The sequence below is a fragment of the Anarrhichthys ocellatus genome, unplaced genomic scaffold (assembly GCF_004355925.1).
Source record: "Anarrhichthys ocellatus isolate YVR2014 unplaced genomic scaffold, GSC_Weel_1.0 scaffold48, whole genome shotgun sequence".
In the NCBI taxonomy this organism is placed as follows: domain Eukaryota; kingdom Metazoa; phylum Chordata; class Actinopteri; order Perciformes; family Anarhichadidae; genus Anarrhichthys; species Anarrhichthys ocellatus.
In genome coordinates this window covers 1,809,046-1,881,134 of record NW_022280078.1, presented here as the reverse complement: position 1 = coordinate 1,881,134, position 72,089 = coordinate 1,809,046, and the positions used below count along the sequence as shown (strand labels likewise).

At 39.6% G+C, this 72,089-nt stretch overlaps 3 protein-coding genes and 1 long non-coding RNA gene across 4 annotated transcripts in view; 1 reads left to right on the top strand and 3 right to left on the bottom strand.

The window, feature by feature from the left end:
- LOC116395673 (complement C3-like) overlaps positions 1-14,919 on the bottom strand; it is a 19,494-nt gene extending 4,575 nt beyond the window's left edge. The window contains exons 1-29 of the mRNA XM_031869733.1: positions 14,802-14,919; positions 14,396-14,591; positions 14,069-14,231; positions 13,764-13,858; positions 13,348-13,436; positions 12,080-12,162; positions 11,902-11,989; positions 11,594-11,696; positions 11,240-11,360; positions 10,860-10,975; positions 8,297-8,443; positions 7,901-8,000; positions 7,690-7,784; positions 7,376-7,567; positions 7,051-7,206; positions 6,625-6,754; positions 5,732-5,800; positions 5,305-5,425; positions 5,102-5,190; positions 4,853-4,992; positions 4,238-4,450; positions 3,971-4,034; positions 3,759-3,848; positions 3,379-3,585; positions 2,647-2,722; positions 2,355-2,514; positions 2,146-2,241; positions 943-1,093; positions 320-405 (exon numbers count right to left, since the gene is read on the bottom strand). Of these exons, the coding sequence (XP_031725593.1) occupies positions 320-405; positions 943-1,093; positions 2,146-2,241; positions 2,355-2,514; positions 2,647-2,722; positions 3,379-3,585; positions 3,759-3,848; positions 3,971-4,034; positions 4,238-4,450; positions 4,853-4,992; positions 5,102-5,190; positions 5,305-5,425; positions 5,732-5,800; positions 6,625-6,754; positions 7,051-7,206; positions 7,376-7,567; positions 7,690-7,784; positions 7,901-8,000; positions 8,297-8,443; positions 10,860-10,975; positions 11,240-11,360; positions 11,594-11,696; positions 11,902-11,989; positions 12,080-12,162; positions 13,348-13,436; positions 13,764-13,858; positions 14,069-14,231; positions 14,396-14,591; positions 14,802-14,878 (3,513 nt within the window). The 5' untranslated portion in view covers positions 14,879-14,919. The remainder of the gene's footprint in view (positions 1-319; positions 406-942; positions 1,094-2,145; positions 2,242-2,354; positions 2,515-2,646; positions 2,723-3,378; positions 3,586-3,758; positions 3,849-3,970; positions 4,035-4,237; positions 4,451-4,852; positions 4,993-5,101; positions 5,191-5,304; positions 5,426-5,731; positions 5,801-6,624; positions 6,755-7,050; positions 7,207-7,375; positions 7,568-7,689; positions 7,785-7,900; positions 8,001-8,296; positions 8,444-10,859; positions 10,976-11,239; positions 11,361-11,593; positions 11,697-11,901; positions 11,990-12,079; positions 12,163-13,347; positions 13,437-13,763; positions 13,859-14,068; positions 14,232-14,395; positions 14,592-14,801) is intronic.
- Positions 14,920-29,008: 14,089 nt separating this feature from the next.
- LOC116395691 (uncharacterized) lies at positions 29,009-34,096 on the top strand. Its single transcript, XR_004213538.1, has 3 exons — positions 29,009-29,119; positions 29,352-31,071; positions 32,955-34,096. It is a non-coding gene; the product is annotated as an uncharacterized LOC116395691 (long non-coding RNA).
- Positions 34,097-42,573: 8,477 nt separating this feature from the next.
- Positions 42,574-53,759, bottom strand: rgs5a (regulator of G protein signaling 5a). The gene is made up of 5 exons (XM_031869753.1): positions 53,665-53,759; positions 52,608-52,721; positions 50,228-50,289; positions 46,248-46,414; positions 42,574-45,069 (listed from the first exon to the last, which is right to left on the bottom strand). Exons 1-5 carry the CDS (start codon positions 53,706-53,708, stop codon positions 44,905-44,907), a joined length of 552 nt encoding a protein of 183 aa, XP_031725613.1. The 5' UTR covers positions 53,709-53,759; the 3' UTR covers positions 42,574-44,904.
- Positions 53,760-69,880: 16,121 nt separating this feature from the next.
- On the bottom strand, positions 69,881-71,664 carry rgs16 (regulator of G protein signaling 16). The gene is made up of 5 exons (XM_031869745.1): positions 71,546-71,664; positions 71,202-71,285; positions 71,029-71,090; positions 70,690-70,856; positions 69,881-70,521 (listed from the first exon to the last, which is right to left on the bottom strand). Exons 1-5 carry the CDS (start codon positions 71,587-71,589, stop codon positions 70,306-70,308), a joined length of 573 nt encoding a protein of 190 aa, XP_031725605.1. The 5' UTR covers positions 71,590-71,664; the 3' UTR covers positions 69,881-70,305.
- Positions 71,665-72,089: the final 425 nt, after the last annotated feature.

The following is a 72,089-nucleotide window of genomic DNA, read 5'->3' as shown; positions in this document are numbered from 1 at the left end:
TATTAATTGAATTAAAATAGAGAGATGTCCTGATTCTGGTACAGTTGTATTTTAGATTGTAACCTGCCAGTTTCTTAAGTTTCCAAGTCTACCATAGAGCTTCTAAATCAGTTTTTCCTATTATGGCACAACCAAACAGCAGCTACTTGAAACTTGAAACCAATATTTCAAGGCATTGGCATAAATGAGACAAACATTTCATTGACTTTTGTTTCCAAACCCTCCACCCTTTTAGTGAGGCAACATGGAGGATGACTGAGTTGTATGTTTTTTGTAGCATGACATCCTGGTAAAACCCAAACAAGTGGGACGTGCTCACCTTGGCCTTGACCAGAGCAAGAAGAGCATAAGCTGTGGCCTCCAGAGTGTAAACACGTCCCCTAGGTGTCGGCCAGTGAGATAAGTCTGAGGAAGACGCACACAAATAGCTTGTTATTACAATGCTGTACCTTGAACACTGATAATTCCCCAATCCCTCGTCTCAACGTGTTTAATGTTATAGAAGTAAAATGTCCTCAATTTAAAAAAAAGTAACTAATCTTTCTATCTTTCTACATAAGAGCCCAACTGAGAAGATTATTAAGAACAATACAGATTATTGATATTGCAGAAATAAAAAATTTGATATTTGGTTTTCACACATACAAATGTGTAGTTCAAAAATTGTTTCAAAAATATGTACTGAGCAGGACACTATATAGCTGAACAATAAAGTTGTCTAATCTGGTGGACAATCAATGTAAATGAGAAACTGTTTCTAAATCACTTAAAAACATATCTTTGACATTTTTGCATGAAGCAAAAGTTACCCAATAATATTGCCCAACATACCATTGTGTTGGTCGGGCTCTGATAAACCTATTGTAGAAATGAATAGTACATGTGTAATATCCAAACACTACAACATAGAATCAGTTTAAGAATCATGCTGTGTGACGACACCTGAGGAAACAAACTTGTAGAGGATCTCCCGGTTCAGTTTGTCTTCATTTGCCAGGGCATATGACGTCATGGCGACAGCATATGGGTTGGTGAGGCTGGGCAGACGGCTTTCCAGAGAGACCACTGCTTTGTCTATACTGCCTTGCAGAGTCTGGATGGAAAAAAAAAGCAAGGAAAAAGGAAAGTGAGGAGAAAACAGTCGGATAACAGTAATCCATCCATTTTAAATATCCCGTTGTGTTCAGGAATGTTGTAACATTTGATCCTGGGACATTAGCCGAGTCCGGAATGTCTCAACTCCCTCGCCTGTGTCTGAGGCGCCCACAGTTACAGTTACTATTTGAGTGTGGATTTAATGCTCCATGGAAATGCCAAACCAAGGGTTGGCAGCAAATGTTGCCATTTTGAATGTGTCACATGCTTCGAAAGAGTCATTTCAGCACAATTGACCATTCGATAAACCCCTCCCAGCAATTGCTATTTTGGGTTAGCAACTGAAACTAGACTCGACAGGTCGTTCCACCTGCTGAAGCAGTATTCAAACTGTTTTTTGTAACACTACCTCCAGAAACATTACTCTCATTACCTAAGAAATAATACGTAGTATTTCCCGACTGAAGGTGTTTTGTGCAGCTGTTTATTGTTTTTGAGGAACTCCAGCAACGCAAGCAAACATTACCGAAGACAGCTTTACGTTACAAATATAGCTAAGCAGCCAAGTTATTAGAATTTATATAAACATGTATACGTACACGTATGTATGTATATTAGAATGAAACAAGTCTGATTGAACATTTTTCCTAACCATACTCATAATGCAAGGACTAACTAGCTCTACATTGCACTACAATATCCTCTTCAACCAACTCACAGAGCCAATGTTAGCTTAATTAGGTATTTATTTACAGTTGACCAAATCTGCCAGTGGCTAGAAATGCAAACTGAATTTGTCGAACCCTGTGTGAAATGAAGAGCCCAAGTATTTTGAATAGTAAACTTGCCCTGTCCTTACTGTAAACTGCATGTGCAAGAACGGAAAGCTCTATTAGGAGTCACGACAGTGACTAAGAGACTTTGCAAATGACGAGTTGCTTCATCGTCAGAAAGCGTTGTTTGTCCATCACTAGTGTAGAATCTAAAAATTAAGAAATAAAAGCAGTGGAGGGAAAAGAAAAAAACATCGTATGGAGATGAGGTACTGACATTAACAGTGGCAGCACATAGTGTGCGTGACTCCTGCATGGCAATGAGACAGAAGGCCGTCATGGAGGCATCTGAATCTGTGCCGCAAACATCACCCTACACACGTAGGGACACAAACATATTGAATTATATAAGGTTTTAGCCAGTGACATCAAATTGTTTCCATCTTGTTATTTTGTTATTGACGATAATAAAATCAGTTCACGCACAATCATCTCTATGAGGAACAGCTTTCCAACTTCTCTAAAAAAGCCGTCAGGTTGCTGCGTGTTGAGAATCAGATACTTAATAGCGTCACAGATGTCTTTGCTTTGCACTTCCACCAGACTGTTGGCCATGGCAAACACCTTGGCAACATAGGCTGTCAGCCTGAGAGAGGAGAGGAGACATTTAGTTTCCTTTATTTGCACATGAAATACACCATCACCACATAGTCAGAATTTAGGTTAAAGGAGGAAGTGGAAACATTTGTATGAGTTCTTGGATATTTGAAAGCCTCACCAGGTGCTACTTTTGTGGCTGGGCCACATAGCAAAAGACCCATCATCTTTACGATAAGCAAGCTCGTTCAGGTAGCCTGGACACAAACAAGCACACGCAACCAGTCTGAGGAGCCCCGTTACATTTTTCTCCTGTTATAATTGCATCTTTTAAATCAGTGGTTCTCAAGTGGTCTGGCTGCGGGACCCACCATCACCCCTTAATGACAAGCCGCGACCCAAATCAAGGAAAAATTTTCAACTTCTCAAATGAAAAGATGGTGCAGTTTGAACCCGAGCTGAAAATGTCCTCTGCAGTCATAGTAGTAGGGAGCTCTCTTGTGCAGAGAAATTGTTCCTGTCAGTCCCCGTCCCACACATGTTAAGGAGTGTGAATAGATGGCACTCCACTGCATAAAAAATCCCCATCAAAATAAAAGCACAGGATTTTTTCTTTTTCAGGCAAAGGCCCACTGAAAACGGGTCCAAAACTGGGTCGCGACCCACCAGTTGAGAATCACTGTTTTAAATGATTCTGCTGGGATATGTTTTTGGTTGTAGTTCAACTTATATAGTCTATGTATTGCATTCAGACCACTAATACTTAGTGTCTCTGCTTGGGGCAGTGGTAACATGCATTGCTGTCTCTGCCATACTGTTTTTATTTTTCATACCACTTCTGCAACATCAGAAACTTAAAAATCCTACACAGAGGGGCATCAATAAGATTCTTGGTATCTGTGTCAATACCTACCAGTCTTGATGTGTTGGAGGGCTTCGCTACGTTTCTCTAAGCCCACACTTTCCCACTGGTTGGTTTTGTCCAAATAAGTTGTTGCAATGACAGGTAGAGTCATGTGGATCATGTTCGTTTCTCCAGGGCCTGAGGGTTGTCTGATCAGACTACCCATAGAGTTTCCGCTAACGGGGTTCTCCACCAGTGCAGAAACTTGTTCTCTCCCTGCAGTCACACACACAAACAGAAAAAAACGAAACGTTACAAATCAACACAAAGAAACATGCAAAGGTCCCCCACAACCAGTGAGGTAGTCATTAGAACAATGCCAATTTATAACAGTTCATTTTACAAGCACTATGTGACATAACGCGCCCAAATATGACATAACATCTCACCTGTCACAGAGATATGTATGCTAGTAGGTGTGTCTCGAACCAAATCTTTGTTAGGAATTCCACTGTTGAGAGTTTCTTCTTGTTTACCATCTGAAGGGACAAACAGTGGGCAAGTTGGGGGATCAATTCGCAAGTGATGATCAATTCGCAAGTGATAAAAACACAATATTACCAAATTACTATATAATATAGCTATTTATGGGTAAACTCACCTACACCTTTAGTAGAGGGGTCTAGAGTTATAATCTGAGAAGATTTAACCAGTACACCTTCAGGCTGGAAAAACAACAGTTAGGACAAACATTACAACTCACAACAATATTTTAGTAGTCTGCTGGTGTGTAACAAAATACAATATGGCTTAAAATCTTCTCTTCATTTTGAAAAGGCTGATACAGTACACATATGCATCAAGGTTAAGCAACTGATGTGTGTTTCCCTATGCTGACTTTAACACGGAAGATCGATGTTTCCCTTACCACCACCCACAGCATCTTCCTGATTCCATCATGGAGCAATGAATCTTTAACAGCTGCTTTGACCTCAATGCTGTATTGTCCTATTTTCATGGGAATAACAACGAATGGCACAGAGCGTGTAGTTTGGGGCCCAATTCTGACCTCCTGACGATACTTTCCACGTTTAGAGGCTGCACTGCACACATCCTCCTCCTCAATCAGATCCACACGCACCTTGAAAACAGGACAAAGATGGAGCAAGAGAATGAAGTATATGTCACTGTCAAAGATGAAGACCCCAATTGAGCAGATAATAGAGATCATAGTAATCAGTTTTATTTTAGGTCACCTACCAATGATGCATTCCTAATTTGAAGAAATGTAATGCTTTATATTGTTTCCTTTGGGATCAATTTGAACTTGAGAATGGAAAGGCAGATTGTCCCAGTTCTGGGGACCAACCACCATTCATCAAAGACGAGTTAATTCGTTCTATTTCTTTGAGTGGCACTCGTTGTATGTCAGTCCAATATTTACTGTTGTTTTTGCACTTTTGTTTGAAATCGCTAAGAGAAATAATATCTTGATCTCATTGGCTCTGGCATGAAACACCAGAGCAGAGGAACACAGACTTACGGTGGCAAGATCGGGGCTGTAGTTATGGAGGATTGCCTTAACTTCCAGCTGCTCTCCACGGACAGCAGAGTACGGCAGCTTAAGATCAACGAAGAATTCCTTCCGGACAAGTACCTCTAAGGGATCGCCAACACAGATTCCTTTAAGATGAGAGGGATAAATACAAGTGATGAATGAGAAAAAAGGGAGAGAGAGAGAGAGGTGTAAAGGATGGGAGAGGTTTACAGGTTTTAGTCACTGAATCCTCACCGTGAGTTTGTGACAGACTAATGCCAGTGAACTGCCAGGTTGTGATTGAGTCGTGCAAAATAACATTTCTCGTCAATGATGTGGTGTCACTGAAACATAGAAAAGGGTTAACACTTTGAGAGGTAAAGGGTAGCTTTAAATTCTAGTGGTGTCAGTGTGAAGTTATCAGTATATTTTGTCTGTGCATATTTCAGTTGACTCACCAGTTAGGTGTTTGTCGAGGACAAGCAGGCAGTTTGATGTCTAACCACAGCCAACTCTCAGAGAATTTGGTGCGAGAAATTATTTCATAGCTGTCCATGTAACTGTTGTCATCCACCTCACCTAAAGTGTCATTAAAAATGTTACTAAAATTGAATGGGACAGGGAGGGGGAAAACTGACAAGAAAAGACGGCTCCTTCTCCCTTCAGTATGAAAAAGTAGAAGCACAGATTAGATCGATTAGAAGAAAGTATGAAGTAAAAACAGTTTCACCTCACTTTTATCTGTCTACTAATACATAGCATGGCAAAGACGGGAACAGTGAAAGTCAATGGGACAAGCTGTCCAACGACAAACATCGTGAGAACTGAGTGACTGAAGATGACTGATGATGTGTTTATTGGGGAGTTTAGAGCCGTGGTTCTTACTTAAACTGGTTGTGACGTTCATGATCGTAGTGGCTCGTTTCCTCCTACTGGGGGCCGGACATTTCAATTCTGGAAAAACAGACACGTTTTTAACTTTAAAAGGTGGGACGTAAACTTGATTTGTGCTTGGTATAATTGATGTGAATCTCTTTAAATCAAAGTGAGGTCATTAATCTGGTTGGCAACGTGGACAGGGTGAGGCTGTGAGAAAATTTGATCTACAATTGCACATCCATTTGTTGAAATGTTAAAACGTATAAATGCTTTATTATAATAAAATGCTAAAGGAAATATTCTAAGACCCCTGAAATAAGGGAGGGACCATGATCACCTAATGTGGCAGTCACAATAGTTCAAATGGAAATGCCTCAAAGCGTCTGTTCAACCAAAATCATATTATCTCACTTACGTCAGGTAGTATTTGGTAGATAGTTTTGGCTTCATGTGCCATGTGTGGCTCTTTGTTTGTGTTGCTCACAGCCCTGAAGAATTAAAAAACGAGACAGCAACGAAACAATGTCTCTGAAATCTATTTACATGTCAAAATACTGAAAAAGTTGAGCAAGAAATATATTGCAATTTGGTTTAAGATGCCGTTTTTACTGTCCACTAGATGCTTACTCCTAAAAAACACTAGCGATGAGTAAAGGTTTATTGTATGAACTATTATCTCCGCTTGGATGCTTTTTGTTTGTTTGTTTTTAGAATCAGAATAAAACGGGATCTTATTCTGAGAACCTTTTGATTTTGTCTGTTTTTTGTTAGTTTCCCTTGCACCACCCCACCCTAGCCTGCTCTAGTGACCTCTCCTGACGTTACAGTGCCCACTTCTCCTAATCAGAGATATTTCAGTGATACAATGTTCAGGGAAGGGGAGCGTAAATTAGTGTCACCTGTTCTGTAGGGTGTCCCAGAACCCGCGTTGGACTGAAACATCAGCCCAGCATCGTAAAACACATGCATACCGTCCCTCCCTCCACCTGGTGTGCAGCCTGTGTCGTACTTCTCTACAATGTCCCACACCTGAGCAGGTCGGAAGTCATTCACACACACACACACACACACAAACAAGACGTATGGTTACAGTATGCAAGTTAAACAAACACATCTATAAACTCACATGATGGATCTGATATGTACACATGAACTCATGCAACGCAATTTAGCTGCAGGACAAATTTACACCGGATATTATCTGAACCCAAAAGCTAACAAACGTGAAATTTAACACGTGTGTAATTTTCTTTTATACATAGTTTTTTTTTAAATGAAACCCCTTTCAAATATTTTAAGAGATAAATATGACATAAAGAAATTGCCTTTTTCTGGGTGAGACGGTGCTTGTTGTTTTGGACGTAAACGCCTTTGTCAACTGCCAACAGTCCCACTGTGGCATCTGGATCTCCTGTGACCTTCAGAGCAAACCTCTTGCGGGGCTCATAGGAAGGTGTGGCTGTTGACGATTCAAGCCTCAGCTGAATGTGAAGGGGAGCTCAGTGAATGAGACATGCAGTTCTGTATTTGCTTAAGCAGTTTCATACACAAAAAATATGTCTGAGAAATTTACAAATAACTTCATCAGCTTGTGTGTGGGTGTTTTGTTTGCCCACTTAAACTCTACTACATCAGTATTGCGTGTCTCACCGAGCCCATGCAGGAGTCCTTGACATCCACCCTAACAGAGTCTGATACCACTTCATTGCCGTTGGTATGGTAGTAGGCTATGATGCGGAACGATGGCAGCATTTCTTTGGTAACAGGAACTATCAGGGAAATCACAACTTGACCTCTTGTCCTGTAACGGCCATTGTTCACCAGCTGACCTTTGCTCAAGATCTAGGGAGGCAGATTTGAACATCAGCACTTATCAGCCATGACTGTATTTTTACACACGAAGAGGAACGCAACCAAAAGAGTAATATATATGCACACATGCACAGGTGTAAAACATCTCTCACCAGGTATGTGATGTCAGTGTCATGGTTTTCCTGCCGGTTGAGCATGAGGTAGATTTTCAGGTTGTCTCCTAATTTCAGCTCCGCGGTATCCGCACCTGCAAATATGACATGTTGTCATATTACCCAAAAGATGTAGTGCATGGTGCACACTTTCCACTGCTATCTCCTTTTTTTTTTACCATCTGATGTTATATGTCAGGATGTCCCTCACCTATGTTGATGTAGTTATTGCTCGGTGTTGTATATGGGAAAGCTACCATGGAGGCTGATGCTTGTCTTTCAGAGCCAATAGCAGGATCGTTGGTCCTTGCCTGTAAATAAAGACACACACACACAGGGAAGCATATACACACAGTTCAATAAAGAATACTTGAAGAGCCCCAAGTCTTTCCTATCTCAACTTATCATGGCTGCTAAATAGAATGACAAACAGACATTACACTGACAAGATGAAGTTCACCTTGTGACATACTGTACAGTAAAAGTGCAAACAGATGACCAATAACAGGGAGCTGCTCGGCTTGATTTCACCTCTTCAAGTGAACGCCAAAAATGTTTGCCAACAAAAGCTGAAATTCAAAAATGGTAAAAGATTTCAGAGACTTACAGTTATTGTAAAGCGTGGGTTCCTTGCCCCTGTATTGATGGAAAGCTTTGCTATGCCATTGGATGCGGTCACGCCCTGCACTTGGCCTGGATCCACCACCACACTCAAGCCTCGAGCCGGACTGCTGTCATGATTTACAACTTCAACCTGCCATCAGAAACACAAACAGCTGAACATCAGAAATCGACTAATCGTCTCATTGAAACACATCATTTTAAAGGTTAAACTCATGTTATTAGAGTAGTTCGTAGTTCTAAGTATCATGACAGTTCATGGTGACCCAATGGGTTGATAGCCTTTTTTCTGTTTGTCAAAATCTGCTTTAACATCATAATGAAAGTCCACGACAAAACATTGATCTAATCAATAACAGTTATGAAGAGAGCATGAAGCAGCATCTGACTTGCACAATAAGATATACTGCCATCTGTTCTCAGAGTGACTTATTTCAGTATTGTAATGTTGTCTGTAATGTTTTTTATTTAAGTAGAAATATAGCCATTTGATAAAATGGAACCAGAACTGTCTCTTGCACCCACACTGTCCCTGGTTCACCACTGAACTCCGCCTCACGAAATCCCGGAAACGCAGACTAGAGCGACTCTCCAACAAAACCGGCCTCACACCCTAGCTTACAAGGAATACATACAGCAATACAAACTGGCTATCAACTCTGCTCGCTCCACCTACTACTCTGGCATCATCCACTCTGGTTCCGCCAACCCCAAGGTCCTCTTCTCTACAATAAACAAACTCCTCAAACCTTCAGTCCCTCCCACTCCTCCACAGCAGAGAAATGCAACTCCTTCCTGTCATTCTACAAAGCAAAACTTGATACCATCTATTACCAATTGGCCACTTCCAGCCCCGCCATGTCCAACCCTGTATCTGTAAATCCCCCACTAACTGACCGGTCACTCTCCCGATTCTCCCTCATCTCCCCCTCAGATCTCAATAAATCACTTTCTGGCATGAAGACTCCGACTTGTGACCTGGACCCTATCACTCTAGTCATGGATTGTCTCCCGGCCCTCCGCCCGCACCTCCTCTCTGTCATCAACTCCTCCCTGTCTACTGGCTCCGTTCCTCTCACCCTCAAACTCGCCTCAGTCACACCCACCCTCAAAAAGCCTGGCCTTGACCCTGACATCCACAACAACTACAGACCCATTTCCAATCTTCCTTTTCTGTCTAAAATACTGGAACGCACTGTTGCCCACCAACTCAACACCCACCTGGACTCGAACCAACTGTATGAACCATTTCAATCTGGATTCAGATCTCATCACAGCACAGAAACTGTCCTGATCAAAGTCACCAACGACCTCCTCTTCTCCTCTGATGACCACTCCCTCAACATCCTAATACTACTCGACCTCAGTGCAACCTTCGACACCATCAACCACTCCTTCCGTCCTCCCTCCACATTACTGGCACAGCCCTCTCCTGGTTCAGATCATACCTCTCCGACCGTGAACAGTTCATTAGTATCAACAAATTCAAGTCTGACACAGCCCCAGTCTCTCAAGGTTCAGTACTCGGTCCCCTCCTCTTCATCCTCTACCTGCTCCCCCTTGGCGACATCATACGCCACCATGGTCTCCATTTCCACTGCCATGCTGACGACACCCAGCTCTACATCTCCACCAAATCCATCACCCCCACCACCCACTCCACCATCACCAACTGCCTAACAGATATAAAAACCTGGATGCAATCTGAAAACCCTCTCCTTTGAACGTCTTCTTTCATCTCAAAAACATCGCCCGTCTCTGCCCCTCCCTCTCCTCCACAGCCGCTGAAACACTCATCCACGCCTTCATCACCTCTCGACTGGACTACTGCAACAGCATCCTGTACGGCTCATCCACCAAAATCATCAACAAACTACAATACATCCAGAACTCAGCTGCCCGTCTGCTCTCCCACTCCCACACCAGAGATCACATCACCCCAGTCCTTCAAAACCTCCACTGGCTCCCCATACAGCAAAGAATCCAGTTCAAGATTCTCCTCATCACTTACAAAGCCCTTCATAACCTCGGCCCTTCATACCTTTCTGACCTCCTGCATTGATTACGCTCGCAACCGCAACCTCAGATCCGCCAACGCCAACCTCCTTACCCCCCCTACTCTGTCCAAGCATTGGACCTGGGAGTACAGGGCCTTCTCCGTTGCTGCCCCCTCCCTCTGGAACTCCCTCCCCCCAACACCTCAGACATTGTCCGTCAATCGCCACTTTCAAAACTGCAATTAAAACTCACCTATTTAAATCTGATTTAACCTGTAAAGTCAGTTATCTACGTTTATTTTTTCTTTTTTTTTTTTTTCGTGTTGTTCCTTACTGTTATCTATATTTGTTCTTATTATAAATGCTTTTATTGTTTCTGTTTCTACCATGTAAAGTGTCTTTGAGTGCCTTTTAAAGCGCTATACAAATAAAATATATTATTATTATTATTAAATCACCATCTCTGTCCGAGAAAAAAATGTGTAAAACAAGTGCCAAGCCATAAGCCATACATAGGCTGTCAATTCATGTAAATGTAAATAAGTACTTTACCACAACATCGAAGGGCATTCCTGGTTTGAAATATTTGGGTGTTTTCTTGAAGTGGATGGTGTAAGGTGATTTGACAATCAGGATGCTTCTCAACTCTGCCTCCACCATTTCACTACCTGTGTGTTGATACAGAAACCAAACACATTCACACAAACACTGATCACAAGAGTATTTTATTTTATTTATTTGACATCTCCTGATTTTCATCTTGATTAACGGATACAAAAATGTTATCTTGATATCTTTATTTTCTATTCTCCTCTCATTGTTTGGAGATTTTCAGACTCTAATACTGGTGGTAGTTAGTTGGTTACTTTGATCAAACACACTGAAAAGGCACACACACACACACACACACACACACAGTCTCTCTTTCTTACCGCTCTCCGTCATCACGCTGACGGCCAGAAATATGGAAGTCCCCACCAGTTCAGCAATGTTTGGGAAAGTCCATGTGATGTGCTCTTTCTTCAGTGTGACCACTCCATTACCTTTCTCAACCTAATGTGACATCATTTAAAAATGCATCTTCAAATACAGTACAGTGGTAAAGTCAGTGGAAAGCCTGTTTATGTCTGAACATCCTAAATAAATAATATATGAAGATGGAAATGTAACAATTTAGCTAAAATAACTGCAGATGTATGAATAAAAGGAAATTATAGACATTTTTCATGTTTTAGAGTCTTGCAAAACATAAATAAAATACAGCTAAAGTGTAAGAATGTGCTCACCTGTACTCTCTGAAGAGAACTTGGGAAGCTTTTCTTTTGACCGTCTTGCATAACCCCAAATACCGCATAGGCGGTCCCATCCACCTCTTGACCAAACAGATATCTGAACTCACAAGACAGGGACATGTTAAAGCACACAATGAAGCAAAACAGAGAAATCTAAAACAAACGAACACAAACCAGACAAAAAAAAAAAAAGCTAAAGCCCCAAACACAACCTCTGGACAAAACCCTTTAGTTTTCCTCCTGCAATCAATCTACCAATCAAACCTGATATCTCAATCCACAAAACAAAAACCTTCACATACACAGCTTTGATGTCGACGGTGAGCTCTTCACTGTCCACGTAGAAGAAGGAACTCATAGATGTCAGTTTAACCTCAAAACTGGGCAGCACTGCAAAATGGAAAACATTTTATTTTGTGTCCAATCAGGTAAAAGATAAGTGTGAATGTTGTAGGTTTGTGCAGGTAATGAAGGACTCACCGTATTCTTTGACCTCGAACTCTGCAGAATAGCTCTGCTGTGGGTTGCTGTGGAACTTTGTCACCACCTTCCACAGTCCTGGACTACACACGCACACACACACACACAATTAAATTGATAATTTAGAGACTGAAACAGGAACAGACTTTAGATTGCGTGAAGTTATATATACATATTTACATCTTACACAAATTGAGATGTAGGCCTACACAACAGAGCTGCAAGAAAAGGTTTTTTAGTTTTCAGGTTGCCTTTGCACGAGATAGAAAGGGTGTAGTACTTGTGCTTTCTTAGGCCGATTAGTTTTAGTTACGGATTAAATGTATTTCTGTCCCTTAACAATCAATATTTGGATCTTAAAAGAAAAATTGATCTTCAGTTTAAAGGAAGAGTTTAACATTTCATTGGAGAGTTAAATAAGATCATCACCACTCTCGTGTCTAACAGTGGTAACACTCTTCCCATCTAAGTAACCCTCTGCCTAAAAGCACATGAGCTATTTCCCAAAATGTCAAACTCTTGCTCAAATTTACTACACACTGATTTCCAGAGTAACACTAGATTTTCCACTCAAAAGCAAAGATGGCAGCTGCTGCTACTCTGCTAGCTAAGCTAGTTGACCTTTTAGCAGGTCTAGTTTATCTTAGCTGTTTGCCTGCTGTCTCATTTAATTATGTCATGTAATGCATTTTATATACCAAAATGTTGGTTTATCAAATTCATATTTTTCAATTATATAGCACAGATACAGGTTAGGTCAAAAGTATCTAGATCTTGCTTTAGTGAAGATGAGCTATGTGAAAATCTTCCCAACAACACGTTGAAGATATATTACTATCACAGCCAGGCTCTTATAACATTAGCAAATGGAGTTACATTAACACAACTCTTTTCTCCAGTTCATGTCTCTTTTCCTACATCCAGTTGTGCTGAACTAGTATTCTTTAATTCATCGGAAGATCATAATTGGCTCAAATGAAAAGTCTCGGTATTCAGTGTGTCTCCACACTTTATACACTGTATGACTTACATACTTCTATTTAGTTGCTGTCCAAACACTAAATTAGCAACATGGAAATTAATTGTAAAAAGTGCAACATAAACATGTTAAAATATAGGCTACTTTGCATAATCCTAAATGATTTGACGTTTTAATGTTTTGAGATGAATTTACCTGCTATCCATATGTATCCAGATTGTAAATACACCACTTAACAACAAAATGTATAAAAATGGAAAATGTAATTTAAACAAGATACACTACTAACCTGACAATTTCAGCAAGTTGGTAATCTCCAGAGTGGATCCCTGATCTCAAAGGGACTGAATGAATTGGTAAAATGGTGCCTTCAGGGGTCTAAAAATTAACAATTTTCAATAACCATTAACAGAGAGCCGTGGTAAGTTACAAATTAATTCAGTAAATCCATGAAATATTTTAAGTATGTCTTTTGTCTACAATCCGCCATCCTCTTCAACGTCTATATTGACCATAGACTGTATGATATTGACACTTTTTTCAGCTATTTCTAAAATGTGTTTGTCTTCAACTGAAGGAAAAAGGCTGTCTTTAATGCGCAAATCCACCACTAGAGGGAGATATACATGTATTTGTACTCCCAGATAGGGCTTATTATATGATATCACTTTCAATTCTGTACTTATCATAGATAAATCACAATACCACAATCTCGATGGAAATAGCAGCATCAGTTTGGGTTGCATCATCCCTCTCTACTGGCTTCATACGAGGCGTCACTGCAAACATCCTGTAAAGAACTGACAGAGAGAGAAAGAGGTTCATTTTGCTGAACGGTGTATCTCTTTTCGGTCATGTGACAGTTTAAAAACGTTTTGAAAAAAAGGGTTCTTTCACGTCACTGTAATTTAATAAAATCATTCAATTTGAATGACACGTCAATAATGACACTTAAAGATATTCTCACAGAAGTAGGTGTGTTTTGAGCACTGATGCAGATTTGAACCCACCTCTGCTGTTGGGGGTGTAGAGGGTCTTATCAGTCTGTATGAAGATGTACCCGGACTGAAAGGACACTAAGACCACTTTCTCCAGCAGTCGGTCAGGAAACTGAGCTTGCAGGTACACGAACTGCTTCATGCTGGCATCCTTACTGAAGTTTCCAGCAGGGATCTGAAACCAGTATGAAGAGACACCAGTAGTGCATCAGTAGCAGGGGTAGGGTGGTCTACATCATGTGCATTTCTGGATTCATTTATAGATTATTTGTGGCCATGTTAGAAAATGAAGCCAATATAATAACTTAATTACATATATAGTGACGGTATTTAAATTACCGTTATTTGTCCAAGCTGCTGGAAGTTATTTGCATCACTAAGTGTCACAGATGTAGTTGCCAGCCTTTGGTTTTTGGTTGGATGGTTCATCACGCTGATTTCAACATTGATGTCTGCTCCAGTGCAGTCTTGACACTCCACAAAGATATTTTCGGCTGTACCTACACGCAACAAGTTGGAAGCAGACAACACCTTCCTGCAGAGCAGCGGTGAGAGAGGAATATACGGAGTAATAATTATATTCTGTAGTCACTGTGTATCGTTCTTGCTCCCATTACAGTTCAACCAATAATAATGTGAATATCAGGAAGATAAACAGATGAACAAACTGCATATTTTAGCTCTGTTTTGGGTGAATGAATTCAAACCCTGGGGCAGTGTTTAAAGGAAAGTTAGGTCTACTTACAATGGAGCTCCATCAGCCAGAGAAGTCAGGGAGGCCAAGGCCACAGAGGCCACCAGCCACAGCAGAGTCCTACTCATCCTCTTAACTGATCCTGATCCGCAGTCAATGGAGACCGTCACTGTACTGCACCCCTGTGTTTCTGCACGCATGTATGAACACAAACACACATTATCGTTATCATTATTTCCCATCAGCAGTTGAGAAACTGTTGAGTTTGGATAAACTTTGTCTGTGCTCTGAAGAAGAAGATAAACAGTAGAAAATCAATGAGGATATAAACAGTTGAATAAACTGTTCACTGCAACATCACAGCAAAACTGCTTCAGATGTTTTCTAATGTGACACCTTTGTTTACTTTTCTCTTGTTCGGGACATTTTGAGTTCCTTCTAAATCTTGTTCTGGACCTGATAAATCAGCATATTACACAAAAACAAACATGCACACAACTACTACTCAGGTTAGAGTCATGTTGAGTCATTTCTGGGAAAAGTTTCTGGCAGAGCTTTGTGGAGTTTCAACAACATGGACTTTTGTCCGGTGACAATCTTTTTTTTAAATAGAAGTAAGTCGAAGTTATTGAAGTTGATTTTTTGACTGTTCAGATAGGAAAAAAATCCATATATATTTACAGTTTCTGAATTTATCTTTTAGAAAATGCACTACCACAATCAGACAATTAGCTTAGCATAGCGCAACCACTATGTCCGTCAACCCCATGGTAACAACAAGACTCCAGGAAGTGACAACACACGGTACATAACTCCCCATAAAACTACATTGTGACGTTTTTGCTTCTGTTTTTTTTTTACTGATTAAATGAACAAAATATAACATGTTATAGTGAGCTTCAGAGGTGCTGAAAGATTAGTTTTGTTACCTTTAGACGAGCCAGACTAGCTGTTTCTCCATGTTTCCAGTCTTTGCTAAGCTAAGCTAACTGGCAGTAGCTTCGTATTTCACAAACAAAATAGTATCAATCTTCTCATCTAATTCTCAAAAAGAAAGCAAATAACTGTAAGCCTGTGTCCCAAAAGGTCAAACTATTTCTACGCATTGTAAGTCCAGTATAGTCACTCTTTTTGCAAGTATTTTTAAGTTTGTAGGCTAGTGATACTTTTACTCCATTTAACTGTTGTGGAACACTTTTGCAGCATTTTAAATCACATGCATTGCATAATACACATGTTGTGGACAATCAATTAGAAACTGAAAGTGGATTGTTGACACTGAACACGCATCAGGCAAAATTCAGGCTTTACATTTTGTTGTTACACTTTCAAAGGTTATTTCTCATTTTTGATTTAAGGTTTGATCTCAGCTCTCTTACCCTTTAAAGCTCACATTTAACAGTAATGTAAATCTGCTTGAGAATTATATTCTAATATTCTACACCTGCCACAAAAAGATATACTTGTAAATAAAAGCAGCAACTCTGTGTGACTCTTGTGTAAAAATCTCTTTGCATAATTTTTATTCTGGTTGACTCATTCTTATTTTCTGACTTCTGATAAGACCCAATCTCGCCAAGAGCAGCCACACCGTGTCTTTGTTCTGCACGTCAGGACTTCTTCAATTTGAACTTGAACAAAGTTAGTTTGAATAGTCATAATGAAAGTAGGCATCTCCAGAAAGCAGATTGTCCTCAGCTGACAAACAGCCTCCTATACTCGCACAAGGTCCTTTCTCTCCAGTTATTAAACCTCATCGATATTGAGAGTGATTTGTAGAAACAGTCAATCCTGGCTCTCTGTATCAGGTCTATATATTGAAAACTGTTGCTGCTTAACACTTATCTCGTCAATTTTTGGATGGTTTGATGTCACAGACAATAATTTTCCCCTAGAGGATCCTACTGAGTTTCGGGATTTCCTAATTTTTCATTCAGCATCCAACAGGTTAAACAACTTCACTAGACTTTCATGACAGAATACCACTAAAGGTAATGCCTGAATTCCCTTCAGCCTTAGAGAATAATGTTATATAGCAGAAGACCTAACACGCTACGAAGTTAACATCAGGAGGTTGAAGAGGCACATGTAAATATCATAATCACAGGGAGTTCTAGCCACTCAAGGCAGTTGTGTACTTTCTTCTGTGGGAATTAAGTGCATTCAACTCCTAGGTACTAAAGTCTAGTATGATAAAGTAACTCAAGTGACATCACTTGAGTATCTCACTTAAGTCCAATTAAGTATTTACTAGTCAGGGAGGAGCTAAACAAATATGCTACTGCGAGGCATTATCGTCAGTGTGGGATCCAGCATTTTTCAAGCTTTTTCCATACTTTGAATTAGAAATCAGGCTATGTTGGCCTTTGCTACATTCCTTTTTTAGAATTAGCATGCTGTCAACACAGCATGCTAAACATTCTTACACTTTCTTACTAACATGAGGATGTTAAAACTCAACGTAATAAGCTGGGTTTACACAAAACAAGTGTATGAAAACAAAGTTGAAAATTTGCCAGGTTTTCCAATCAGTTCCTAGAAATACTGTGTCAGTTCTCAGGGACTTACTTTGAGTGTACACTCCCTTACATAAGACACAAGGTGGTGCTACAGCATAATGCAACATCTGACCAACAACTGCACTAACTCACACATAGAGGTACTTAGTACGATAACATCATGACCTCACGCCTTCAGAACGTACTACATAAGCAGAACAGAGACGGGTCACTGATACCCCCGATCAGTTGAGTTATCAGCAGTGATTCACCTTAGACAGCTGCAACCAGTGCCGGAGAAAAATAATGAGTTAGGGGGAAGAAGAGGAACAAGGGGGGCTCTTGTCGGAGAGTTGTTTCTGAGAAACATTCAACTTTCAGCTCTCATTCTTGGGGGAGTATGTAAAAACCACAGTGTGACCCAGACCTATATTGTTTTCAGTCTCACCTCTAATGTTTATTTAGCATGTTGCAATGGGTTGCTGTTTTCTATTAAAGAGGTAAAAAGGATAGACACACTTTTCAACATCAGTCCATTAACCTCTTTGTTTCTTTTACTCCTCTGCTGCCCAGTTTGGTTTTGCACAATAATTGCTTTAAAAAAAATCAATTGACTTGTCCAAAAATCTAAATGAGGAAATATTTTGGTGAATGTAAAAGGAAGATAAAGATGTTTTACTGTACTCGAAAGTCATTTTCTGTAAAAAATGTAAAAACATGTTATGTACCACATACCTAAAATATTTGTAACACAATAAATCAAAGCAAGCTAGTATTAAAATACAAATCTGCTACACAATTTTACACTTAAAATACTAGTTAACTGACATCAGCTCAATGCCTACTACCACGAATAGGAACGCTATGACACATGATGAGGTCACCTATTTAAAAGACAATAATGGACACGGTGGAGCTGAAGAACAACCCTGTCCAGCATTTTCTATATTATGACATTTCAGAGTAAACCACGACATTCATATGACTTACTGAATATAATATTGAGGTAATGCTTCATTCATTTGTAGTCAGTTCAACCTACGACTATAGGCTGATTTCACCAGTGACTATACTGGTGTTAAGCATGGTAATGTGTGATAAATTAATCATTTGGCAATGCTATTGAACGCTATTTAGTGTTGACCAAAAGACGTGAATAGACATCTGTCCACCATTTCTAATGTTAGAGACAGAAGAGATGGCTAGTAGGGTTTATTTTTAATAAACTGAGCTAGAAGATTACAGTTGCTGTTGGTTCCCATTGCTGCTCTGTGCTGCTGACTCTGTGGGATCAAGTGTTCACTGTGCTAGTGGGTCAGTCCTCCCTCAAGGACATACAGCACAGTCCACTTAGTACTCTATACAGTAGGTCAAAACCGCACGCACATGCACACAAATCTATTATGGGTGTTCTCTATTTTCTTTCTTAAATCAGCAATGTCGTGCAGCAGCCTGATTTCCTGGGAAGGCGTATAAATAGCACAATGTTTTAGGAGATTCCACTTCTCATGGTAAGGCGTTTTAGGCTTTCCACGACGCATTTTGGGCATTTCACGCCACATCGTTAGCTTGAAACAGCCGGTTTGGTCTTTGCATCAAAACCACTTAGAGAGGTTTAGGGAAAACATTTTAGTTTGGCTTAAAATAAGTACCTGAGTACCTAAACTAAATAAAAAGTAAAGAATGTAATGTAAGTACTGGAAAACACGTTAGAAACATAACAAAAGTAACTTCTAAATAACTCAACAACACTTTGGGACACGATCACCTGCCTCATGCTTAAAAGTACTGTGTTTGTTTGACCCATGCGTGCAGATGTAGTCTGTTAGCTCTCTTCAACACATTACTTGAAGCTTGACAAGATGGATGTTTGTGAGATCTTGTGATTCCGCAATTCTTGCGTAATCTTGTGATATCACAGGAATGCTGCTGTGAAGCTGCTGTGCAAAGTACGGACAAAATATGGGTTCAAATGAATGTCAAATGTTGCTCTGCATCTTGTGTGTGTGTGTGAAAAGCAAATGTTTCTTGACACATTAGCCATAACAATTTAATAGGGCGATAATCTGTCAGCTTGTTATGGACATTTTTATGGTCCCCCTAGTGGCCAAATATGTATTTAGTATTCAACCTTCCAGAAGTCACTCCTTATATCAAATACTTTAAAATGTTGTCATTTATGTATTGTATCACTACTACTAGTTTGCTTTTGATGAAGTACATTTCAAATGCACGGCTTTCTTTGTTATTGAGTATTGCCTTTTAGTTGTTGTATTAGTGCTTTTTAACCGATGATTGATTTGTTTACGTCTTTCACTTCTGAAGCAGTGCAGCTGCAGGTTTCTGCCATGTGATTCTGTATTGAATTGCCTTTGAAGGATGTAACTGTTGCACAGCCAGTCTGATCTTAAATCAATTTTGTGGGGAGAGAGAAGTACATGTGTCTGACTGACCAGGGAGTGCTTGAATAATTTATTGGGGTTGACAACATTTTCTTAAAACATAAGACATTTTGTCCATCCTAAATTGCACCAAATTGGTTTTCATTGCGTGCATGATTCTGAATACATTTTGACACTGGAAGAGTAACTTTTTATAAAGTTATGCTGACATTGAATTTTTACGTAACACCAAAACGAAGATGTTCAAAAGGCTATTTTCTGGAGCATATATTGACGATCCTAATATACTGAATTAACATAGAATATAGACCGTGTTTGACACTATTATCTGGATTTCTTGAATGATTAAGATAGCGTTCCCTGCCACGTCCCACTGGAACAGAGTTGACCAATCGCACTACCCTGCTGGTGGAGATTAAAATAAGGTCCATCTTTATTCTTTTACATTTTCAGCAACACTGCCTTCCTAAGACAATATTCTTGCAGTATTATAATTCTGGCCAGCATGTGACAGCACACATTACAACCCAGGGAGCAGAAATCCCATTGGGGAGGTAAGCCATTACCAAAAGCACATTATTACAATAAGCACAGGTTCCCCTTTATGTCCTGCCATATGGCACCCTGACATTTGTTATTATACAGACCCTTCTCCAGCACAACGGCAATAAAATGATGGCACCCGGAAACATTTACAGTTACTCCAGCAGACTTACAGTCTTAAAGATCGTCTCTCGAGGGGCCTGTGGTCAATCTGTAATAATCAACCGTAAATTCAAGCTGACTGGAGATTCTAACGAGCAGAGCTTGATTTGTGCAATAAAATAAATGTAGCAAAAATACTAATCCGATCATGACTTTATCATCATGGCAGTTTTTAAACCACCTACACATTTTGTTTTTGTGGGAGTATCTTTATGTGTGATACAAAAAAAAAAAACAGAACAGTAGTTCTGGGACCAGTATTTTTATTACTGCGAGATATAGGTACAAATACAGTATTCAAAAAGTACCTCCATGTTTCACGATTTCAAGAAAAGCAAAAGTATCGGAAAATAAAAAAATCTTTGTCTCATCTGTTCATAGCAAGTTTACTAATTTACATTGATGAGGTCTCATAGGCAAGAGCATCAGACATGAAACAGAAATTAATAAACAAATAAATAAATAACCACCGCCAGAAGAGTTGCGAATGCAATAATATCACTTTGTCAGCTTCAAAGAATAAGAGCAAATTATTTGGTACTGCAAAGACGATATTTGCAATGTTGTTGAAAGCCGAAGACCAATAATTTTGAAGAGCAGAGCATGACGAAAACATAAGTGGATCTAAGCCTGGGTAAAGCTCGACTAGATTTACTGAAGTGAATTCAGTATGTAAAACTTTATATTTGAAAGAATGCCAGGCTAGCACAAGATGAGGTGGAATTGAGCCATTTCAAAGCTCCCTCTCAACAATCACCTCTATATCTATATCTATCCTTCTCCCAATGTGATTTGATTTTCTGAGTTGAATGCTTTTCTAAGCTTATTATTAGCCCCTTTTGAGCAGGGAGGTCCAAGTTTAACACATTTTCTCAAGCATGTTAAGGTGGAAGAGAAGGAAATGAGGGAAATATTTTCTGTATAAAATGATGCACCTAAAATGATGTAGATCATCAAAGCTGGGAAATGAGTTGTGGTCTTTCAAATATTGTTGGGCAACATCTTTCCACTTGGAAGAAGTAGAGTCGAGGGTTGATGTGAGAGACTGGAAGAATTGTTCTCGTTTTAAATTGGCTTCCTCGAGTGGTAATTTTGACATTTCAATTACTGATGAAAAGTGGAAAAGCACTATTCCGGGTACATGTGTGAGTGGTTTCAAGCCAAAGGACTCGGAGTAATTTTGGTGCTGAAGTGGGGCTTTGTTGAACACATTGCAAAACAGATTGTAGGTGTCAAGTGCAGGCCCGTCTGACGTCAATAAAAAGGCAGAGGATTTGCAAACCAGGTTAAGTGGACGTGAGAAACATCACAAAACAGGGAACTCTACTGATGTCTTTTTCTTAATCAACCTATTTCTGCAGTAGCAAGAAGGTTGCAGTAATATGTTACTAATCATCTGGTTTGTCATTTTTAAAGATGAATGAGCTGTAAACAGCTGTAAAACAACTGCAGATTGACTTTACTAGGGTTGACATGCATTGTAAAGTAAGCACCAAGTCAAAAAAGGAAAAGCGTGGCCTTGTGTGCATGTATCTATCAGTGTCACATCGTTAGTCACAGGGTCAGAGTGGCTCCTATTAAGCCAGGTGTTCGGGACTACTAGACAAGGAGACAAAACACTGCAGAGCACTTAAACTCCCTCCATAGCTACAAAAATACACAGAAAAGGCCAAGCACATAAACATGACACAGATTGAAGCAAGCAGATAAACGCATCCACAACTCGAGAGACAGCGAGATCCTTCTTGTGGCACTGGCACCTCTGCGGCACTCTGTGGCACTCAGCGGCAGTCTCTGTGGCACTTCAGCGTCAAGCGTCAGCTGTGGCACTTCAGCGTCAAGCGTCAGCTGTGGCAGGCGAGCGGTACTAGTTCGGCACCCGTCAAGAAGCTGCGGAGCTGAGGGGGCGGAGCCACCCGTTCTCTGTATGCATCCTTAGAGTAATTACGTTGTACTTTTTTGTTTCTCATTCATTTTATTTAAGTATGATTTTGCTGGTTTTGCAACAAAAGGGAACATAATACACTCTTTCCAAATTATTACTTTTACAGTCATTTACAACAATCGGCTAAAATAATGAAAATAAATCATCCGTTTTATTATCATTTAAAAGTATATATATAAAAATAAAAAATTTAAATTAAAACCCATAAAATGTCCAATCCAAAAATATATGTCTGAAAATATCTTCACTCTTCCTCTGCTTATATGTATACTGTATGTATGTCAGTAGGTGCCACAAGCTGCCAGAGGGTGCCTCAGGGTGCCAGAGGGTGTGCCGCTCGCCTGCCACAGCTGACGCTTGCCGCTCAAGTGCCACAGACTGCCGCTGAGTGCCACAGAGAGTGCCGCGGAGTGCCACAGAGTGCCGCTGATTGCCACAGAGAGTGCCGCGGAGTGCCACAGACTGCCGCAGAGTGCCACAGAGAGTGCCGTGGAGTGCCACAGAGTGCCACAGAGGTGCCAGTGCCACAAGAAGGATCTCGGCCCTGCACCACAACTCAGTGACTCATCCATCATCGCATTGTCCCGACGTCAGATCAAAAATGTGAATGCAGCCGCCCAGCGACAGCGGTTCCGAACCTGCATGCTGTTCCACACGTAGCCTCATCACAGCTCATTAAAGCCCGCAATGACTGACTCACTGACGAGGCCGATAAACAATCACCGCAGTAGCTTTCGTTCTTCCTCTGCACCGGCACTGTGAGTTTTTTGCTACGGGTCATTTAAGCTGACGCTGGAAAAGTCTACTTCTTTGTTTGTGTTCGATATGCTAATTGTCAGCTGAGGGCGCATAATGAAAGCAGACTTTACGTAATCCCTAAGTGAAGCAGCCATTTATTAGGCTGCCAGACGGTGTTTATGCTGTCATGCCAGACTCCTCAAAGTTATCAGTTACCATAAAAAGACCTGTTGTCTAGGTCCTTATGTGGAGAGGTTTGGGTGGAGGAGGCTGCATGAGATGAGTGAATCTCTGCTGCCTTAAAAACATTGCAGCATTTTACAACTGTTGCCATTTCATGAAAACGTCTACATTTGCTGCTCGTAATCAACAACGAATGGAGCAGATGTTACAGTACTGCAGACGGCTACAATAGCTGTTGTCTGTGGGTCACTAAAGGTCACCAAGTTTAACGCATTAAATTGCTTTTTGAAACAATCAAAGACTTGAAATCGTTGGATGACTAATAACATTACAAGCTCTTATTTTGGTAATTCATATTTTCAATATTAGCAGCCCAACATATGGTGGCAATGCACAGAGGAGAGGGTAATAAGAAGGGGGTGGACAAGGCTAGAATTAACAACATGCTTGGCGTAGCTTGTGAACAACTAAAGCTGCTAAATTAAGAAATCAAAAACGCTGCACATCCTCTCCTTTTGTTCCATCACCTCCACCTAACTGCATGGTGGCTGAAGAAACAGAAAAAAGAAAAGACAGAAGAAGAAAGTCAGTGGAATTCAGGAGCTGGGCTGAACTGTTGGAGAACTCCAGATTTAGTGCACACACAATTGTATATGCAGAGTTAAAAATGCAATAAAAATGCTGATTGCTTGGTCGCTCCACCGTTTTGGTTCTCAGCAACTATTGGATGGATTGACACAACATGCTTTTCAATTATTCAAGGTCACAAGAGGATGAATCCTATAACTTTGCAGATTTATCCTCACAGTGCTTCTGTGTGATTTGGACTCTTAATCTTAATCTCATTATTTATTACCTAAGTACATTTTACCTTGTTAAAGCTCATAATATTTTAATAATTCAGTTTTTGTTGATAAGTTATCCGACAGGGGTATACCGTGTTTCTTAAATTGTGCTCCCCTCATGCATACCTTGCAGATTAGATTGTACAAATATACATTTATCTACTAAGTCAGGGGTATGTGATGCAGTTGGAGTGAGAGTTTTAGGTACTTATTTATTTCCTCTGAATATGTTAAGGTAAATGCTTCCTCTGACCATTACAGCCTATTTTTTTTCTTAAACATTTCTCTGTTGCTCATCCAAAAGAGGACAAAGGTGTGGGATGTGAAGATGCACTGACAATGTTGTCATGGTAAAAGGTGTCATCCGACTAAGGTGAATGGATCTGGTAATAATTTCAATTCAGATTAAATTCATGTCCTCTCCATACCCTGAGTGTCATCTCCTAAAAGATTAATCGGGATATTTTGAGTGCTGCTCACTGCATTAAACCAGACCCACATGTGAAGTGGAAAACGAGCACAGCAAACAAGCCAGCGATTTCACACCAGGTCTGCTAGCTGCCCTCCTTTAAGTTCCCCATCCTGCCTGACAGATTCAAACGTCACGTTGAGTGTCTCATGATGACAGATGAAGCTCTTGACCATGTGAAAGATGCAATTATCCCTTCATTGATGGGAATGATGGAGGCGGCTTGTGGAGGGCTCTGCTCTCCCTCCTTTAAGGAGCTGTGAGATGAGTGGGGGTGAGGGGGATAATTGATTGAGAGTAAGCCACTTTATGAAGCCTATTCCCCGTCACATGATATGGTTTATGAGGGACCATATCCACCGCTCTGATGCTGCCTTGGCTCCTTTTGACCCTTTGGAAAAATAGCATGCTGAAAACCTCTCTAGTCTAAATCTACATAAACACCATTAACACTGGAGGCTAATTTTCATTACATATTCTACAGACAAGGGTATTCTGAAGTATCAGTACAATGAAAACGATAATGAATAATACATTTTTTTACACCAATACTGGGTCAAATGACAATGTGAAATTGCTGACTTTCAATTACACATACGTAATGAGAGTATGATAGAGTTTACAATCTTCAAAACAAAAACAAAAAAGTGTTGTTACTTTAACCTGACCATAACATACCTATAGGGGTAGAAGGTCACAAAATGCTACTTTGGAGCAAAGATATGGGTCATTTTGGGAGCAACTGACCTATATTGTCTTTTACGTTTGACGACTTATCGGGTCACTTTGTTTTAGTTCACACATGTGAACATGTCATAACATGCTGTAAGATTACATTTCACCGTTTTTTTTTTTACGGGAAGAACCCACAAAAATAAGCTATAGACTCCTTTTCCAATTGCCAATAGATGAATTGAGGAGTGAATACCGATTGTAACCTTTCCCAGTGAAGACAGAAGCCAGATGTTAGTGTGCCCAAGGACACCTTCTACATGCAGACTGGAGGACCTGGGATCTAACTACTGATCCTCCAATTAGTGAACAACTATGTGGCTCTACCTCCTGAGCCACAGCCATCCAAAGAAGTCTGTTAAATCCTTTACTAAATACATTATGGACTAACGGGTCCATTAACAGGTGTTAACCAATGCCTGCATATCCGTGTCTAGCTGCTGCAGCGCACTATGAAATGCTTTTGGGGGGTGGAAAAGACCTGTGGAGAGACAGGGCTGACTCCCCAGGTGCGATGTGAGTGTACCAGGAGCACACAGAGCCTGGCCTCAGGTGGTCTAATCAGATGCTGGTGTCTGGGCGAGCACCGCTTATCAACAGGAGATTGCGAGACAAAAACCGGAATCAAATATCCCTGTCATGCTGTGAAAGTCCAACTGAAATTCAATTGTTTTTCTTTTTGTCTGGTGCGTCACACATATTTGCCCTGTGAGTCATTTGTCCTGTGATCTGCAAGAAATGCTTCTCAGAAGATGATAGGGAGCCAGCACGTCATTCAGACCATTTCCCAAACCACCATTGTGACCTCCACTCTGATTGTAGTCTTTTCTTTTTTTAAATTGGCCACACTGAATTGATTCTTCCTTATCAGGAGACCTTTGGCAGTGCTCCATGTTTTAATTGCCTACATATGTTGACTACAAAGCAGAAAGGTACGTTTGTGCTTCAGCTGCTCTTAAATCACTTACAGAAAAGAATTCAAGCTTTTTTTCAGTCATCAGATAAAAGGAAAAACTGTTCTGGGATTCAGATATGAGGTCATGTGTGACAGAGGCACAGGGAGACAGAAAGAAGTGAAGAGGGAGGCGATGCTTGTTTTCATGCATGCATTTATCAGAAGGTTTTTCACCAGACTTTGAATTTACATATACTTGGCTATAGCTTAATCTCATTTATTTATTACCAGGGAGTGAGGCTGCAGATAGATGTTGAATCAGTTTATCCTCTCAAGTCAAGATGAATGAGCAGATTAAAGCAATCTGGACAGCTCGTTTTCTCTGAGAGGCCTCACAGTTCCACAACGCTTACTTTGTAAATAAGTGACAAGGGAGGATGATCTGAGGTTTCAATTAAATATTACATTGAATTGTCAATGTAATATTTAATTAGCAGCTGTGACAGCGATGCTGGTTTTGTAGGAAGGTTTTGTAGGGGGGTATTGTGTGTGTCATCATGGCAAAATGTGGTCCTGGAGACACCTACTGTATCGGGAACTAGGTGGCTTTGAGTACTTTGCCAGGTGCTTATATGTCGACAGATTTTGTGCCTGCGATAGAGTTGCATACGTACGAGATGGTCTTTAGTTTATTCTCCTGAGGGTTTTGCTGTGCATAAAGCTGCTACAGGTGCAAACTGTGGAACAGTACAGTACATCTGGGGTAGCAATGTGATTTGTGGTGATACTGTTTTATAGCACTTTCGTCTTGCAGGAGCATCTTAACTTTGTACAAAAAGTCCAGAACCTAAACAATAAATCAAGATGCTTGTCACTGCCTTTCCAAAACGACCCACATGAGGATTTTTAGATCTGAACATTGTTCGTCAGGGAATGTTACAATGATGATTCATATCAGTATTTATTTAAGTCTATTTTCCGATGCATTGATTTTGCATTCGGCTGTAATCGTTGCCAGAAGGCCTCTAGTGACACTACAAACACGAAAAATACAAAAGTATTTTTTTATGTTTGTTGTGTCGATTTCTAAGTTGCATTGATACTATACTCTCAAAACTTGTGTTAGACCATATACTATATGTTTTCATATGCAATGGTGACTTACCTTGGTCGGGTGGTCGGACAGGGGCAGTCAGAGCTCCTGAGATTCCTTGGGATGGTAGGGGATTACCGTTGTTTCTGTAAGAACTTTTCTTCTGTTGTGGCACCGCTTACTGACTTGCTGAAGGCCAAGGCTCAATGTGTGTGGTCAACAGAGTGCCAGGAGGCTTTTGTTAATGTCACGTCTCTTTTGTGTTCAGCACCAGTGCTGGCTGCTCCCCGTTCTGACCATCCTTTTGTGTTGCAGGTGGATGCTAGCCATGTAGGAGCGGGAGCCGTGTTGATGCAGGAAGATGAGCAGTCAGTTTTTGTTTCTAAGAAATTCAATCGGCATCAGTTAACTTACTCTGTTGTTGAGAAGGAGGCTCTTGCGTTGATCTGGGCCCGGCAGCATTAGAAACACTGTCACACTATTCCACTGATCCACAGGTGGTGCATGGTGACATGCCAATATATGCTGCAAAGGTCGGGAGGAAAAACAACGCATGCTAGTAAACGTGGATGGAAACAACGCTTGAATTAAAATACTTTAAAAATCAACTTTCCAAATGTGTTCCGAGGAAAGAAATGCACTCGACACCTTTGAAAGACCTCAAGGATTCACACAATGAGTTTTGTTGTGTAACGCTGAATGTAAACAACTTTTTGAAACTCCACATGGCACCTTTAACCCAAAATATAGTAGTTAAAAACCATGTTAGGTTAGAAGTGGATTGTAGTTACAGGGTGAAAGCACACAAAACTTTGAAATAAAAGTCTGACTCCTGAACACAGACCTTTCTGTATTAATGCCCTCTTTCATAAACAACTTTTTTTGAAAGGTTGACGTATGCTGTTAATATCTACAACCAACAATTACCGTAATAACCACAGTCAGGCGTCCCTTAAAGACCACTTTAACATCAATGTGTTGTTGAGCTGGGATTTGCATTCATGGAAGGACCGCAATCCTTTTTCAAGCAGTCGAAGTCCAAAACAGGTCACTTGATCACATTGTGATGTAGATTAAGTAGGAGGAGATGCCAGTGACTTCCAGACGACTGGACTTTGTTGATCTGTGTTGTTAGACTTTTGGGATTACCTCCGACTGTGGCTCAGCAGCAGATAAAAGATATCTTATTTTTCAACGGCTTTGCCAGATCCTATTCATTTAATTGCTGTATTCATGCTTATTGCTGTCTTCATCTCTCTTTGACCAAGTTAATTATTAAACCTGGTCGGAAATGGCAAGATATTTTCAAGAAGAGAGGATATCTTGGACCTTAGTATGTCGTATGACATTGGAACACAGAGGGTTTTGTGCAGGGACACGTCCGGGTTTATGAACTCTCACTGATGTGTGTTGAGGGAAAATGGGTCAACCAATAAAAACTAAATACAAAACTTTTCCACAAATCCCTCCTTGAATGTATTAACAATTACAGACTCGTACCAACATTATTCATGCCTGGATTTAAATTGTGTTCAGTTTGACTAAGCTGAAACACGTGTTTGTATATGTTTTGGTTACATACAATCCCATTTGTTGTAAAAACTTTGCCTTCCTCTCAGTTCTCGCTCTCTCCCTCTTACTGTCTGTCTGATTGGTCAGTTTCATGTCAGTGAGCACTCTAGCGCAAAAGAACAACAGCAAGGGGTGGATACACCAGTAATACTGAAAACTTCACTGCTCGCAATCACACTGTTGCCTCCCTGGTGGTGCCGTCAGCATTCACAGCTGCAGCACTGACTCTGGATCTGTAACGTCCCACCATGTGTTGAGGACTTGCAACACTTCCTACAACATGCTTGCAAAGGTAAGACCATTTTAGTTTGGGCAACAGGTGGATAGAATATATATATCGTGTTTCTGCTCAAATAAAATACAAGATAAAATGCTTTTAAATACCTGAAACTGTGCATATGCTGACCTCTAGGAGCCTCACTGGTTTATTTACATTAAAACACATATTTTAAACCAGTAAATTAATCACAAACCACTGTTCAATGAAATGCATTTTACTCACTATCCTCTCATCTCCTCCACAGTGCCAAAGACATCAAACGTAAACGGTTTGTTTTAAATTTCTTAATCCAGAAGCATGATCCTCAAGCAGCAGGTCAGAAACAATTAAAAGACTGCTTTTCTCTTGTTTATTTTGTGGACGTTTAAAGTATTTCTTTGTTTTCTTTGGATGCCACATCAAGCTGCTCTTCCAGGAGTTCAGGGGGAGATTTTAAACTCTATCACGAGGATTATGATTAAACTAAACTGCATTCATGTCTGCTGAGGAAAGTACATGTTCCATTGAAACAAATTCATGAATTGCAATTCGATCTGGAAGCCGTCTCTTCAGTTATCAATTGATAATTAGTGCTTGTGAATACGTTTCATGTCGTCAACATTTACCTTTAATCACTGTGAGAGGGGACTTTAATATTTTGAGTTTACGGGCAATTTCCACTGACCTAACTGCTTTGTATCCCTTTTGATTGGTCAAGAAAAGTAATTGTTTTGGACACAACTTGATCCCTAATTATTAATCATATTAAATGACTTGCAACTGGGATTTGACTTGTGCCTGTATTTTAACTGTTGACCTTTAATATTGATTTCTTTCAGTTGTGTGAGGTTAGTTTGGAGAGAGATGACGGGGTGACAAGAAAAGAAGATGAATAGGTTGATGTAGAAAGAGATCTTGCATTAACACACTGAGGTGAAAAGGGAAAAAGATAATTTCCTCCTTGATTTTTGTAATTCTGGTTCAGTGGAATTTAGTTGGTTTTGTTTTGAACCCCTCTTTTTTCTTTTTATGAGTGTAAGTGTATTGCAGGTGTTCATTTGCATTACCATGGAGGACATGTCACGACATGTCTGTTAGAGTACACAGTTTGAAATTGAAAGACATTTGCTGAAGAACACACCATGTCTTGCTTTGTTTTGGTCTTGTGACCTGGCCTCAGCAAGCCTTCTACTGTTCTGTATGAATACGACACCGACCTTTCCTTTTAGGCAACATGTAACCATTTAGAGACATTTATAGGTCATCAATATGTAGTTTCCCTGTAGTTGCTCAGCATCAGTATCCTTCCGTTCACAACACAAAGACATGCTGTAGAGCCTCAGTGACATGCATCATTACAGTGATGTATGTGCATTTAGATTGCTCTTTTCTACTCAGGATTAACTGTTAATTATTCACATTATTGCAGTTGTTGCAGGTGATGAATCTTTTAAGGGGATATTATCGTATGGTAGGTTTTGTTGTGTAAATGTCAGGTGACGCATGCTGGTGTGATTAGTTTAGTTATTAATCAGTGAATTAGTGCAGTTGGGGATCTGATGAGCTCATTTAGAACGAAAGTATGACCTCTTTACAAAGCTGTCTTGTTGTTGGGTTTTGTATTTGTTTTGGTGGGATGACAGGAAGCCAGCAGGGTTGTTTCTATACCTTTTGCAACAACTACCTTATTAGACCTTACTTACAGAGTACAAACAATAGAAATGGTTTTCTATAAAATTCCCAGTGGGAACACATTGTGCTTTGGATACAAAATATAAAATCTAGATGAAACACATCCTGAACACAATTTGTGAAATTTCCTGTATTGTTTACATAGAAATAGTTGCATGCATGCATCGTAGTTTCCCTTTAAAACTCCCCACTCAGAAAGTCTGTACAGCCTTATTTAAAGAACCCTCTTTGTCTGTGTCCAGCTGAGGTGAAGAAGTGGAGGAAGTCTTTCAGCCACGTGATGAGCAGTCAAAGTAAGTATTACAATATTGTTTCACAGTTAAACTTGTTTAACCTGAACTAGGAACAAGTTTTAACGAGGTTGAGTCTGAATCCAAAGCAAGGCCGAAAGACTTGTCAGATACTAATAATACTGACAATAACCGTCAGGAAGGTGCTTGACTCATTAGTTATCTTGCAAAACCTGTGTGCTAAAAAAAACAATTAAAACTTAACATATGATCATTCTCATGGTGGCCAGTATTTGTTTTCTCAAAAACAAAAAGGTTCAAAAGGTCTCCGATGGATTCTCATTCTCTATGCCCAATCCCAATCTCCACACTCGCAGAGGGTTTAGTTCTGTCCCACCGTCAAATCATCAAGTTTTTGAGGACTCTCTCGCAGACATTTTGAGCCCTCTATGAACACTTTCTGTAACTTCGCATTTCGGCAGACTTTTGCCCAAGGGAAGTACCCACAATTCATAGCAATGTGACGTTAAACACAGGGTTACCAGTGGAAGCATGGAGATGTAAACAAAAAGGACGGCACATGTGTTCTTTAGCCTGGCAAATAATGTTTACTCAGAAACATTAAGTATTAAAGATGGAACATAAAAACACATGAAATCAGAGAAATGGAAGCAGAGATTACACACAGATTTATTGAAGCTGTTTTGACAAAAACGAGTAAATAGATTATTCGAAATGACCTCTCATCTCGTGAGGAAAGAGCCAGAAAGTCAAAAGTTAAAATAAATACCCACAATTGCACATAATATTTTTGGACGTTGTCATGGTAACGTGATACGTTGACGCAAACTGCTGTCCCATTCGTATTTATACCATTTACATTCTCTCACAATCAACCATTTACCAGGTGACGTCAGTAAGTCCGTGAGGGTTCAGGGTTTAAGGCCTTAGGGGGGACATTGGGATTGGGCCCTGGTTTTCTGCTACGTGTCTCAAGACACTACTCAATGGCACCTCAGGGCATGCTGACCAGTGTAGTGTGTATGTATCTGTGTGTGCATAAGTCCACTGAGAATTACACTGTTTGTGTGTGTGTATGTGGACACAAGAGGGGAGCAATGGCCTTTCGGGAAGCAGCCGAGTTCTGACCTGCTCCGTTCCATGACCTCATCCCTCCAACAATATCATGTCCTCCTTCATCCGTCAGCTCTCATTTTAGCCTCAGTGGTCTCCTCCATCTGATTTCTTAGTCATGTGTGATTTTGAAGCAGTAGTGCTAAAAGAAGTTAATCAATTTGTAAAAAAAAGTGACTTCTACAAAAAAGCCTGAGGTCTATGTGTACTGTGATTTGGAGAACACTTTTTGTCTTGTGTGTCTTAAAAAGACAGGATGTAATTATCAGTGCGAGGATTTTTTGTTGTTGTAAAATTGTGTAATTGCGCTGCCGTCACGTTGCTTTGCTCGTTTTTAAGTACTTGTTTTCTTCTCTTTGTTTGGCCCAGGAACACACTGCCTACAATTCAGCTTCATTTATTTTTAAGTTATCTTGTGTAAATGTACCAATGTCTCAAAATGAGTTTGTTAAGAATTTACTAACTCTTAATATAATATGGCTTTCAGTAGTCAATATTGGGTTCAGGCTGGTTTGCGCCATTTTGGCTAGCTATTGTCAAGAGTTGGTAGCAGAACTTGGACCGGTGAACGATTCTGCTGCATCATTCTTCACAACCCTAGCAACCAAGTATGCCAGATTTAGGTAATCTTGATCGGCTGGGACATATTATGGGCCTTAATACTATTAAAGGAGCATCAATATATTACAACATGTATTGCTGTTAATGATACTTCAATACAGCATTAACCAGCCTTGCTAATATGTGCACTCATGGGTCTGAAAGGTGCATTTGATAATGAAATGAAACATATTTTTTTCTGTCTTTGTTAGCGGGTCGTACGTTCTTCAACAACTTCCTGAGGTCAACGTTCAGCGAGGAGAACATGGACTTCTGGGTCGCCTGCGAAGACTACAAGAAATCTGAATCCTCCAAAGCTGGCGAGCAGAGCCAAGCAGCTCTACACGTTGACATTGTTTCAAAGCCTGAAACACACTTCAAAGGCATTATTGCAAACCTTATCAACCCTAACCCTATTGCAAACCTTATTAATGCACCCGCACATTCTCCTTCAATGAAGCGAGTACTTGAAGCTGAGTGTGACTGCGAAGCTATGAATATGCTCACTCACAACACCACTACAGGCCTATTAACAACCACTCAGGCACTCAGGAAATATGTCGCACTACTCAGTTCAGTCATTTGGGTTTACTATTAATGAAAATAAAATGGAAAATAAGGCTCAGAAAATGGATATGAAAGGGCATTCTGTTCCGCTTCCCACCCAAGCTTGTCCTTTGCCATATGACAATGTTTTTCAGATTTTTACCTCAATTATTTCAGTTATGACACTGGTTAAATGGTAATTTTATGATGTTTTCTTCCATTAAACATTACTTTTACTTTTAAAATGTATTAATTGTGTCCTTAATGCTGCTTTACCGAGAAGGCTAACTTCTGCCGTCTTTTTCAAGGCATGTGCTTTGTGCAAGTCTGTGCTCCTGAAACCCAGCCTTTCCTCTCATTCTGTAAAGTCTTTAAGGTAAACTTGAACCAGAGATGAAACCAGGTGGAACGCCTGACCTACTTGCTTCAACGACGCTCAGGAGATTTACACCTTGATGGAAAGAGACTCCAACAGGAACTTCCTCCAAACACTTTTGCTGCTTAAACCTAATCAAGTACTTTGTTGCTTTTTTACAAATTCGTACTCATTTTAAACCAAACCTAATATTTTTGTAACGTTTTAGGTTTTGTTTCAATTTACAACGTAAACCATGTGGTTCAAACTGTTTAAAACTGTGACTGTCAAAACAACTGTGACTTAATTGTATGGGAGCATTGATTTTGTCGCCACCATTTGGCATTCCTGCTTTCACCATCAGCTGTCAAGTGTTTTCACAAATCACAAAGACGAGATAGTAACTGATTCAACGTATGATATTAATACAGATAATGTGAAAGTGTTTGCTAATAGTTTCACTGCATCTTTCACTACAGAAAACAATCTATAGCTACCTCCACTCAGCAGACACACCTTCAAACAACCCTGCTGCCAGTGGAGCCTTGTCAAAGGAACAGTGAGAAGGATTTGTTTGATTTGAGAAATCATTTTTACTCATTATCTTTGAAGTTATATACTAAGTTATTTATAAGAATGACTCAACTTAACTGTAATGGATGAGAACCCAGACAGCTAAATAAAACATGGAGTGATAAGCGTTATAAAAGTCAAGCTGACGAACCGATCAGTATTTTACACCAATGTTTTATCATGATGATGATGATCAGTAACCCGGTTTACTACATTCAAAATGAACCATTATATTGTCATGTGAGGTTAAGCTCAAAAGTCTTTTGCTAAACCTCGTAAGGTTATCATATTTTACTTACCTGTTAACATTACATGTTCTTCTTAGTTTCCTACTTACTACTATTACATGTGCGTACAACAGCAGATGGATAATGCTGACGTTCTCCTCGCCTCGAGTAGGTAAGGTACTGATCTAAAGGATGCATCTGTATATCCCAAAGTGTAACGTGCTTTAACATTGCAATACTGATTTTCTGTTGTTGAATTGTGACTCATTTGATCGATTTATAAGAGTTCCCCTGTAAGTCAAATGGTTTTGTTCAAATGTTTTTGACTGTAATTTGTACTAAATAGTGTGATCACTTTAATTGAAATATTTTGGTGGCCTTGCATACTAAAATGTTTTATCAAAACGTATACCGTGATGATAGAAAACTAGATACTGCATGTAAATATTCATTAAATGATGTCGTTGTCCTATTTATGTCTCACATAAAATGATCTGATGGATGAAAAGAACTTCGTGTGTCGTTAGTCTTGTTTCACTTTGGTTCAACAGTTTAAGTAAACAACCATGCCCGGGACATGGCGAATGTTCTCCGATGTGATTTACCTAAATACAAATCTAAACAACAGGTTTATAGGCAATCATCAGGGAAGGTCATTGTTCACTGTGAGGCATTCGAAGTGAACTAGCAATACACGCTGATCAAAAGTAATTTTAGGGTTGTGAAAATGGGATTTCTAATTAATGAGCTGAATCGTCATACTTTTTACTAAATAAGAGATTGTTCTTCATTCTATTTTAAGATTTTTTTATCTCGACCTCAAGCTTTACTTCTCGTGATGACAAGATCATTATCTCACTTGTTATGTCGAGATCATGAGACAGTTTTTTTCTTTCTAGGATGTGAAAAAATGTTTTTCATGATATTGACACAACTCAGACTGTCCCATAAAGAAAACACAATCATCTATAATCGGTATTCATAGGGCGGCTTCTCCAATCTCCAATGGTGATGATGTAATGTCAGCAGATGATATATGATTACCACATCAGAATTTATATCAAATGATCACCAGAAGACAGTTTTATATCATATTACATCAAAAGTCAAATCAAAAACATTCTATGGCGATACCTCTTTTTTATTGTAACTTCTGTTTTACCTGACTTGACATCTGACCAAAAAAAAACCCCACGTGTAGCAGCTGACTGGTCGGGTCGTTACTCCACAGCTCAGTTTTCAGTGTTTTGAGCATCTTTTCATCAATCAGTGCCAGACATCCCAGAATGCAAAGCTGAAAGACAAGATCTGAGTCCTCGCAAGACATGTTAAAATCAAGAATTAAACGCTTTCAAAAATAATGTTTACAAAACAGCTATTACAGACATTTAAATCTTAGTGTTAAACTTTCAAAATCTTCTAATTTTGTTTTCATCAACAATGATTGTGATGAGTCCACATAGTTTAGGCTTCAACTGTGCGTATTTGGTTCGATTTACCTCCGCTGTTTACCGTAGCTGTATTCACACTCACAGTCTAACTCCATGCCTATTTAAGGGCAACACATTTGGGACCATGACACGCCATACAGTAAATAAGCTTGCTTAAAAACAAATCTTCTGCAAATCTAATTTTAACAGACAGGGAGATGGAAAACATGTCTAAATATTTACTGCCGGTAAATTCTGTCTGCCTGCTTTGCTGCTTAGTAAAAGGCACACAAATAGAATAAAAAGGCAGAAAAGTGCTCAGGTTAATAATTCACCAACGCTCTTACACAGCTGCTTCAAAGTGGTACTCCAGGAGTTTTTCCATGCAGGTCCAAAATGGAAAAACTCCTGAAAGTGGTAATCATATAACTTTCAAAACATTGAAGATTGAAGTGACATTTTTAGTTAAATTTCTCCTGAGAATGAGTCATGCAAACATGAAAAGGTATGAATACATATATCCTCATTAATGTCTGATATAGGCTACTGCTGTGTATCTGATATTGCTCTATATCAGCCTCAGTATGCTTGAATTATGCAGCTAAAACACAGGAGTATAGAAGAAAGTGACAAATCCACTGCGACCGCTGTGCTTGTGTGAATTCCTTTCCCTCATCTAAAATGAACAGGAGTGCAGGAGTATTTAGGAGGACTGTGGGAGGGGGCCAGCAGCTAGAATTTAGTCAAAAACATTCTGCTGGAGCTACAAATGTATTCTGCGTATAACTGCCCTCCTTTCCATGAGTTAAATTAACTACTGTGAGTGGTGAAGCTCATGTGCGTCTCATCTAGTCAGACAACACACACATTTAGCAGCAGTCATTTCACTGCACATTAACTGAATCATCAGTGGACCTTTTGTTTCTGCCAGCAGGTTGCTAACGGCTTCAAAAGGTGATTCATTTTGTTTTGAATACTAAACTTCACTTTAGTTCAATGACAAAGATAGCTAATTCTACACAATTAAGTGATCACGTTTAGAGCCAACGTGTGTACCTAAGATGGGGGAAAAGCTCTTGTCGCAGGCTGCTTTTTAAGTTCATTTCCTGGTGAGTCATAATTATTTAATTTTTTGCCACACTTTTATTTACTATTTATCGACTCCTATTTCCGACAGCTTTTACTCCAGATATAGGCCTTAATTAAGAGAGGCTTGTCAATGTGCCCGCAAAACCCCACATCCATCTGTTCCTGCATTAAACATTCAGCCCACACAAATCTGTCAAAGAAATGCACAGGGAGGAACTCTATGTGTGAACTTTTTGATTGTAGTTTAAATGAACCTAAATGAGTGAGTGGCCTACAGTTGGATCTATATTTAAGTAAGCAAAAGTTGAAAGAAAGTGTCATCTCAAATCAGAATTTTCCTCAAAAGGGTTTTGTATGCAACAGTTTATGAATTGCTTTTTATTGCGAATGTGTAAACGGAATGCAACGTAACATAAAAACGGGGACTTTCCCTGACTTTTTGGTTGCCAACTGTAACTTAGCAAAAATACTGTCTTGGGTGGGTAACGACAGCTAATTCATTCACGCTTGCTAACGCTATGGCAAGCAAAATATGGTAAGGGTGTATGACTAACAATTCCTTTCTACTAACAAAGAGTGATGCAAGGCAGTGGCGGCCAACTATAGCTAAGCTGAGCTAAGCTAAGCTGACCAGCATGCTGTTACTTAGCTTCGTGTCATGGATCTGGCGTTGCTTTGTAATGTTTGCTGATAAAGTAATTTGCAAATGGCAAGCTAGTTAATATCACTGAGCCAATAGTCTGAACAAAATATAGGAACATTTCATAAAGTAACGTTATTCGAAATATGATATATGATTGTAGCTTAATGTAATGCCATGTCACTGTTTGGGCCAAGGATGCCAGCACACATCTATTGCACACACACACCAGACCACGGCCACAGGTGTCATAAGTAAAGATTTTCTGAAAGTTAAATATAGCACCTTTAAAAAAGGGACAAATGTTACGACACATATGGAAGCTAAGATTATATAGGTTAGTATGATCAAACTACTTTACAACAAGTTGAAGTCATCAGTACAAAAGGACATACATCGCAGTAAAGAAGTAAGGATGCCATTTAAATCTCAACTCACCAGCCCCTATATGTACAGAGGGAGAGTTGGAAAACAGAAACATATATTGTGTTATAAAGGACTTATCTTTGTGTGCTTTTCTTCGCCTGCAGCTGTTCCACTAACCAGAGTCTGTTCCGGCTCAGGCTCTCAGGCCTGAGCGGCGCTTCATTCAGCACTAACCTGCTTATCGCTGGATGTTTTCTCCTGCCTTACCAACGGCGAGCAGCTGTGAGGCCTGCTAATTAAAACCTGACAAGAGGATCTGGTGCTCTAATGTGATCATGCATGCAAGGAAGCACGTACACCCCGACCAGTGCACATGCGAAGCCACTCATCTCTACCGCGCGTACACTCAGTAGATACGTCTCTTGGGCTCCAGGCCTAAATCTCTGGTTTATTGTCTTGAGATTCTTTGATAATAAAACACTGCAGGGCTAAAGTGATCATCTCACTGTGCGTGTTTTTTTTTTGTTATTATATTGTCATTGTGTTTATACCGGCGCTAACTTAAGCTGAAATAGCAGGTTTGTGACAGCCTTGTGACATGTTTTGACACTTAATTTTCATTATTAGCTTTCATGGGACATTTATATAACGATATTGGTTTACAATATACAAATTCTGTACCTGTAGGCAAAATCTATTTCACTGTCTGCTGTAATTTTTTATAACTTCACATTTTAATATTGACAATGACAGCCATAAGTGTAGATTACATGGGTGCTTGGGAGCTTGGACGGCCACGGGCAATTGTGAAGAATCCACAGGAAAAACAAATCATAATGTAAGGTGACCATGTCAGGAGGACATTTGTCCAATGAAGATAGATTCTAGAAAATTGGACAAAAAGTAGTGAGGTCAACTGTGAACTATTGAGCCATTGAATAGTCCCTCTAGGGTTAAACTACTTAGTTGTTTCATACAGTGAAATAAAGTTTGCGTACCTTTGTGAAACAGCTGTCTGACCTACAGTATATGCCTCTAAGGAATGCACAACAAATGTGCGTACAATACATTTCAAACCAATGCCATTAACCAGTGTAGGGAGGAATTATAAGTCAAGTGAAACCAAGAAGACCCGACAGTGGACGCATGTAGTGAGTAAGCTTCATTGGTGTAGTAGTGTCTGGACTGAATGTACTTTTGTTCAATTGCATCGCTTTCTCTCTTGTTTAAACAACTTCAAATCCAATCTGGCCTGCATGCATGTAGTATTTTATTCAATCCTGATTAGCTTGAGCTGATTATATTATTTGGGATGGATTTTACATGCAATGGTGATGTTGTGGTTCTTGCTCGGTTTGTAAGCATTAATACATACAGACTGTGGTACAACTCTTAAATATCAATAAATAAGATGGCACAAGCTGGCTAAAATACCAACTTAATTACAAAATGTAATTAAAATCACCAATGACAAAAGTAATATGAAGTTTGAAAATTTAGAAATAAGCTTCTTAATCCTTGTAAAGTTTGTACAATACAGACATCGCTCACAGAGCAACTTCAACTGATCCTTCTTAACAGTCATATTACCCCCCCCCCCCCCCAAAAGAAATGTTAGTGGAAATTCAGGGCTTGGGATCTGTGATTCTGTTCTTTCAGGTTCCATCCATTGGCAAAATCTGTAGAACTTCGAATGCACACTAAAGTATATAATTATTCATTGCAAGTTATGGCTTAGCTTTTAAAACTTTTAACTTTTTTAACCACATCATCCAGCACGTTGAATAGTATGAAAGACTATGGGGAACATATAGTGTAGTCCTGGCAATGAATACCTATTCCTATCGTTTGTCCTGCCTGTTTGAGTTAGAGGGAAGACTTTTGCTTTACCTAGCTAACCTGCATTGTTGAGGCAAAACCGAAATACATGCTACATAAACATAACCCTTGTTCTGACTAATGGAAAGTGGCCTTTCCCTCCAACTTTGCTGCCTTTCATTATATTACTTTAATCCTCTGATTAATTTGTCATTTGGTAGCTAACCTCTGCAAGTGCTATATGTTGAGGTCAAGTCGGACAGTTTTCAGCCACCTTCAAAGAATACATAGGAAGTAAAAGAAACGGCTACATCCCGTTAGAGCCGATCCGTAGGCTACTTTCAGTTTGCAGACCTTGTCTGGATTTTACTCATGTTTTTAAATATATATTTATGTGGAAACGTAACAAAATGCCAACGTTTACTTTTAGTTTCCCACTGGACACTATCGGTGGTCTCCTGAAATAAAGTTCTGGCTGTGTTTATCTGAACCATCAACCCTGCCTCCCACTCGCCCTGTGTGGACTATGTTGCTCTTAATTCTAGGTAGTGGCTCTGACCGTTTAATAATGACGAGGGTGGGTTTACCTTGGAGTTAGTTGAAAACTCGGTGCATCGGTATCAGACGCTGTGGAGAACTAATTTGACGATTTGGGTGTGACACCAGATTTTTCTTGGTCCTAAATATAATCTCTCTCTCACTTATTCAGCAAAATCCCCTTTTCATTTTTACAAAGGGATGTCAGTGTCCTTTTTTTGTTGGCGGTCACTCAGCAACAGATTTCTCAAGCCCTGAAGCCATTACGACTTTTTGCCTCAATGTTGCTGTCGTTCAAGAGGAACTCTGTGAACAATCCGCTTCCCATGTGTTTACCGATCCTGCTACACCCACAGATCTGCCTGTTAATGACGCCAGAGTCAACATAAACAGCGCAGTATAGTTTTATGGTTTATTAGTTTTATCCATCAACACAGACTATTTCAGACCCTGGGGGACTACAAATTAGTTTTTCCCATGACTAAATCCCAATATGTGTGACTCAGTTTCTACGTAGGTCTCTCCAATAGGTTGAAGCTGATTCTCAAACAGATGACCATAGTAAACCCACATTCAGATATGACGTGGTTTATTATCACAAGTCTGAATCTTGTTTTTGCTACAGTTAAATATGTCTGCAAGTCTGTTTGTGCTTAGAGGGCTATTGATTATTACAGGAAAAGCAGAAGAAATGATTAATTATGTGGAAACTTTATCAGCCAATCCTGTCAGAGTGTAATTCTTCTTCATCTTCTGGCACATTTGGAGGAAAATCAGGTCATATCGGGGTGAAACTTAAGATTCTTAGGTTGTAATCAGAGTAATGCAGTCTAAGCATTTGCTGTTAGTGTTTTTTATCTGCTTGAATCTCAATTAGTTATATTAGTTCAGGTTTCAAGAACAGACATTTTTGGGGGAAATATTTACACCTTTTGGCATGACAAAATTCCAGCTCTGGCTTGTAATGTGACCAGGTATTTAAAAGCAGTGAGTTCAACAAAACATTAGTCAGGAATTTCACTACCTCATTTTGGGACCAAAGTCATCTGACCTTTTCCATCTATTTCTCAGACGTGTGGTAGTAACGGATGCTTCCATGCGAGCCTCTGACAGTGTTTGTGTTGGCAGAACAATTCCTCAGCCGCATCTGCTTCCGCTCTGATTTTTACTCGTCTCTGGCGGTTTTCTTTTGTTGAGGCATACACTACACATGCTGCTTTGATTTTTAAAACAATGAACCTTACTCCTAGGAGGAATTAGAAAAACAGGGAACAGATTTTTAAAAATATCTAAGGGCTATTATCCTGACAGTTTGAAGGATTTTTCCCTTTTTGTTTTCAGTCCCATTTGTTTGATAGTTACAAAGATAATTCCAGAACTACTCAACAGACTTCCTTGGAAGTTTGTAAAATGTAAGGCCTCGGCCCATCAAACGTTTTGCAAACAGATTACCCCAACTCCTTTTTACAAATTTTATTACATTTTTACAGGATTTGACATATATGGATGTACCTTCAAAATTGGTGAGCTAATGTGGGGGTCATATCACTCCACTATAGCAGCTCTGGGGGGGCTGCTGGTGGGATCCTTGGGGTGTATTGTGAAGCTTCCATGTATTACAACCTCCTGGTGAAAAGGGGCAGCTGGAGACACCATGTGTCATGACAGTTGTATTGTGTTAGAGGTGTTAAAGATTGAGTGTTTAGGATTTAGCAGCATCTAACAGTGAGGTTGCAGATTGCAACCAACGGAATACCCCTCTGCTCTCCTCACCTTGTTCAAGCGTTTCTGAAAATTACGGTAAAAAATACAGTGTGCAAGTTTGACAGTCCCTCTCTGGAGCCAGTATTTGGTTGGTCCATTCTGGGCTACTGTAGAAACACGGCAGACTCTGGGAAGATGACCCGTTCCCTAGATATGCAGGGCTGATTCTAAGCAAACAAAAACACGATTCTTTGTTTTTGAGTTGATTTTACATTAATGAAAACATAGTTATGAATGTTTCAGTAGATCTCCCTAAATGTTTGTTAGAGCTCAATGCGTTTTGTGAGTTACACTGAATGTAAACCGAACAGAAAACTCCACATTGCACCACTTTTGATATTTTTCATTATTAAATTACTTGATTGTGGCATCTGCATTGTTCTCCATTTTACTCGAAATGTTGTAGTTTTTCATTGCAGTTTTAAAGACTCTATCATCACGTGCTTTCTATGTACACACATATTAGGAATAGGGATCTAATGAAGAAAAACAAAAGTCAGGTGTTTCCTCTTTTATGACAGTGAAAAGATTCTGGGAAAAGTCCTTGCCTGTTCTCCATTCATATAATCATGGGTTCGATTGTTGTATTTAAGAATAACTTAGACACAATTGGTTGTAAATAGTTGATATTTACACGTAAAAATAAATACATCTTCAGGAATTGTATGCGCATATATATTTTTATATGATAGACTCCAGAAATGACATACAAGACTACATCAAATGATGCATACTCAGCACTGTTAAAGTCCTTATTGATTTTTCTGTGGGGTGATTGTTGACGTGTATGACACTTAGGGTTATGACACCAGAATGGCTAATCTGTGCCATAATGGACCCTTGCCAAATGCTGTTGAAAATTTAAATAAATCTCTCAGATTTTTTTTTGATTTATTTGTTGTTCCAATGACCTTTTGTTAGAAGACATGCAACCTTCTCAGCTTGGATTAGTGTGGGATTATTTGCATGACGGGGAACAACAAGGACTTATAAAATGCTGAATATCTAGATAGCAATATTATTACGTTGGTTAATACATCTGCTTTTGTTAAATATAAAAAAGCATTAAAGAGTAAATATAATCACACTTAACGATCGTTGCAGTCAACTGAAGTATACATTTAGGACCATCAAACATTGCACACCAACACCAAATTCACCATCGCATCCACCAATGCCTCAGCATAGTGTAAGTTATGTGAACCAATGTTTGTACAGCATGTAGTGAATAATAACTTGTGGTTGAAAGTGTTTACCCGAACAATAAAAGAAAAGTGCATATAATGTCAGATTTATCAACTGTGACTATTTTGTATCTACTCGTCTGATTGCAGTGCTATTTCCTTAAATTCCCTTAATGACTTCAAACTGAAATTTGAGGTTGCATGGTTTGTAACTCAAAGACCACCTTAAAAGGATTCTCAATCACCAGCATTTGCATTGTTTAGTGCTGCAAACCTGCAAGATCTGTCCCTCATGTTTTACACTGGTGTATAACATCTGGACCTTTTTTAGACTCGGAATGCTTACATAAAACTTTGGTAACATCACATGGGAAAAAGACCTCTGTTAAAACCGCTGCTCTGTTCACTTCTTTTTTTCAGATTCCCTCCTACTTGATTTTCCCAACTTAGCAACATGCAGTTTAGTGGTAGCCAAGGAGCTCGACCACTGAACTAGCCAGCACTATTCTCAAGGATGGCTCTCACAGGATTCATCAATACCAAAAGGGGAGTTTGTTGAAAATCCGAAATGACTGACTATATGAGTGTTGGAGACAAAGGAGAGTTATGTGGTAACTATTACTCGTGCATTGATACTAGAAGAGAATCCACTTTGTTACATTGAATGAAGTAATTGATTAAAAACAGCCAATTGTGTAACTGCCATTCTATTTAGAGTTCCCCAATAATTTTCTCTAATAGGCAGAAACTGTTATAGGTCATATCCTTTTCAGCCACTCAATATCTTTGAGGCTTCTTGTGAAAAACACAAAGTACTTAAAAGTCACTTTACGATTATATACGATGTTTATGTCTGCAGCGAAAGGACTGGGTTATGTTTTAAAATGTCTGTATATTTAAGGTTAATGTTTGCAACAGAATTACCAGAAACGGCCCTGCATTTGGGCTCTTTGCCAGAAAGTCATCTATGGAGTCTGCTATAGAATGCATGGCAGTCGATGAGGTCAAGCTTTACACAAAACTATATCTGTCCAGACGTGTCTGGCAAACCTGCAACAACACGTTATGTAAGTCAGATGTTTTCTACGGATAATTTCACAAGCGTATTTTGAGTAAGATAAAGAGCTGACACAACTAAATATATTGAGTTGTATGTTTCGAAACACATTGTTGTCTGTTTTGAAGTGGATCTTGACCCCGTGTGTAAATATGTTGCGTCTGTACTTCCTTTATGTGAGAACCGATCTGGTTTTTGGCACCATTTTTGACAAGTGAGGTCATTCTGGGAGACCCTCACTTCTTTAAGGGGAGAGGGAATAAATGTTGTCAGTGGACGGTCCTCACTGGTATAGAAGTTCAAGAACGTGTGTATGTGTGTGTTGGTTGGGGAGGTAGGGCTATTTCAAAAGGCAGTCTTTCCCTTTAGTTACATTCAAACTGTAATTATAATTTTCTCGCCCTGTTTTGGATATTTTGTAAAATAAGTCTTTGCTTCTCGAGCTGTACTTGCAAAAAGGTAATTAATTACAAATACCTGATTAAAAAAAACCCTGTTTATTTTCATATTAACTAACTGCTGTATGAAACCACCCTGCCCCCCCACCCACCCCATCTCTTCAGACTCTGCTCTGGCTTAGTTGACCAGGAGCTCCTGGTACTGCACAGAGCGAAGGAAACGACCAAAGGAGTCCTTCTCCATCAGGGCGAAGATCCTCTTCTGGGCCAGGTCAAAGGTGGTAGGGGAGAGATCCACCAGGTTCCTCAGGGTCATGTCCTTGGTGAAGTGATCAATGTTCACCTGTGGTGGAGGAGACAAACGCAAACTAAATCAAGTCCTGTTGCCTGGAAAATATTCTCTGGAGAAGATCTAGGAGAGACCGCATTGATATTTACAACAACTGGTTTAAAATAGTCAGAGACTGATTGTAACTCTCTGCAATAAAACAAATATATGTACACTGACTACAGTAAATCAGTACAAGAAACAACAGTTCCTTCTAAAATGCAGTAAAGTAGAAGTCACGTCTCTGGCCCAAAATGGAACTGCCTTAGAAAACATGGCAAACATGTGTGTGTGTGTGTGTGTATGTGTGTGTATGTTCTCATCCTTGTGCTGTTCTCTGGCGTGAAGAGTCTCAGTACATTCTGTCTGTAACCTCATCTGTTTACACTCAAGCGCGCCTGTATTTCTCCTCTACACAGTCGTTCATCTTCAAATGTATGCAAATTGTTATACAGGCAGCTTTCTCTCCAACATTTCACTTTTCGTTCTCTTATTTTGACTGCACCGTTGGCTTTTAAATAGCTTTGTCAGGAGTGAAATGGTGCCTAAATAAAGGCTATATTACTCATCTTAACCTGCTGACAAAATCCTCTTTGCCAACATAATGAGGGCACCAGCATCAGTACCAGTTTCAGTGACTCTCGTATTAAAGCGAGTGATATTCTTAAAATACATTTCTGTTTATAGTTGTTGAAATTTACACATTTACAACCCAACAGCAGTCATGTCCCGATGGGCAGGTGGCACCTTGCATGGTAGCAGCTGCCATCAGTGTATGAATGGGTGAATGGTGATATGTAGTATTAAAGCGCTTTGAGCTGTCGGAAGAGTAGAAAAGCCATTACTAGAGTACAGTCCATTTGACCATGGAGGAGAGGTTTTGGAGAGAGGCCTGAAGTGTTGCAGACTTGCTGACTTTTGCTAGATTTAGCAACTTTTGGAGCAAGTGCTGCTGGCTACTTTCATTGTAAAAAGAGTTGGCACTGGGCTAGGTTTTTCGGTTGAATATATATATATTTTTTTATCCAGCATACTCTTGTTAGTTTCTTAAGATTAATAACACTAGCTTTAAAGTGAAAGCTCATGGTTGAAACGTGGGTGCCCATCTATAAAACCTCACCACTTGATGAAATCTGTCTATTCCATGTGGTGTTGAAGGCATAAAAAGGGGCGAAGTCTCAGGAATCCCTTACCTCTCTGGGTCCCTCAGACTGGATGAAGTCTTCGTAGATCTTTTTGGCCTTGGTGGCCATTTTCACAGGGTTCTTGGTCTTCTTGAAGTCCTCGCAGGTCATCCAGAACTCAATGTTCTCCTCACTGAACTCTGACTGCAGGAAGCTGCGGAAAGCGGCCAGACCATCTGATGGAGAAAGGAGAGGAGGGGTTGTAAGAGAGAGAAAGGTATTAACAGGCCATATAATAGAATATAGAACAGCAATTGATATTGAAGGCCCTTTTCATAAACACATTTTAAAGTAAACATGCTGGCAATTCTGAATGAGCCTCTGAGATTGCACTTTTCCATGTTCCAAGTTTCAGTGACTGTCTAAAACACAATGTCTCTGTATCAGTTTAAACATGTCGAACAATGTCACATTCATGCAAACACCAACACAAGGTCTCAGTGCTAGATTAATCCACAATATTGTGTTTTCATCCACGTTCCCCCTTGTGGTGATAAACAACAAACACAGAAAGCCAAAAACCATTCATCAGAGCTAACTGCTATATTTACTCAGCCTAACGCTTTACATACAGCACTAGAGAAATTAAGTGTGAGTCACAAGCTGATGTTTCATCATTTTAGCTTTGCTTGGGCATTGTTAGGCTGTAAATATAAGGACCAGAATTATATATTCAAGTTATGAAATTGATTTGACACTTCTGCTGTTAATATATTGTCACTTATTAAGACTTTAAGGACAAAATAAGATTTAAAACTACATCCGTGATGCATCTTTTTTTAGTCACACCTGTTTTACAGCAGTGACATTGCTGCCTTTCGCAAATAATCAGATGAGCGTTGTGTCTCTTTCCATAATGAAGCGGTCACATTTGAAATATAATGGAACATTTACATAACAGCCACTTAGGCCCAAAAAAACATTATTTTAACTGATAGATGAAGCCAGCTATGTTCCAGATTCCATGTCTTATTAAAGCTTTTATTACATGATTTGCAGAAGTGAAGTAATGGAAAATGAAAGGAAGGCACAATCAACATTATAAAGTGGTGGCATATACTACCGAGGTTTGGTATTTTTATAGAGGAAAGTGTGACTTCCCATGTTATAGTATTAGTTTTCCCAAAACTCTCTGGATGGAACAATATCAGGAAAAGGCGATGTTTTATGCAACATAAGGGAGGAAAATATCCCCTTTTTCCTGATATTGTTCCAGCCAGATAATTATAGAAATAAAAAACATACTATACTTCTATTTACAAAAACAGCCAACTACCTTTCAGAAACGTCATAAACAGTGTCCGAAATAGAAACAAATTTTATTTGGATAATTGTGAAAACATAGTGGTTATTCTAAGATAAGGATCCATAATAAGACTTGAAAGAACCACTCATTTGAGCAAAGAACATTGTAGTTCAACATAATGCCTGCGAAGGTCCCATTGTCTGAATGAACATGTGCGGCAGATGATAAGCTTTTTGCTGTGGCCTCAGGCTTTTATCTCCAATCTAAAAGGATTGGAGAGCTCTGAGTCGCAATCAAGCTCTGTTTTTTGGACAGACCTTCAGTTCAAGAACACATAAAAAGAGAAGCACGCACTCACTCACTCACAGGCACGAACGCCAATTTATGGCTGTTTGTGTATCAGAGCGGCAACAACCAGCAGGAATTGTAGCTTCAGTGTTTGTCACGTATTCATGGTTCTACAATATTCTGTTAAAATATGTCTGTTAAATTAATTTCAGTTTTAATTAACTTCACTGACCCTCATGGGTTGAACAAGTAGCGTGATCGTTGAAACTGAAGAAGTGATTAAAAACTGCACGGACAACAACTTGAAAATTAGATTAATTTCTCCACGAGTGCCATGTTATTTATCAGAGAGTAGTCATACATTATTTATTTCCTGTTGCATAATATGCATTGAGTTATGCAATTTTTTTGTGTAAGGCAAAGGAGGGCAGTTCTACATTTGAGAGGAAATAACTCAGAGAGAATCCCATGGGAATTAACAAGAGGGATGCCATAAAGAATAATGTTAATGCAAAAGCTCAGATAAATGATCAAGGCGCAGCAGTTTGCAACACCCGTGCAATAAATCAACGCTGGCGGAATCATTAAGAGCTCTCCCTGGAGATTTTACCAGAACACACACAACCTCCATGGACGGACACATACATGGATGCATAATGCACATTCATGCAGGCATGTAAACACAGGCCAAAACATACATCTCTTTGCCCTAGACTATGCAGAAGGAGCCACTTAGAAAGGTCTTTTACCACCCATTGAGCTCTGCAGAGGAAACGCTGCTCCCTTTACATGCAATATCAGCTGCGCAGTAACGTCTGTAGGTGGATCTGTTCAGATGTGCAGGGGCAACTTAAGTGACTTATCAGCAGGAGAGTTTGCACGTACCGCTAAATACCGTTAACCATTAGAGTTAATCATCAGTCTTGCTGGCTCTCAGGCTTTCTCTGCACTTTGTAAAGTAAACAGTGGAGCCATGTATGGTGTGTCAATGTGTGTTTCTTACATTTGTTTCAAATCAACACCTACATTATATATATATATATACATACACACACACACACACACACATATATACACACACACACACACACACACACACACACACACACACACACACACAATGTGTGGAATTTAAAAGACAACAATAAGCCGTTAGGGTGTCGGACACATGCCGTGCCATTGTTGTCAATGTATAGGCACGGAAGGCGCTCAAAAACGAGAGCCGCGCCGTCGCGGTAGGTTTGGGCGCCGGCTGCTTCTAGAGCTAAACAATCTGGACCACAGACAATATTTCAAAACATACTTGAAAAACAACGGCTAGAAAAGATCAGCTCGGAAATCGGGATTTCTGGTAAGTAGGATATGAATGTAGGGCCTCAATGATATGATTTGCTGGTTATGGTTGCTAAACAACGTCAGGCGCAACCTGCCTCTGCACCCTCGCAAATTGGCAGTATGCCAAGGCCTAATAAGGCATAGAGATGTTTGTTTTAAATCTTCCATTGATAAAGAACCCCTGTTAAAAATTAAGCTCATTACATTTTATTCATTTGCATTTTCAAGATTTTGTTGCCAATGTTGAGGTTTGAAAACCTGATTATGCATCCGGCAATACTGAAAATTATTATCTTCATTCAATTAAACAAACAAATAGTCACATGGCTGTCTAACACACAATATAAATACATATAAATGTACAAATGATTAACGAGCACACAAGCTATATATTGCTGTTATGGGAACCAAACCCTGCCAGGTACCTGTTTCAACAGTCTACTAGACAGAAACCAGACCTCGAAGGCATGTTTGCTCCTTTTGGAATGGTTAAAGGTAAACCAAAGTTCAAGCTGTTGCATAAGGAAGACTGCAGCTTTGGCTGGTATGAAATCATAGTGTTCTCATTGTTTGGTTGGAAGGAAGTCAACAAAGTGAGGCTGCAGAGCAGCACAACCTTAACATGTCTATTTTGGGATTTAAACAAGGATTATTTTTGTGTGGAAATAAATGAGCATCCATCAGCTATATGGAAAAAGCTGGTTTGAATAAATGGCACCATTATGAGGAGAAGAAAGATATATCTGCAAGATACGTGCTACCAAGCTACATGTAAGCATGAGACATTACATCTGATATTTGAGGAAATCACTTAAAGCCATGTTTTTTTTAAATTAGAGAATCAGTTAAAAAGGTTTTTAGACTAATGTTACGTTTGCTGAAGAATATATATTACTTTAAAATGTTAAGTAACTTCCTTGATGTTGTTATACAGAAACAAGGTGTTAGATTTTCATTATTGAAGCACCTTGATTCTAGTTTGTGATTCGTGAAATTGGGCTATGCTACTTGAATTTACCCTGTGGTAAGTAGGATATGAATGTATGGCCTCAATGATCATGTTAGGACTGTTCATGCAGTCACATTATGGGGACGAGAGTGTAAGAGAGGGCAAACTTACAGCTGTTGTTCAGGACTCGGTCCAGACATTCACGCCACTGAGCAGCCTCCTCAGGAGTCGGCCTGCACACAAAATATCTCAGTTCAGTCTGATCTTCAGAAAAACTTGTTCAAAGTATGCCAAAAGTTTACAAATACAATACCATTACTACTGTAAATAAGTCTTTATCATTATATAATGAACATTGTTTTTTATAACAATACATTTAAGATTTTCCACTCCCCCCCCAAAAAAAGAATATACAATACAAACAGCATCAGACCCTAACTCCCCCCTCCAAAATGTCCATAATGGGCAAGAAAGAAAAGAAGAAAACATCCAAGTACAATTGAGACACTGCATGAATTATCCTGTTTGTATGTCTATTTTCACTTGCATAATGTTGCAGTGCACTCAGCCTGTTGTTTACCCAGACTTACTGAGTAGTTTATAGATCGCTACAGAAGCCCTATAGGCACCCAGCAGGGCCAGCGAACGCCCAGGACCACCCACACTGGGAACGCGACAGCCCCCCCAAAACCTAACGCCAGAGACATCCACAGGGATGATCCCAGTCCCAACCCAGATGCCCCCCAGGACCCCCAGACGAGAGCCGCACATTCCCACCCGACCAACCCCAACCCCGCTCCAGGGAGCACCAAAGACCCCTTCAGAGCACTCCAGCTTCAAGTCTAACCATGGACATCAGCATTAAGACACATCCTACTTTGAAAAATTGGTTTCAAAAAGTGTTTTTTTTTCTTAAACAATCTTTTCTGAAGGTAAGTGTGAGAAAAGCTCTTCAAGCTACAAACATGATTGAGGGGCTTCCTCTCTAGGACTTTACACAACAATTTGTTAGCAAACATTATTATTATTATTACTCGAAATAAAAACTCAGAGTGAAAACAACTACGCTATGAATACAAATTTGACATTTTTCCCAGTTTCCCAAAACCAGACTGCATCCTTTGATCTCTGCTGACAGATTCAAATCTGGAAAACATCCACCGGGATTGTGTCTGATGTATGTACCGGGCCAGACATGGGGAGCATTTAGACATTTGGCTGCTTCCAAAGCAGCTGAGATGTCGTCCCCCCCCCCCCCAAGAAAATTAGCTGGAAGGACCAATTACAGGCGTGATGCGTTCAACCAATCAGGTGTCTTAGTAAAAGAGCAGAAGTGTCATCCATCATTTATTGTACAGACTTTTTTTAATACGATGTCAAGTACATCCTGAGTGAGCACTTTGCAAGGCTAAAGTGTGTTTCAGCTTAACCGTGTGAGGATGATAAAAGGTGGAACATACATCTGCAGCAGGGGCTGAAGCCCCCCTAAAATGTTCTTCAGCCCCCCCAAATAATTTGGCTTTAATAAAAAAGAGAACTTTTTTTTTTTTTGGTGATGCCATTAAATTAAACTATTGTTTCTCACATGGACAAGTTATTTATAACTCTAACATGCTACATATGTGTGTGCGTTCTGGTTTGTGTTTTCTCCCCCTTCAAATTACAATCCAATAGCCTATCATCATACTTAACGATATAAAGGTGACACTGTCAGGTCCACTCTCCATCCATTGTGTGCGGTCCCTTTAAGAATTAGGATTTGGGAGCTAGTTTATCCGTCTTTCCTTTACAAGCAGGAAAATTATTTCTCTCTCTTTATTTGAGAAAAGTTCATATTTGTGTTGTGAAATTTCACTATGACCCTGAAATTCAGTCTCTTGTGTTATCATATACTGAATGCAAGCAAAACTACAGAGCAAAATCACACTCTTTCTGATTGAACCAATCTATAAACTGTCTGAAACAATGGATATCTACGGCACCAAATGGGCCCCAAAAAAAATTGGCGCACAAACATGACACTCCCCTTGGGGCTAAGCCCCCCCTGTCTTTCAATCCAAGAAACGCCCCTGATCTGCAGTAATCATACACCAAGTCAATTCAAACAAAGAGATTTAAAACTCTGTACCTGGATGACAACGAATGCTTTTACAATATCATCTTTCGATGAGAAATGTAAGGGCTGTTGTTAATTATCAACATGAGTTACAGTGACGGGAGAGTAATAAAGAGTTGTATGGTCTCCACCACAATGACTCTAAAGGGAACTAAAACAAAGCTTCACGACTTTTATGGGTTACTTTTAGATAAAGTGCTGCTTTTCTAAAAAATAATCACCATAATATTTTAAGAGGAAAAAAAACACATTTTATACATCATATAAATGATCTGTAACCCAGTCTTTTCAAGGTGATGCCTGATAAAATGAGGCTTTGTAGCAAACAGTGACATTCGAGCCCAGTCAGTATCTGGTTTACACTCCAGCAAACTCCCCCCCCCCCCAACTCCACAGACATTAATCTTTGAGGCAGAGGCACAGAGAGAGACTCACTTCTGCTGCTTCTCCGGCTTCTTCTCAGTCTTCTCGGGGTAGGGGATGATGAGGTCGATGGCATTTTCTGGCTTCTGCAGTAAAATGCCCAATTTCGACTTGATCTCTTTCGCCCTGGATGACAGAAAGCAGACGACATGTGTGACTTGTTTTAACTTCAATTAATATTACTTTAAGTAATAATAATCTAGTCATGATGTTTACCGAAGCTTTCAAGATGATAACTCTGATGTATTGTATTTATACAAGACACTAAGATTACATTTATAAGTGTCAGTTGGCTGATTAATCAAATTCAGAACTTCATTCGCTACAAAAAGAGTTCTTCATAAAAAAGGTCTCGTGTTTTTGAATAAGGAGCTACAGCTTAAAAACAAAATGGATTTCTTGTTATTTTTTAATTATTGCACTTTTTTGATTTGGTCAGGTGTTTTTTTTTTGGTGATTCCGTCCCATGAGTCTCATATTCAGTACAACAATTTATTAAGTTTTAAAGTTACTCTGCACATTATCTATAATGTAAAAATGTACTGTAATTGAATGAACAAAACATGAACTTCACACATTTTAAAACCAATAATAACCAAATTGTGAAAATGTTGTTATATTTTGACTAATGTAAACCTTTTAAAAAAAAAGTTGTTCTTCAACTCTGCAGGTTTAGAAACCTCTCCGACCTCCCTTCAGCTTTGAGAGTGCAAGCAACACAATACCTTTTGTGTTTACCTCTGACGCTCTTGACTAATCTGCACAAGCTATTGCAAAATATTCTTAAAACACATAAGCGAGCATAAAAACAGTTCAAAAAGTCTGTTGAAAAAGGATTTTCACAAAACAGTAATTCATTTCAGAAAGTAAAAAGTTCACAAAAATGAACTGAAAGCCTCTGAGTTCTTCCAGATGGAAACTCTTGACCCGAGGATGACAGCATGTGTTTTAATTTATTAACAGGGTAAATCAGCCACTCTCAAATGGTTTGAAAAGGAGCCACACTTTATCAGATCCAACCACTTCTAAGACATGACAGGTAAAGGTAAAGTGATGATGCAGTGCTCACCTCACCAGGCAGGTTTGGGGTAAAGCAGCTAATCCTTTACACATCTTCCGGTGCTTTCAGTTGCAGTAATTGAGAGTGAATTCAGTTGTCTGTGAGTCTTTGCTTTCTGACTGTGTTTCAGCTGGTGGGGAGTTTTATAGGGACACCCTTTGGGCTTTGGGCCAACAGCTAAGCCAATCAGACTGGAATGTGTAGACGGCTGAGGAGGGGCCTGTTTGCTTTGAGGATTCAATTAACCGACAGATCCAGGAACAGTGTGCAGTTGATATTATGATCTAAAGCTATATATGAAAGATTTTGAGGCTATCAATTACAATGAGTATCACATGCTGAGTTTTTTTTTGTTATAACATGTCTTAATGGATTTTGCATTTGCCAGTTGCCTTCATTTATGCCTATTTGCTCGATTTCCCTTCATCATCTTTTCATGGTTCACTGCGTTCTGCTACAACAGCTTAATTTCGACAGAAATAAAATTAAGTTGCATCCGGTGTACAGTGTTGAAAATCAACATTGTAACTCACATTTAGTTCTTATTTTAACTTTAGTTGGAGCAGTTTCCGTATTTTGAAGTTGGTCAAAAAGGCTCCAACACATGTTGATTTTATTTGCAATTTTTTGTTCCCCCAGTGTCAAATAAGGATGTTTGTAGGCCAAATTAAAATTGCATTTAAAATACCATAGCTGCTCTAGAAGTGACTCACACATGCATTTTCGTCTTGCCACTTATGTCTGGGTGTCGATTCCCGAGTTTTGGGACCCAATACTAAAACAACTTTTTCTGATACTGTGCCTTATGGTGCGTTCACACCAAACGCAGCACGAATTCTTCGCGCGAGTAGATTACATACAAAGTCTATGCACAGACGCGATGAGACTGGCGCGGCGCGAATTTGCGATGGTGCGGCGCGATTGACGCAAATTCGCGTCAAACGGCAAAATCGCCCCAAACGCGTGAGTTCAAATTTTTCAAATTCGCCGAAATATGCGCGTTACGCCCCGGCGCGATAGCCTATCAGCGTTGAGATGCGTCCCCTGTCATCAATGACGTCCTGCCGTTGTTGAATCAGGAAATAAATACTGTAGCCGTCTGTGTTCACCCAGAGCTCTACGATACCTCATATCAATAGAGACCGGACCAAACTATGTGTATAAATGTGTGTGTAAACCACATGGTACAAACAATGAATATACGCTGCCGTATTTACGTCTAGGTGACGTTACTCTGTGTTGGTGGAGCTGCTACAATGTTAATGTCATTGAGAAGACAAGTAGCCTACAAATCGGCATCATTACGTAGTTATTTCGGAGTCCCTTTTTGTCGGTTTATTGCCGTTAAATCACAGCCAAATCAGTTGATTTTGTGTTCATACAGCTGTAGTAAACAGCGACGTGTGGCTTGCTAGACACAGTGAATACACTTCGATACAATCACGAAGTGAACACGGAGCTCCTCTGGACAATGTTATGAACCCAGACATGACGGCGTTTAGTTTCCCGGGATATCTGTGACTTCCACAACACGTACGAAGTAGAAATAGGTTATTTTTTCCATGGTTAATGGCGAACAGTTGAACGGCTTTCAGCGCGATAAGTTCCGGCGCGTCCAGCGCGAATGAACACAAATAGTCCCCGGCGAGACCGGCGGCGCGAATGACGCAAATACGCGGCGCGAATGATTTGCGCCGCGTTTGGTGTGAACACGGCATTTACTTTATTTATTTTTTTCCAACGAAACTATTCTTCTTTTAGCAAAACAAGGCTAACTTCTCAGATGTTAAGGGTTGTCTCAACACAAGCAAGAAGAAATGTTTATTTTTATTCATATCACACTAGCCAACATGCGGATTGCTACTTCAGCAACATCAAAACAAGCTCTTTACAGTTACATTTTTGAAGGTGACCGTAGAACTGCTCAAACTGCAGGGTAGCTGAACAAAACTTTTATTTGGGATAATCTTTATGAATTTATTATAGATTACAACAGTAGGGAGATGATAGGAAAGACATATTTTGTGATTTTTGACCAGCATCTCGCTTGAGTGTTTTTATCCTTGACATTTTTTTATTGTCTGTTTGAAAAAAACTGGATGATTGCAGCCTGGCATTACTGTCAAATAAATCCATTTATCTGTGCAGGAGGCGGCTTCTGAGGGAGACCGCTATTATTATGATGACAAAAACATCACCAGCCCTCAAGCTCTCCATTGACAAAGTAAGAGTTTTCTCAACTCTGTAATTTAAAAATCATTATTTTTTACTCAAATGTTTAATTTATTTGGGATTGCAAAGCCTTAGCAGTAATTAAAGTCAGCCTCCAAACACAGAAAAACCTTGTTTTCATTCATTCAAACCAGTCACACAGAAAGAAGAATCACACTGAATCAAGATCAGTAAAAACCCACAGGTGTTAGAAGTAACAGAAAGACAAGGCCTGATTTCTTTTTTGTTATTCTGAGCTCCCATTTACGTAATACTTTTATACTCACACGAGGCAAAGGCTTCCCAGCTAAGCTCGCCATCTTTCTGCAAAACATTTAATCCTTCACTGACCCTAACGTTTATAATGTATAATGAATGTCATCATTCAAAAATGGCTTAATTTAATGTGGAGACAGGTTTAGTTTGACTAATGCCCAGGCACACAGGCTTGATGTTATGTTGACTCATGTTATGTGGCAGTTAATCAAGTAAAACAACAGAGCCAGAGGGCACTCATTGCTTTTCATCAGGACTGCTCAGTTTAATGTTGAGCCCATTCCTTGGCAGTGTAATACTGGGTGGAGAACTGGCTATTTCTCAAGTTTATCTTTGTTAGGACTTAGTTGTTTAATTAATGACATTTTCTCCCAGTTTCCATGATGAATGGAACTGTTTGCAGATGTTTTACGCAAATTAGTAGTGATGTCCTTATCACATCTCCTCTGCTCAAGAAACAAATCAAAAACGTATTATAGGATACCAGTCACAAAGGTTTTCATTATAAATATTGGGATAACTGTCTGAGTGATGGACAAATGGTAGGACCATATGTGTGTATATTTCCTCCTACTCCTTTTCAGAACTGTAATATTTATTTATGTTGAGAATTTGTGTATTGGCAGTTTGCTTTTTCTTACTGTTTACTATTTCTTTTGTAACGTGTTTGATATAAATAAATACAAATTAAGTGAAATTAAATGGTTGTTACTATCCACATATTAATCAACGTGAATCCCATTAGTCCATGACTGTGAAAAAAGATACATTTAAATCTATGGAAGATAGGCGTATTGTTTGATTTCATCAACGACCGAATGGTGCGTTGCTTTAAATTTTGCTGTCGCAAGGAATTCTGGGATGGCATTATCTTCTTTCCTTTTGTAAAGGATGCTCCAGTCCATCCTCTGCTAAAGGAGATAAGAAAGAAATCATTGAAGCACATTCCTTAGCATTTACAGAATTCGACCAGCTCTTATCATGGATGCCACATACTGTAGATAAGTCTGGGTCATTTCAAAAAGACTTTCGGCTGCAGCAATGTTATCAGAGAATCTTAATTCCGCCAAAAACATATTGGCCAAGTCACAAAATGCAGATACAGAACGTTGAGAAGGTTGAACGAGATTTACTGATATCGGTATGTCACGGGATTCTACGGCACTGAGTGACATGACGTTATCTCATTAGCTTACAAGTGTACTTAATTTCACCATGTTTTTTCAAACCCTAACTTAGTACTTTAGTTGCCTAAACAGTTTCACAATGTTAACCACGCGCAAACCTTAAAAAAAAAGAAAGATACTACGCAAAGAGCCTGATGCCGGGGTTTCTGTCAAACCGGCTACATATTATGAATAGGAATGTGATCACACAGGAAAGATTGTGTTCTTGGTTGATGATTGAAAAACCAGACAAAGACTTTTTGTTTTTGATGCAGATCAGATACCAATTATTTATAAATCTCTTGTCCAGACTGATGGAAGCAGCACAAGCAGAGAGGACCCAAATGCAGAGTCAGAGGCTGGCGAATTCAATGAAGATCGGACCATGACACCTTGAAACTAATTATATTAACAAACAAGCAAATAGACTAACAAAAAAGATTGAGTCTCATATTGACTATATCAAAAAATACCCTGTGTGAGAGCTGATGTATAGCTCAACTCAACCACGTAGCTCAGCTTGTTGAAAAGCACAAAGACTTGTATCTTACAGATGATTTATCTTCAAAGATATATGGTACAGATATGGCAGCCCACTGCATATACTTTATTGTGCTATTTATAAATCCACCAAAACAAATGGAAAGCATAGTTTTGATATATTTAAGCATATATTAGGATTTGTTAGTTGTGGTTTGTAACACAACAAAGCCAACCCCAGATCCAATCTCGTTTTGAAATGAGCTTTGTCCCCTCACCACCCCACTATAGTTGTGTTTTTTCGGTGCTGCGTTGTGGGACATAATTGATGATTGAGAGAGATTATTTTTGTATGAGTCCATTGTTTCATTTTTAGGAAAATCCTACTAATTCTGCCTTCAAGTAAAAAGAAAAAACAACTTTAGAGACTTCCATCTTACACAGTGTTGCACAATTTTTTCACTTTGGTAATAGATTATTAGTGTACAGCACATTGAAAGTAAACAATCCTCAAAATCTGCTCGTGAGGAGCCCCATGAGATCAATGTCCTGATACATAAACCAGAACAGGAAAATGGAAAATTTTAATTCCACACAGTTTAACTTTACTAACAAATAGATAAACATTCCTTGTTCCAAAGAACATCCAGATGACTTAAAAAGGGAAACACAAGGCAAACTTTTGGCCTTGATTTGCACAAAGTAGCAATTAAAAGGGCTTTGTTTGTTGGTTTGTATTCAGAAAATGTATTCAGAAAACACCAGTTTTAATACCATGTTATTAATGCCCTTGTTCCAGCCACATAATAGAGGCCTGCCAGTTACATAAGTGCAGCACTTATCAAAATTGACTGAAACATCAGGCTGTCTTGTTATCAGTGTTTTTATTTTAGGAGTAAACACGAAAGTTAAAGCAGATTCTTGTAAACTTTGGTTGAGGTCGGCAATAAATCTCTGACTCCATGAAAGGTGAGAAATAAACTACTGGAATAAAATAACTATGGTGTTTCTGACTACTGAGTTCACAAGCTTGAAGTGTAGTCTTAAAATATCTAGAACCAACTGGATTACCTAATTAAAAGCATCATAAGGAGCAGTAAGTCAAACTATAGCAAATACAAATATTTTCCTTAACATCTCATTACGTTGCTTATTTGATTTGAATCCAATAACAGGGTGCACACTTAAGTCACTTTGCACTTTGTTTGTTTATTCGTAACAATGCAGCTCCAATATGGCCTGCACAGAGAAGGCAAGCATGCAAAGCTACATAGGGGGGTTTGCTTTTATTACAGAATTTCCTGGAAGCCAAGTTCAGGAAGGGATGGTCCTTTGTGTCGTTGTGTACTTAGGTCAACGGCAATAGCTGTACCGCTGATCAAATAAACTGCCACCAGTTGGCATCCAGGTGCTTTGTTTACCACACTGACAGAAGCTCTACGCTCAATTTACAGATGTAATGGCCTGGAGAAAGCTCAGGCAACGCCATAAAATACAGTTTCTCAAAGGTAATGGTCACCAAATGGCACAATAAAGATATATATTGCGCGGAAAGGCAGTTGATTGCAATTAGCAACCTGCCAAACACGTGATATGCAGTAAGTAATAATCATGCTGTGTTTTTACTTTCTGTACTGAGCTCATCTGGAAGTCTTTGAGCTCCGTGTTTTTGCCACTTGCCACTGAACCTGAACATTTTAATTACGGGACTTGATGAAAGTGTATTATGTAACAGCTTTTCTTGATCAAATACACATGCTCAAAAAAACAACTTTAATATTCAAGATGTAATGTAGCCAGAGTTGACACTTGTAGACATTAACGCCTCGTTTAAGTTCACTGGCATCACCTATTAATGACATCTATTAGCACTTAGGAGTCAGATAAGCGGGCGCGTATCACTCCACTTTTAAAATGGGTGCATTTTATTTGCATCATAACCATTGTGTGTCCATTACCTGTTATCATTGTTTTCAAGTGAGCGCGATATTTGCTGTAACTGCTGTCTTCCATGAAAGAAAATAAGGCGACTGCACCATGGTTGCCAAATGCTTTTTCTGCCAAACAGGAAGGTGAGTTTAATCTCTGCCTGACATTATTCCTGAAATACCAGTGAGCGCCAATCCTGGGCTAATCTCTGAACTTTGTTATGACTCCTTCGCTCAGATTACAGCGATGCAGACTGTTCTCATGACATTTCACTCGATTCTCACTGGTTAAAGGTCAACAATGGGAGCTGTCAGATAAACACTGCAAAGCAAAGGGGCTCTGGAGGAGAATGTGTATGTGTGTGAATCGAAGGAAACAAAGCCTCACGGTGATGTTAGCAGCAAGGGTTCTGTGGTAAATAATTGGGCCTTACGGTTGCCATTTCCTATTCTGGACCCAGATCAGTTCTGTTCAAGGCCTGATGCTCCGGACTTGCAGGTTTGGCCAACACATTACGGATGTGATGTCTTTTTTAATAGGCTCCTGTCGGCAAAACACTTCCAGTGTGCACAATCTGCTGACACTCATCACTCATTGTTATGCAATTGCATGTCTTGCTTCTAAGCAGGCTTGAAAATGGTCCAAAATGCCTTTATGTGGAGAATTTTCATGTGATTGTACAACACCATACAGTTCTGTGTAAAGAAAAAAATAGAAGAAATTCCAGTTCACGTTTTACATTTAGCCCATTCATTGTCTTTGTACAAAGGCCCATCATGCAAAGTATTTTTTAAATCTATTGTTGCCAAAGTAAGAAATTCCCCAAAAGGGCTTTTTTTATTTGCATTTTATGATTGTGATTTTTGTTTTTTGTTGTTTAGTTGCATTCTAAAAAAATCTTCTGATTCATCACAATCATTCTTTTCGCTTAGAGACAACCCTGCAATGGGTACTTCGGGTTTCTGACCTTACAACCAAAATAAATATATTCTGGGTACTGATTCAGGTGCACCCTGCATCCCATCGAATGCCTGCATGGATATTCTCAGGCCCCCAAGACCATGATCAGGAAAATCAGTTATAAGCAATGGTTAGATACATGTTTGAATATTCTTGTAATGAAACTTATGTTTAGTTTTTACAGAGGCACTGGTAAGCTCCACAGTAATATTGGGTCTGATTGTGTCCTTCCTGTTCATTGCCCTAAGCTTCAACTGATGAGGTACCCATCCAGCATCAGTTTTGGACGTGGCAGGGATGTGTCAGTTTCCACTTGTACATGTATTTTTAAAATAAACTTCCTTGTTCACAGGAAACGTTCATTCATAACAAAGTCTCTTATTAAAATTAACTTCCAACAGAAAGTTTGTTTTTTAGTCAACTTACGCAACAAAACTATGTGGTAAGGCAACAAAAGTACTTGGTTAGTATAACCCAAAGCAAAAATATTGTGGTTTGGGTTTAAATAAGTGTTGATTACGTAGAATAACTACATTTGTTACATAACTGGATTCAGCAAACTACGGAAGTTATGTAACAAAACTATGGTAACATCTGTCAGCGATGACTTGGTTTCATTCAAGGTACATTAGTTGCTCAGCCTGTGTAATAATGACATGGATGTGTTTACATTGGAGTTAGCTGAAAGCCCGGTGCTTCGCATACAATCGTAAAGCTTGTCCCGGTGCATCGGAATCAGACTCCGAGGGCCACTGACCACGCGTCAGTGTTTGACAAGTTTGGAGTGAGAACTGGTTGTCCTGTGAATACCTTTCAGTTTTAGAATTTCTGTCGGACGGACAAAAGAATTCAGCTCCAACATCTTCATTCCTTTTAGTATAGTGAAAGAGAAAACAGATGTCAGGGAGCCGATTAAAAGAAGAACATTGAGTGCTTCAGTTAATTTCCCAATGCACAGGATATGACATAACTATCCCGTGCATTGTGATAACTGTGATACTTGTCTATGCTAAGTGCTGATACGATAAACATGTAAAGACAGGGAGGGAGGGAGAGATTACCATGGACTGATTGGATTAAGGCAATGACACATTCAGGAGATTTTGTGGATTTTTAACATTAGCCTCAGACTCATCACTTTATTGGTGCCAGATTAAATCCCAATTGGGAGGAAATGTCAGATCTGTTACAAACCCCCGTTCTGGCTTTCTTGCTATATGGCAGCCGTGCTAAACCTCAGGCATGAGGCAGGATGATTAAGAAGGTGTCCAATTTCTCAGTGCCCCGTCTACAGAGGAAATTAAATGACTCTTCCCACAGTATCATTAATTGTTTTCCTTAAATTGTTTATTTGCAAAGGCTTTTCTTGTGAACGTGGCTCTTACAAGGGGTCAGAGGGTAGCTGAAAGGACAGTTTTCTCTTGAAGAGCAATGGATTTTTCTGTTTCAGAACTGTGGCCTGAATATTGAGGGGGTAAACCTGAGGATAAATAATGAAGCGTTCGTTATCATTCCTGCCTTAGAGAAATAAATTGCATACTTCGTTTTGAGAGAAAATGGATTTTCCATTGGAGAGGTCAGCACGGAATGCTAACAATTTTATGTAACAGAGCTTACACTAGCTAAACCAACAGTAAATAAGATTAACAGTATCCCGCTAAACTCAATACTCCTTTTGCAGTGCTACGTGGGCTTTCACAAATTGACAGTTTGGATATCATTCCAGCTTTTGCTGAGTTTCAAAGGCAGCAAAGTTTACAGCCTCATAAAACACATGCAAATACATGAGTTGGCAGATAGACATGTCCAACCTCACAAGTTATTCCTGTGTATTTTGACAGCTAAAGACCGTCAACATCATTATCGGATCAGATAAACCCCAACTTTAGTACAACAATGTTTATCACAAGCAATTAAATAAAGTGTGTTTGGTTGTCAGAGATCTGGACACGAATCAGACCAAACGGCCAAAAAACAGAAAAGAAACAGCAAAAGCTTGAGGCGACTACGGTTTCTCTGTGTGCAGCTAGTGAATAGAAGAGTCTGCAGTCACATGGTGGAAACAAGAGCTCATTATGTTTTCCACATTACGTCACGTTGTCATGTCACGTTATTTGTTCACATTGAGGGGTTAATGCACCGAGGAGCACTTCAAGAGAAGGTTCAATCTGTTGACTGTCTCAGCTCTCTGAGTCACATGACGTAGGCCTGTGCTGTGTATGTTACTGCATGTGCAGCCAATGGACTCTAAGATGGGAACTCATACTTTCATAGGTTTCAATGTGTCGTCCTTGCTCTGAAAAATATGAACAAATTGTCAGTACAATTGATCTACATTTCCAGAAGTCTTCCCTTTCAATAAATAAAGCCTCACTAAGTACTGTACATCAAGGGCACACTATTTTGTGCATTTGCATTTAATTATGAAATTCTGAGGTGTGGACTTAAACCATATGATTGAGGATCGAGGAGATGAGGAGGTGCACAATTGTGAAATGAGAGACTGTATGTTTTAATCTAAACTTTAGGGTCTGTTTACAAAGTCAGGCAGGCCGTGTTGCCTTTTAGTGTCTGTTAGTGCATGTGAGCGAGCACCACTGGTTAGCTCAATGCAGAAACATAACACCCTCCCTTCAGTTCCCCCCTCAGGTAAACACTGTTAGCTCTGTCAGCACTTTTGCCATTGTTTGTACTGTTAGCACTGTTGGCTGCGAGCCATGAACTTAAAAAGTGACGGACTACCCAGCTAAAGTAAATTAATATTTCAAATACAGAGGTGACTGCATGAGATGGCAATGGCAAGCTATAACCTGCCGAACCTGATCAATACTCCACAGATAAGTCCAAACATGGTTCTTTATTTATTTATCTGGGACAATACGCAATAATTGGTATTATAATAGAAATGCACCAGACAGAACCAGCTGGCTATTTTTTTTTAACTGCAGTTCACAGTGGTGGTTGATATTAAAAGTGAAAAAATAAATAAAGACAACAGTAATACGTTATTAATGCACATATAGCATGACAGCAAAACATACAACTAAACAAATTGTTGGTTCAAGCTGTAATTTAGCTGATGAACTTCAACCACTGTTACTCCTTGCTGATGTAGATTATGATTTTCCAGACTGTTGATCTGTGCCGCATTACATAACTTTGCATGTTTTTGGGACTACCAAATGATAAATTCATTGCAATTAATGTCATGACCTCATTTAAACCATCAAAAATAAATGCTCTCTAATCCTGCTTTGTCCCACATGTCTGACCGAGTTCAAACTCTAATAACAATAGTTGGCTTTTGATCCGGAGAGAACAAAGTGTTGCGGCGCAGAGTAATACATTCTGACGAACACACAGCTCGATGAGCATTCTTTTGTTCCATTTGAAACCTCTCCAGATCAAGAGATGTGTTGCAAGGCCCACTTTGGTATTGTGCAAACATCTGGCACGAATTATTGAAGCGTCTAACAACAGAAATACATCAACATTTGCATGCTGGTAATAGACGTGCGATCAAGATCGTCAAAGAGTTCAAAGTGGTGACCTTATGAAACACACACCCTCCCTCTGAAATAAGTGTGGAGCCTTGCCAGAACATAATGAAAGGCTTAGACAAAGTGTTAAGGTTGGCCCAGGTGAAAGATATAATAATAGCTGAAAAATGATCATCTTAAATGTGCTTAGAGTGGATCAATATGCAGCAACACTCCAAAGTCAGCTCAATTACCTCATCTTGATAGAGTGGATTGCTACACATGTTTAAACAGGAGTGAGTGACAGATTGTTTTTGTAGAGCTATAATGTAGACAGTTTCATTTCTCTCTTTAATAAATCATTTATCCTATTATCTTTCTACAATTATCTAAATAGTTGCTTTATGTTCAAAATGTACCGTACAGTTTGAAAATGACATGACCTATACCCAGATCCTTTACGTTGAAAAGTACCTAACTCATTGTACCGAGGAACAGAATGGAAGATGCATCAGATATTCAAGTGTCGAGCCTTTATTTTTTTCCAAGTCTGATTGTGATCCTTGGAGCACAGAGGATGTGAACCCCAAGGAACTGAAAGTCACTCGCAGTTTTCACAAGGGACCCACACAAGGATATTTCCCACGCTTGGACTGTAATATGCTGTTGCGTTCTCGCCCCCACTCATCTAATATGTTTATCATGTATCCTCTCCTCCTTTCAATCTGCTCTCCGACTGCACCTCGTCTCCTGTCACATCCTGCTCCTTGATTCTTACTTTGTTGCAATAACACAGCAGCAGACATGCACGAGGGGATGTGAGGGACATCCTATGGGAGGAAAAGAAAGCACCTCCCCACCAGGAGGTCCAGGCTACACTGAGGTGCGTCTGCGTCAGGGAGACGCACAGCACATGTCCACTCCTGGGGGAGATACTGAGGAATGTGCACATTGGGTCATCTACTGCTCTCGTCTTCGCGGCCACAAAGGGGTTCAGATCACCGTGTTTTCTTGCCACCTATTTTAAACTCCAGCTCATGCAGCCATATATGATGAGGGCTATCAGGGTTCGGTCTTGTGATGAACATACAGTATGTGCTCTCCAGTACATTGGCTCTGTTAACATTCAGTCTGTAACTGACGTTTGGGACATGAGCACATGTCCTCTATTTTTTTTACTCATAACCATCAATTATTTATGAGAGGAATTATTTAATATCTCCTCAAAGTTAGATTTATGTTTTATTTGACCATGTCATACAAGTTTCACGTTTGTCCTAAAGGTCAAAGATTCAGATAAACTAAGGAGAAAAAAAACCAGACAGGCCTCTATGTTCAGGTTTATTCACAGCGTTTCACTGCCCCCCAGTGCTGTAAAAAAAACCCTCATGCAGGCAGTCAGTGCAGCTTTATCACCCCTGAAAAACATTTTAAATCTTTTTGTTGAGACTCGGTGTTGCTCAATATTAAAAATTAGAAGTCAAATGTTGAATAATTATTTTTAAGTCAGTGGTTCCCAACATTCTCGGCTTGTGACCCATTAAAATGAAGTAATGTCTACGATACATTCATTAGAATTTGATTGGTGCGATTATTTCTTATGTTTAAGCTATCAGTATTTGGGTTATTTGCGATGTGGTGTCTATTTACCAGGTGTAAAGAATCTTTTTCCACCCTGATGAGGACCCTGAGAGGTTCTGTGTTTCTGTCAAGGGAGTTCAGGACAGGACCCAATAGCAGACCACGAGACAGGATATTTTACGCTGTACAGAAGGCAGGATCGACGGTGTGGACCACACCGTGTGGTTACCCGTGGACCGACACCGGAGGGCAGGCAGATCACCTGTGTGGATCCCTTGGTCCGACACAGAATGACGGTTGAAGCGGGTGAAAGACGGTACGGACTGACAACCCAATACTGCAGGACCAGGGTTGATATGGTGCCAGGGGGATGATTAGTGGGATCAGAATCTGGTGTGTGAGCTTGCAGCAGGTAATCGGCTGGAGTGTTCGCAGCTGTGCACCAATCAGGGGTGTGGCCATGGGAGGTGTCTGGAGGCAGAGGAAAAACATAGAGCACATGGCACACAATAACAAACAGGGGAATGACAGAACACATGAGGAGAGGAGATCAGGGGAAACAGAGGTAACACACAACGGGTCAGGGAGGGATCCTGACGGTTTCAACCACTATTCCTGACTAACTAAAGACTTTGAAATGCACACTGTGTACAATTTAGTGGCAACCAGCAGTGTGGTTGCAGATTGTAACCAACTGAATTCCCCTTAGTTCAGCCCTCAGTTTTCAAGACTGGAGTAACATTTTGGTGTAAGACTCCATGAAGAGGACCTGCTCCTTATGAACAACTCATTCTAAGTCAACGGAAACAACAATTCTTTGTTTCAAGTGATTATACACCAATGAAAACATAGTTATGAATAGTATATTAAAGCTAATATATTCCCCTAAATGCTACACAATGTACGTTTTCAAATAACTATTATTCTGGCTCTGTTTAAGACAAAACATTTCTGTAGTATCTAATTCAGACTCATCATGGGTTATGGCCTTGCTTATGGGCGTGTGTTGAATTTTATTCCTGTCTTTTTGTCTCTCTTGTTTGTTTTATCTCAACCCTGTTTGTTCACTACTGGTATGAAAAGACTAAATTATTTAATACTGCATTCATTTACAAATTTCCAGTATTTGGCAAATTTAGTGATTACAACTCAAACCACTAGATGTCAGTGTCACTTCATTAGTATATCTCACACTACTGCTGTTGGAAGTACAGCACATGAGCAGTGCAAGACCACCCACAAGACATGCAGAGACACATTTTATCGGGACACATGTAATCTCTTTCTGACTTAATACCCAAAATGATGATTTTATAGCATGAAATTAACATGATTGTTCAGGGAAATCTTGTACCTTAAAAATGACTTCTTTAAGTAACCATGAAAAAAAAAAAATTGAAGCCTATAATGTGCATTTGTTTGAACTTTTTCTGTCCAATGTTGGAACTGAAAGACACAAACAATATTGTCTTCTGGAGCGTCCTACCCTGTGGAGTAGAGGTCAGCTGAGTGTTAGATTGGAGCACTATGAGTGCTATTTATGGGCATGAATGGAACTAAAAATGGTACAATCATGTTATTATCCTTTGCACTCAATTTGGCTTTAACAGCATGTGGATGCAGCTGTGACTTTTTATAATATATGCCCTGTTAGAGAACATCACTTTGCTACTTATTAATATAGAAATGTAATAACACTTTGTATAAGACTGATAATCAGACAGAGCTAAACCGGATGCAAGTGGCAGAGTGATCTGTTTCATCATTAAGGAAAGCCGTCAGCGTCACAGGGTCTGTTCACTCCAGTGATGTGGTCTGGTAGAAATCTCTGGAAGGGATATCTCAAAACCATAGCGGATAAAATTCAGTAAATTACCTAAAAAGCGAACTTATGTCATGTGCTTTCCCACCAAGTGACCTCTTATGAGTAACAACCTTAATCTCTGAGAAGCAAAGTTACAATGTTCTAGCTGGGCAAAAACGGGAAGACTTCAGGATGGATTCTTGTGTGTGTATATGTATACATATACATATATATACACATATTCACACATATATATACATATATACACATATACACACATATATATATATATACACACACACACATATATATATATATACACACACACACATATATACACACATATATATACACACACACACACACATATATATACATATATACATATACATATATATATATAGATATATATATATATGAACGATGTCTTTCCCTTTTGTCAGGGGGGAAGTTGAGGAATAGACTGACTTAAGCATATGCAGTTTCTATATGAAAGTGTTGGTAATCAGACAGGTGTTTACTGTAGAAATCAGTCACACATAGTCTGAAAATCCCACCTGTGGCTGGTGCAGGGGTAAACCACTCCCCTTGCATTCTGCCAGTAAAGGTCTAAACAGACCAACATCAGTTACAGTCATATAAATCAATGAAATTATTGTCTGCTTCTATTTAGCAGTTGGTCCATGTTGTCGATAATACAATGCAGCGCTACAAAAAAAACTAGTTTCAGCAACTTAAACCTTTCAAATCATAGAGGTTGCAAGATTTAACATTAAGTTGGCCATTTTCACAAAACCAGTTATCTGAAAATGAAAACAAATGTGAATTTTATAGCTAGCTGCATTAATTCCTTGTGGCCATTAGGGGGCAGATCAACTCAAACAAGCTGAAAGATACACAGCCACCACTTATCACTATCTTCTCTAGAGGCTATAGCTAACATGTACCTACTTTCACATCCATTATACAGGGAGCTAAATTAATATTCATTTGGATTCACATTTCTGTCTGCAAGTTCAATATTCACTCTACTTTATTAAGCTCTGGTTTGGTCTTCACCATCAAAGAAAAATATTAGACTGAAAATATATTTTCACGCAACTGTGAATATGCTGAGTGCACTACAAGCTCATAACCAACATTTCAAGTGCATTTATTTCTTCTCTCCCAAGCAAGTGCCTTAGATGATTGTGAAGATTTGCCATTTATTTAAAACGTGATGTAAAAACAATGTATTTACCTCCAAATATGTATGCCAAAACGTATAGAGTAAACCCAGTTGTACAGATGGTCATTGATATGATAAGATCTAGATACAATGTAAAATGGTTAGTATGGAGAGGGAGGCAGCATTGTGAGACGTTCATATGCATCAGGCCTCTGGACCAGCTGTTGTTCGCCCGACACTGCCTCCACTCTACACTGATGACATCTGAATACACAAAGTGGACATTCAGCCACATTTTGTACTCTGCCTGCTGCTGAAATGCAATGATAATGGCCATAGTTAACATTTTAATGAGAACCTATTATTAGATAACAGCATTATCACTGTCATTATTAGCTAACCAGAGGGGGCTTTATAGGGGTCTTGTATGATGCTTTATGCGTTTCCTACATGCTTTGTTTGCAGACAGCTGAGGTAGCAGCTTTGCTCTTATTTTTATCTGGAGTTGATGGCTTGTGCAAACAGTTGCACGTAATAATAAAGTTTTATTGCTCTTCCTATTACGTTAATGCTGTCACATAATCTCTCTCTCTGCTTCCTGTTTGCTACAGAGCTCTTTCTCGTTCACATGATATGGGACAAAAGCTCCGGGCAGACGGATGTTGTCATTATCCGAGTTCTTTATGAGACGGAGCAGAGCGGTTTCCAAGGTGAATAACAGTTCTACACAACATCAGCTGCAGAAGGCCTCATGATTCAGAGCAAATATATCGTTAGGTCATGTGAATGATTTAACAAGCAGGCTGAGATGGAGTTTGCACGTCGTCGTGCATATAATACGCCTGACCGTGATATGTTTACATTTGATGTTTCATCTATGTCACTGGGTTGAGTATGTGAGATACTTAAAATACTGCTGGTGTCAGAAATGTCACAGTTAACGTGTTTTTATAAGTGCTACTGTGTCATATGTCAGTTTGTCCTGCTCAGCAACTCATTGTAAATTCCAAAATAATAAATACTTAAACCATGCATTTCTTTCAATAAGGACAACACAATTTAGTATTTTTTTTCTTCTTCAAATAATTTACTTTATTTGCTGGTACGTAAAAAAAAAGACAACAGCGATATAAATATTATAATATAAATTGCACATTTTTTTCATGTTTAGTAAAAAAGAACAAATATTTTGCAGGCAAATAAATACAAATAAATAAGTAAGTACCTTACATGCCTGTTAATAAACAGTGTAAGACTGACAGATAGACATCACAACCACAAATGTTTGCCTATTGGCAAAGAAAAAAGTGCTTTTCTCCTTCCCTCCTGATTGATTGCCACTTAGACTGTTACACTTTCACATGATGTCCAAACATCTGTGTTCACTCAACAATCCACTTAAGGCATCAACCTCCACTGTCCTTTTCTCTTCAATCCTCGGCGTCTACAGAACACGCGCCATCCACGTCTGATCTCGTGGCGATCTGCGCGTCTGCACCCGCAGAGTCCAGCTTCATGGTGCAGCAGATAACGTCATGCATCTCTTGCCTTCTCAAACCTTGAGGCAAACCACTAACAATCCTCTATGGAGAGAGTTCACACCTTCTTTTCCAGCCGGGGCTTCTTGGCGGCCTTGGCATTTGGTTTGGCTTGGCACACTAGATCCCTGTAGGTCGGAGAGCGGAGGAAGCGAGGGTAGCAGTCTTTGGCCATGAGCATGTAGATCTTGTGCTGGGCCGGGTCAAAGCAAGAAAGTGAAGACACCAGCATGTTGGCTCTGGTGATGTCACGAGTTTCGTGGTCGATGTTAATCTGGTGAAAAAGGGACAAGGAGAAAGAACCAGATTAGTTTTTTTCCCCATCTAGTAGGGGTTAGCGGCTGTAACAATGCCTAACTGGAAAGTGTGTTTTGGATGTGCCTCATCGTCTAACTTTAAGGATTCAGATTCTAATCCTCTGTTGAGGTTGGTGTTTCCTTACCTCCCGTGGCGCGTCGTTGCCGATGAATTCATCATAGATCTTCTGGGCTTTGGCTGGTAATTTGGTAGTCGACTTGGTTTTCCTGTAATCTTCACAGGCAAAGTAAAACAAAATGTTCTCCTCGCTGAACTCAGACACCAGGAAGGCAGTGAAGGCACACAGTCCATCTGAGGAGAGAGAGACAATTTGTTAAATTGAATTACTTACTGCACATAATGGTCCCCGCAGGGGCTGCGTGCGTCTGTATGCGTCACTACAGTATGCGATTACTGGTATTTGCGCGTGCTGTTTAGTGAGCAAATGTGTCAAAAAATGCTAAAAATCTAGATATTTACTTACATTTGCTGGACAGGAGTTTTTCAAAGGACTCTTTCCACCTAAGGCATTCCTCCAGGTTTGGCCTGAAAACAGATGAAGCAAGATTAGATTTAACCCAGATTTCAACCAAGCACACAGTGACAAATGTAAAGTTAAGTTGTATTAACATATAGCACAGTTTGTGTGATGCTTACTTATTTTGCCCCATTTTGCAGCAGGATAGATTCCAAGTGGATCTTTGCAGAATGCTTCCCAGCATTGCTTTCAGCTCCTTGGCCCTGTGAGGAAAATAAAACAGGTTAGATACATTTTTCCCAAGATCAATATTACATACTGGCAAGCCATTACTGTGCAGTAAAATTCACCACACGAGAATCCACACTAATCCACACTCTAAAAATAGCATAAACTGAAACGGACTCTTTTAGCGTCTCAAATGCTCTCACACAGATGCACAAAGACAGAGCTGTCCTCCATATCCTGTAATGAAAATCCCCAAACATCAGCCAAGTAAGTGTTTGCATGAAACTCCATGTACCTTTCCAAGCAGCCGGTAGGCAGCGATGCCAGTCCTTTCCACATACTGTAGCAAGAGGTTGGAGCCGGTAAGGGTGGTTTCTCGAGCAGGTGGCAGTTAAATATCCGTTTGGTAAAGCTCAGTAGGGAGCGAGATTATCTGTCTGGAAAAAGCCAGAGGAGAGGCTTTATAGTCCCACATCCCCTGCTTCTGACATGTCATCAGCCCTCTCAGCCAATCACAGAGACGTTGAGAGAGAGAGAGAGAGAGAGAGGGTGGCGAAATGATAAAAGTCGCTGATGTTTTTCTTGCATGTCCCTGAAAACACGCCACAGTAAATCTTTTGGTGTTTTCATTTTACCCTTCTCCTTAAAAACAACTTATTTACACACATGACAATTCCAGTGATGTGAAAATATTGTAGCCAGCTTTTAGATAATTGTGTACCTTTCAAAAGGAAGGAAACTCAGAATATTCTTGAACTTGGCACAAGTAAGCTTCTAACAGTTTTTTCCTCAGACATTGAATTTATGACAATCCCCACACACACACACACACACACACA

Bases quoted from the DNA above. Each gene is read 5' to 3' on its own strand.
- rgs16 (XM_031869745.1), bottom strand. From the start codon at position 71,589: ATGTGGAAAGGACTGGCATCGCTGCCTACCGGCTGCTTGGAAAG. The intron at 71,091-71,201 runs GTAAGCATCACA...ATCTGTTTTCAG, and splicing joins TGCAAAATGGGGCAAAATAA to GCCAAACCTGGAGGAATGCC. The intron at 70,857-71,028 runs GTAAGTAAATAT...CTCTCTCCTCAG, and splicing joins AAAACTCCTGTCCAGCAAAT to ATGGACTGTGTGCCTTCACT.
- rgs5a (XM_031869753.1), bottom strand. From the start codon at position 53,708: ATGTGTAAAGGATTAGCTGCTTTACCCCAAACCTGCCTGGTGAG. The intron at 52,722-53,664 runs GTGAGCACTGCA...TCTGTCATCCAG, and splicing joins CCCCAAACCTGCCTGGTGAG to GGCGAAAGAGATCAAGTCGA. The intron at 50,290-52,607 runs GTGAGTCTCTCT...TTTTGTGTGCAG, and splicing joins AAGCCGGAGAAGCAGCAGAA to GCCGACTCCTGAGGAGGCTG.